The 72,089-nt window shown below is 42.2% G+C and overlaps 4 protein-coding genes across 6 annotated transcripts in view; all 4 read right to left on the bottom strand.

The window, feature by feature from the left end:
• LOC118789433 (complement C1q tumor necrosis factor-related protein 1-like) overlaps nt 1-5,422 on the bottom strand; it is a 6,651-nt gene extending 1,229 nt beyond the window's left edge. The window contains exons 1-2 of the mRNA XM_036545855.1: nt 5,386-5,422; nt 858-1,061 (exon numbers count right to left, since the gene is read on the bottom strand). Coding sequence (XP_036401748.1) covers nt 858-1,053 — 196 coding nt within the window. The 5' untranslated portion in view covers nt 1,054-1,061; nt 5,386-5,422. The remainder of the gene's footprint in view (nt 1-857; nt 1,062-5,385) is intronic.
• An 11,031-nt stretch (nt 5,423-16,453) lies between these two features.
• Nucleotides 16,454-31,022, bottom strand: LOC118789067 (transmembrane protease serine 6). The gene is made up of 18 exons (XM_036545375.1): nt 30,600-31,022; nt 28,350-28,482; nt 27,482-27,624; nt 27,302-27,369; nt 26,843-27,021; nt 26,397-26,438; nt 25,957-26,161; nt 25,200-25,336; nt 24,622-24,734; nt 24,126-24,235; nt 23,794-23,936; nt 22,710-22,808; nt 21,967-22,080; nt 21,056-21,172; nt 20,158-20,326; nt 19,319-19,590; nt 19,098-19,234; nt 16,454-17,542 (listed from the first exon to the last, which is right to left on the bottom strand). Exons 1-18 carry the CDS (start codon nt 30,681-30,683, stop codon nt 17,381-17,383), a joined length of 2,427 nt encoding a protein of 808 aa, XP_036401268.1. The 5' UTR covers nt 30,684-31,022; the 3' UTR covers nt 16,454-17,380.
• Nucleotides 31,023-34,777: 3,755 nt separating this feature from the next.
• On the bottom strand, nt 34,778-42,343 carry LOC118791482 (interleukin-2 receptor subunit beta-like). Of its 2 annotated transcripts, XM_036548856.1 has the most exons (11): nt 42,287-42,343; nt 42,038-42,121; nt 40,615-40,708; nt 40,030-40,144; nt 39,253-39,328; nt 38,894-38,990; nt 38,465-38,598; nt 37,172-37,358; nt 36,948-37,047; nt 36,470-36,554; nt 34,778-35,562 (listed from the first exon to the last, which is right to left on the bottom strand). In XM_036548856.1, the coding sequence occupies exons 3-11, from the start codon at nt 40,685-40,687 to the stop codon at nt 34,870-34,872; spliced, it is 1,560 nt and encodes a 519-aa protein (XP_036404749.1). In that variant the 5' UTR covers nt 40,688-40,708; nt 42,038-42,121; nt 42,287-42,343; the 3' UTR covers nt 34,778-34,869. The 2 variants fall into 2 exon arrangements, with proteins under 2 accessions (XP_036404749.1, XP_036404757.1); XM_036548864.1 differs by lacking the exons at nt 42,038-42,121; nt 42,287-42,343 and adding an exon at nt 41,304-41,361.
• Nucleotides 42,344-64,455: 22,112 nt separating this feature from the next.
• The window catches only part of LOC118789287 (synaptogyrin-1-like), a 23,276-nt gene continuing 15,642 nt past the window's right edge, over nt 64,456-72,089 (bottom strand). Inside the window, exons 3-4 of one of the 2 annotated variants that reach the window (XM_036546042.1) lie at nt 69,136-69,281; nt 64,456-64,687 (exon numbers count right to left, since the gene is read on the bottom strand). In XM_036546042.1, the coding sequence (XP_036401935.1) occupies nt 64,463-64,687; nt 69,136-69,281 (371 nt within the window). In that variant the 3' untranslated portion in view covers nt 64,456-64,462. Of the gene's footprint in view, nt 64,688-68,350; nt 68,535-69,135; nt 69,282-72,089 lie in introns of those variants that run through there. The other variant, XM_036546864.1, reaches the window with a different exon arrangement.

Here is a 72,089-nt window from a genome sequence, read left to right as displayed (position 1 = left end):
AACAGGGGAGGCTGAAATATTACCTTTAAATCTATCATTACTTTCAACCTGTTCCCCTTTATCCCCCTTGATTAACAATAAAACAAATAATTCGCAGAATAATTGACACCAATCACGTAAATGGAGTAAATGATTATGCTCGCGAAACAGCGCGGATTGTCTGTAGTTTGTGTGCTGTTTCTTACGGCACAGCCCATTGAGGCGCTATAATTATCTCTCACACACAACATTGGTCATGTTCCTGCCACATAAGCAAGTTCCTTGCCAGGTTTAAGTGCTGAAAGTGCAGGCTGGGCCGGCACAGATTCTCATCAACTTAGGGGTGGAATTTGATTTTTTTCTTTTTTTTTTTTCCTCAGAAAATGTAGAGTTTCAAAACACAGCAGCCTCATTTAGCCTGAGGACAGCAGTTTTAACTGGTGAATCACACTCCGCAGACAGCCAGTATCTCATTTCTTTAGAACAGAATCCCACTGAGGTCTCCGAAATGGGTGAGAACATAGCATGCCTTTTGGTCAGGGGCTGTAGCAGAACAATGCACAGTATTTACCAAATTCTCAAACGTTAAATACCTCACCATAAAACAATAAGTGAAACCTTGTGGGCTATTTTAGCCACTGTGCTCAGATACAGATACATGTGTACACGTTACAGTTAGCCTTTGTGCAGTGTCATCTGTTTATATGAGAGCACTTTCTGCCGGGCTGCCACTATACTGTTTTGATCCTGTTTAACACACTAAATACCTAAATTTGTCAAGTAACCACATGCTTAGTGCTGGAAGACTAAGAACATATTGCTGAATCATAGGCTGGGAGGAGAGACCTGAGTTTGTGGATGGTTAAGAGTGGACTTACCTTTGAGGATGGTCATGTTGATGTAGGTTCGGACTTCAGGCACCTGGTATGGCGTGGCAGTGCGGGCAGTGGAGCCCTCTGGTGGCTCCAGATGGTCACAGCAGCGTCGGCAGAGTCTGTGAGGGGCCTTGGAGGGGGAAGGAACAGAGGCCACCAAGGAGAGGAGCAGAACAACGGGCAGAAACATCCCAAACATGATGGCACCTGGAGGTTCAAAGGCGTGACATGTTAGTGAGTTTGACAACCTTCAGGTCACGTGGCCTTAGTCTGTGATGCCCCGTCACTCAAGCAGTATGCCACAGTGGTAAGGCTGAAGCCTTGTAATGCAAACCTGCCACATTGTTCAAGTTGCCTGAATTACAGTCTTAATGGGTGGTGTGTAAATTACGTAAGTTGCTCTGCATAAGAGTATCTGCTCAGCTAATGCTATGGCTGCAGTGTAGTGTGTGTGTGTGTGTGTGTGTGTGTGTGTGTGTGTGTGTGTGTGTGTGTGTGTGTGTGTGTGTGTGTGTGTGTGTGTGTGTGTGTGTGTGTGTGTGTGTGTGTGTGTGTGTGGGGGGGGGGGGGGGGGGGGGGGCCCACAGTATGGAGTGGCAGTGTAGCATAGTGGTAAGGAGCAGGACTTATAACTGAAAGGTTACCAGTTCAATTCCCCACTGGGGCATTACTGCTGCTGTACCCTTGGGCGGGGTACTTAACCCACAATTGCCTCAGTAAATATCCAGCTGTACAAATGGGTAACATTGTAAAAATTGTAACTGATGTAAGTTGCTCTGGATAAGAGTGTCTGCTAAATGCCAATAATGTAATGTAATGTAACAGCATAATGTACATTAGCTGCAGATATATTATGGAAGTTACAGGTAATTCCTCTGGTTTAAATGTCATGCTCAAGATTTTATAGACATTCAAGTTCTTTATAGGCAAGTGTGCTGAGAGGAGCTCTTTCTTTCATTCCCTGCATAGAGCTGTCACCACATGAGGAGGTGGAGTTGATGGCTGGCAGGTGTGGCAAAAACTGACCCAACATGAACAGGGAAATGAGCTGCAGGTCGCTTCGTTTTCCTGAACAAGCTGAGCAAAAAAAAAAAAAAAAAAAAAAAGAGTGCAGATCGCTTCCAAGAAAATACAAGCTTGGCAAACGGGGGCCAGGCCTCTCTGCACGGCTCCGAGGGGCAGTGCGATCTGAAAGAAGCACCGCTGTGTGAGATCAGGGGTCGCTCCTGAAGGGGCCGTGTTTTCGTTGGCTGCAGCCCGACCCGCGCGTTCTACTGTGCCGCGCCCGCGGCGACGCGCCTTGCTGGCTCCCCCCCCCCCCGCCTGCCAGATTCACTCAGCCCGTGCCTGCAGCTACACCAGCCGGCCTCAGCTTCTGGTGCTGCCGACACGCCAAAAGCACGGAGAGTGAGCCCAGACCGCACATCTGTCTGCATGCGTTTGTGTGCCCCAACCCACTCTGTTTCTACTAATTACCGTGTAAATATACACCGTATGCAGCCGAGTGCCATCTTGTCAATAGAAAAAGACACAGGGCACTACTACCAGCCTTTAGATTTACAACTCCAATACCTCTCTACCAATAGTTGCCCTACCATATACACTGCACCCCTGTAAGTAGACTAATATCCACACATGCACTGTGAAAAGTGTGCTTTTCAGACTTACACAAATTGAGATTAGATGACATCCACTCCATTCTCATATACAGCTGCTGTTGTGCTCCCCCAGGTCCTTCCTGCTCACCCGTTTGGCCTGCCTACAGGAAGCTTGTGTTGCCTCAGTCTCTGTCTCAGTGCCTGAACACACATTGTTCTGGTTTATCCCCCACAGCCCAGCACTCTGCTGACCCAGCGAGGGAACATCAGGGCAGGTTCACTGAGTGTGGCATGAGGCAATGTTGTGCTACCAGCCAGCACTGAAGCTGTACATGTTACATCTTTGCTTTGGGTGGATCTGAATTCCAGGAAAGGCCCGATTTGAGCCAAAATCTGAACAGCCACTATTCAAGCAGTCTTCCAGAGCTCAGCTAAAACATAAAAACGCTCCATTTGTTATCTTTGGCATGTATTGTGGCCTGAATAAATGCAATACTCCCTGCTGGCCAATGCTTTACAGTGCTGCAGGCACTTAATTACTGTAGCTCAAAGTTGTCGTGTTTGATTTTAAATACATTACGAACACCAGAACATTTACAGTGTTGTGGAAAGAGGCGAATTCATCATTTACAGCAGAAATAAACCCTGCCATGTTTGAAACACTGATGCATTCTTTCTGCACCTTTCAACCGCTCATTTTACAAATATCAAAGTTAAGCACCTTTCGTCATCACGATGATGATGTCACAATTTTTTCATAGCTTATAGGATGTAAATAACAATATAACAGGTCCCACAGACCCATCAGAGTAACTACAAAGCATATATGTCGCAAATGTATGCTGAGTTTTTAAGATCATCTTCACAGGGTGTAATGTACAGTCAATGCAACATGTGTTACAGTGATTAGAGCAGTGGACTCTGAAATAGTGAGGTTTCGGATTCTTTCTGATCCTCCCTTAAGCTTGTTGCTTTATCTCAAGAACTTCAGTGAAAAAAAAAAAATCCAACTTCACATATGGGTTATAAGATATGGAAGATGTAAATCTATAATCGTTGATGGTTTCTCTGAATATGCATGCCAGCAAAGCAGAAAGAATGAGTTGCTGACAAAATCAGTTGAGAAACTATTGGTCCACTGATTCTTGAAACCATGTGTCTACCTGAGTATAACATCCTAATTACAATGTAATGCCATCACTTAACCAGTCTGACTATACTGATGCCAACTCACTGATCTATTATCTATTCGGCGTAACCCGTCAAAGATAGTTATGAGAACACAAACTACACAATAATGTTAGTGGATCACATCCACCCATAGGGGGGAGGGTGAAAGCTGTTCAGTGTCTTACCGACACAAACTGACATTTATTGTCCATGCTTCCCTTTTCTAGGCATAATCTGGCTCCTCTTTTCATGAAACATATGCTGAAGGTTTAAACTTGGACATTGCACATAATGGGTCTTTGCAGGCTACCCCAAATAGGATATCCCCAGTGTTTACAAGACCAAAAAGAAAAGTTAACAGCAGTTGCGATGAACTGAACACATTTTTCACATGGAAACTTTTGGGGTTGCACAGGGGAAAATCAACAAGCACGAGTTTTGCTTTGCTCGTTTCATGCACGTATCCATTTGTAATTAGGTTAGGATTCTTGGTAATTCTCTAGGAAAGGTTCTCTGTTGGAGCTGCACAATGGCTTTATGAGCTCAACAGAAACATTAATAAACACTTAAGCTAACAGGCAGAGAATGCCTTGGGGTGTGCTATGTCTTCACAATCCACAAGTGACAATATTATGCACACTCAAGGACAGGATGTGATGCTTGGCATCAATATCTGGGAATGTTTATCTAGTGTCTGAGGAAATTGTATAGTTAATTTGAAAAGTTTCGATTATAAATATTACACTGGAAAATTTAATCCACCCCCCTTGCACAACATGGGATTACTACGATTAATTTAGTAGCTGTACGGGCACCATTATTCAATCTTTGAAACCGATAGCGCAAGGTCCGTTTCCCTGCCATGATTCTACTACAATCTCTTCATTTGCTTGCCCCGTGAGAGGAGAATATAACTTTTATAGTGAGGTGATACTTCATTCTTATAAATTCCCTATTCAGCCACTTTTTGAGTTAGTGCCAGTTTTGATAACGAGGTTTTACATTTCCAGTTATAAAAATAACTGCATGTCGTAACAAAAAACTGACAGTTCTGTTCATCACAGCAGGACTTCGCATTCACATTTTAGGGACAAGGGTTAGCCTTTTCCTTTGGACCATTAATTTCTGGGCGTCGGTAATCTAAAAGTAGTACCATAATTGCACCTGTTCTCACCTCATATCCTTAAGGACCACGTTTGGAAAAAGAAAAGTGCTGCCATTTAGTTACTATTCGACAGCCCCATCATATTGCCAAGATAGTGTTGCATCATTTTACAGCTAAACCAGGACGCACGAATATGGGTGTGCAACAGGATTCATTTATATAATAACTTAATCCCAACACATCCCTCGTTTTCTTAATGGTGTACGATGGTGAAATTTCATATTCCTTTGATAAGTGCACGACTGTCAGAGAACGTAAATGTAAGCATCGCCTTACAGCGTGGCACACGAGAGCAGAGTACCGAATGCTTGCATCGCTGAATCCAGCTGTAGCCGTGTCCCAAAACCAAAACTTATCGTTAAGCATTCGATTGTTTCTGAAAACAGGCATCTTTTAGCGACACAATTTACTTTTAGTCTTAAAAACCTGAATTTAAAACATTGTCATTTTCACTGCACTGTAAAACGCTGTTTGAATACTCACAATGTCTGAGCGTTTTATTGTTACCTATGTGATGGCGTGGCATCGCCTGGATGTAAATATAAACGCCATGAATTCGGTGGAAAGAATGTCTACTCAACACAAATCCTCCACTCACCTCTTCGCAGCCGTCCTGCAACTGCCGTCGTCGTGTCGATCAGCTGGTCAGACAGAGAAAGAGAGAAAGAAATACCTAACTCAGCCCCCCCCCGTTCTCTCTCCACCACATGCTCTACGGTTCTTTTTTCAAATTCTCCCTCTTTTGGTAAATCATTCTCCCACTTTTTCCCCCAAACCTCGCTTTCCTCATACACCCCGCTCCCCCGCAAAAAGTCGTATTGCCTTTGTGTAACAGTCTGAGAATAACTTCACATACAGTCGCATAAAGAGCACATCTAATGACCAAAGCATGAACACAATATTAGATTAATTTATGTTCCAAAAGAGCGGGTAATCCATCTGACCCAGTTTGTTGTTTGGCAGGTGTATACTTTGGCAGTTTATTCGCCATACAGCTGAAGCCGTATTTTCTAATTTCTTTGTAATTTCTGGCACACAAAAACCCTCTAAAATTGCCAAACCTCAGTATAAGTCAGCATAAATCAAGTACTTTACAGTATAAATCAAGTACTTTACTGACCAAGCACACCCAGAAAATAGTTTGAATACATCTGCAAGACTGGGGAAAAAGTAGAACTTTTGCAGTGCTTTCTCTATTTCTCTAGTGTCCTTGAGAGTGATAATACCATAATAGAATGCACTGATAATGTACTTCCTGAAGCATGCTGAGGTGTCCATCGTTGGGGTTGAGGTAGACCTCAAGTGTGTGGAATTGCATTGGAATTGACACAATTTGAAGGAGAATCCATCTTAACTTCTTTTGCATGGCCTTAATGACATTACATCCCCCTAATTGCTTACAAACGCTCATGGGAATAATAGTGAACTGTTTTAATTATGATAAATGAGCACATCTGCTGGTAAATACCATGTTTATGAACAACACATGGCACACCATGGAACAAGTAGGCAGATTCCAGTATGATGGGTCATTAGAGATGGTATACCTTGAAACTACATTTGATTAGATGTGATTTTAACTTCTAATCAATGATCAGAATGTTTTTCATGGGTAGAAGTAAACACTGACATTGATTTATCTGAGGACTGACCATTGACCTGCCTGTTCATTTGGAATTATCCATCTTGAGAAAGATGTTGGTTTGAGATGAGGAAGGTACTGTCCACTTTTCCTTTTTTAAAATAGCCTCTGTTATGTATTCTTTTTATTGCTTATTTCTTCTGTTTGGCTCAGTTTTCCCACCCTCTCTTCCATTTATTATATCTTTAATTTTGTAGACCTACATATTTGGGTTAAAGCCACTCTGCCTAGCGTTACTGGCCTTTCACTTACAGAATGGTATGTTTGTATGATACAGTTGTTTTGCATTCTTTTAATGCCTTTCAAGACTTGCCGTTGTCATTGAATGCTGTTGAAGCCACAGGACACATTTCCTCCTGGGAGACAACAGCATTTTCATTCATCAGTCCTCATCCATCCATTCATTCATCTATCGAAACATCCATACATCGATCCATCCAGTCTTCCATCCATCCATCCATCCAACCATCCAACCATTCTGTCATTAATTCAGTAATTCATTTAAGGGTATAGAGCTTTTTGCAGCTTTTGCAGGGCATGCTTATAGTAGACCAAGGTGAGAAATTACAGAACAGAGTAGAGTGTAACCAGAGCCCTGGCGCTTGGGGTAGAAGCTATGTGAACCGGGAGGGTGAGCCAGGTTTTCCTGGCTGTAGCGCACTATGGCGTGCTGACACACTGTCACACGGAGGGGGTGATCTATGGCAATACAGACCAGAAGAACAGCGGAAGATATGAAAACCTCACACCAGGGGAAGGGCTGCTCTAACCCCAGGTGTCCATCAGGGGTCTGGGTCCCATTCCACCTGAGGTCGTCAGGGCCCATCTGGATGCATGTTCTGCTTGACTGGACAGGGTTTAACCCTTTTCCTTTTCTTTTCAGAGCGATGGGGAAAGGGGTGAAGAGGCCTGCCAAACACTTTTGACCTGCTCTGTATTAATGGGACCCCAGAGTACATCCAGTGCTGCAGTGTGCAGCTGACTGCTGGGTATCACCTGTCGGCAGGTCGGCCTGCCCTGTGGAAGCCGTCATGTGTCCCACATTAGTGGTAATTAAGCGACGTCATCAGAATCACCCCCACGTTATTCTGCGAGCCGTTCTAGTTAATCGCAGGAAAGAACCCGACACTGTCTGCTTTAGTTGCAGATATTATATTCCTTTTCCTTCCAATCTATATTTCTGTTCTTTTGAATTACAGTCCCCCCTGACTAGATTGCGTTTGGCTGTTCCACATCTGTGAAACCTCAACTTTGGGGAGAGAAGACAGATGTTTGGGAGTGGGGGTCGGGGAGTGGAAAGCTTGGACTGGGGCCAACAGTACATAGAGTGGGGGTTGGGGGGGGGGTTGTGTAGGGGTGGTCACAGGACAGGGAGGTTGAGAAAATGGAAGGGACAGAGGAGAGGCAATGACTGAATGAAACTGCATAACAAGTGATAGAAAAAAGGAAGGTTAAATAAGGGAGTGGAAGACTGGCCTCAGACTGTGTCTCATTATACATCTCACCTTCTACACAGTTGGAGACAAGGGGAGAGATGAACTGTGTGGCTGTGTATTTTAAGGAACATCAGTGGCTGGAATGAGATGTTGATGTTAAACTGTTTTCACATCCTTTTCTTGATCCCTCCTTTCATCCATCTCTTTCTTTTTCTCTCCCCGGGTTTAAACATCAGTACTCGCATTACAGTTGTTAGGCCTATGTTCAACTCAAGGTGGCTACCACAGAGTCTATTTTAAACAGTGCACTGGATGAATTTCAGTAATGATAATATTTTACTGAAATAAGTAGACTATCAAATAAATACAGAATGGCTGTGAGCCTGACAGCCACACTCTCTCACACACACACACACACACACACACACACACACACACACACACACACACACACACACACACTCACACACACACACACACTCACACACTCACACACACACACACACACACACACACACACACACACACACACACACACACACACACACTCACACACACACACACACACATTGTTTTCTCATCGACTTGGCAGGCTCATTCATTGCCAGGTTTAGTGTTTTTTCTCAAGAAGTCCATGTTTCTTCAATGGAAAATCTCTGGCCCTGAGCCACTGATTTCAGATACAGTCAAACTGTGACACAGCTCAACCGTATGCAGACATGCGCACACATGCATGCACGCACACAAACAACTCTGAGCAGTACAGACAAAACACAAAAAATTATTTATAAACCCTCAACAAAGCCACATTCAACACCATGTGTGCAAATGAAACTCTATAAAATACTTTTTTATCATAAAATACAGGCTGCTGAAAAGTATTGTTATATTTTCTTCAGTGTCTTACTTCACAAACAGGTGTTAGCTCTTTCCCTTTTATTTCTCTAAGAACGCTTGAATTACTCAATTTTGTTCAGGGCAATGGGTGGGAAGCACTCATTTCAAAGAGCATATTCAGAATTCACTGTGGCAGTCTGGCCAGAATGGGTAAGAACGTTCCTGTCTTCGGCTTTGGTTATAATGATCAAATGATGCTAATTTCAGCAACATTTTAGTGCCGCTTGGTCATGTGCAGAGCGTGTAATTATCTCCCTCAGTTTTTCTTTTTATGTGCCTTTCCCTCTCCTTTCGTCTCTCCTGTGCTCTCTTTTTTCTTTTTTTTCACCCCTCTCCATCTCCCTCCCCTTACCTCTCTGTTTTTGTCTCCCCCTCCCCAAATTTTCCCTTTGCTCTCCCCCTATATTCTGTCTTCTTTCTCCCTTGTCCTTCATTCACATAACCTTTCTTGCACTCCATCCTTCTTTACTTTCTCTTCCCCCCCCCCCCCCCCCCCCCCCCCCCCCCCCCCCCCCCCACCCCCCTCTCTCTCACACACACACACACACACACACACAAACTCCTCCTTGGCTTTTTTTCACCCCCCTCCCTTCCCCTCTCTCTTTCAGTCAAGCTGTGGTTGCGTTTGGCTGAAGCGCTGACGAGCAAGGGGAGTCCCCCTGTGCCAGCTGGATTCTGTGGAGGATTCTGAGTTCATTCAGCGTGTGTGTGAGAGTGCAGCTGATTTGCCTTGCTATTATCTGGTGTGTATTATTTGGTTGCCTTCCATGGCAACTAAAAAGTTAGTCATTTTGATGAGTTTGAGGGTGTTACACTAAGCATGTGTGTGCTTGCCGGTGACTTTATCAGTGAATAATCATGAAACTTGTGGGTTTTTTTTTTTCAATGGTCAGTGATGGCAGATAAGTAGCTAACAAAGCAGCCAGTCCTACAAAGTCCTACAACTGTACAAAGTATAACATTTCTAAGATTTAAAAAAATAAAACTCATTGGAATAAAAAAGTTATCTTTAGTATATAAAAGTCGGCCACATGATGACAAACCTTCACTGTTTTCACTTTATTCGCAGTAACAATGTTTCGATGACAAGAAAAGGCCATTTGGCCCACCTTGGCTTGGCATTTTGCTCTGGTCTATAATAATAAAACATGCAACCAAGAAAAGTGTTAATACTAATACTGAGTTTAGCTTTTCTTCAATACATTTAGCTCTGATAAAATTGGCCATTACCCTCTTTGCACCACCTTTGTTGTGATGAATTATGAATATCTGTTAATATTGATATAGTATGTAGAATAGTTTTCTCATTTGTGCAGTGCAGTTGTTGTTTTGTGATGGGAAGTTGATGGGATTTCTGTGTACTCGCGTAGCATGCTCACATCTGGTATGGATTACTGCTTTGGAGTCCATGGTTTAATTCACAAACTCTATTATGTAATTGAGATTGCGGCTTTCTTTTCATACTCGAGAACACTTATGACTAGTCATTGACCTAGATCAAATTTTTTTCCTTTTTTTTTTCCCAAAGTCTGACTAATTCTCTCCTCCCTTTGTGTCTGTGTTCCATATAAGAACCAGTTCTCTCTCTCTCTCTCTCTCTCTCTCTCTTCCCCACTGTCTCTCTCTCCTGCCTTCTCTCTCTCTCCCTTCCTCTCTTTCTTTCACTCTCTTCTCTCTCTCCTTCTCTTTCTTTTATCCATGTCTCCCACGCTCACTTGCTGTTGCTCTCTCTCTCTTTATTTCGCTGTCCTCCAGCACTAAGTACCCCCTCCCCTCCCTGTTTCTCCCCCACTCTGCTTTTATATATTGAATATATGGAGCTTCCTGTTGGCCCCTCGGCTCTGGCCAGCAACCTCCCCCTCTCTTTCCCAGTCTAACCATTCTCAGGAGGATTGCAAACATTCCAAAAACATACAGCTTTCAGCTGTTTAAAGTATCACTCGAGGAGAAGGGGAAAAGGCCCCGGGGGGCCGAGAGCAATATGGAGGAAACTCTCCAATTAGAAAACAGATATTCCCCTGCAGCACTTGCATTGTAACACTGTGACACTTAATTTTAGATTAGTTATTGTAGTACGTACAACCACAGAACATCAGTAGTAATATTAATATAATAAAGGAAATATATAGAATACATACCCATACACAGACACACAGACACACAGACACACACACACACACACACACACACACATATATATATATATATATATATATATATAGATATGTATATGTATATATATATATATATATATATATATATATATATATATATATATATATATATATATATATATATACATTCAGTCATTTGGCAGACAATTTTATCCAAAGCGACTTACAAGTGAGGTACAATACAACACAAGCGAAAAACCTTACAGAGTCAATCATATTAGAAGTACTGCATGACAAAATATAAAAGGAGCTTTGGCCATTTTGTATTATATCACCATGGTACTCACATATCTTTACTAGCATGAACCCAGCTGAAATAAACTGAAATAAAACCCACCTGTAGGACTTATTCTCCACCAATCCTACCTGAGAGGTAGCATTGTCCCCCTCAGAAGGTCAAATAAACACATTAACAAGACAAAAATTGCAATATTGATTTTTCTAAGCTTTTCTTTACAATTCTTTGAATAGTTTACGTGTAAAGTAATATAAGAATAATATTTAAAAACAATAAAACAACTATATTTCAAGGCAGAAGAGATAATATTACTTCCCCTGTGCATGGTATTGATTCACACACCTTCCACACAACATAAGGAAGGACACTGTCAGCCTGATTCTGCTTTCCATAGACCCATTAAGCTGCTGTGTTCTTCAGAAATTGATCTGATTGACCTTGATTGATCTTGATCTTGACCTTTGTAGTGTGTGGAGACACATGCCCCCCCCACCCCCCCCAGATATTTCCTCTTTGAGACAAGCATGTAAAATGTGGTTTTGCGATGACATGGAGGTAAAAAATGTTCACATTACTGTTTGCTGTGCAGACACATGGGCCATTAAAACCGTCACTACTTTTCACAAGTCTCACTCTTTATAAATGTGCACATGAATCACCTAAATTGTTTCCAAGTTTTCATGGCAGCCGGCCACAGTATGATCTCCCCCTACATGTGCATGAAGCTTTGTGCTGATAGGAAAATCTGTTACTAAGAGGTAGTCATCTGAATTCACACCCACGATTCCCTTGACCTGAGTATCTCAGAGAGAGCGAGAATGCTGTTTCTGTCCCTTATCTCTGTTGGGCATGGCAGGGGTGTGCATGAAGGTCTTTGTCACAGTTTTTGCGACTGTGACATCACACAGCTCAGACCTCCGTCCTCCCCCTGTCTGCTGTCTGCGGTACTGCAGCCTTCTCCCCACCGCCAGCTCCCACAGTACCTCCTCCCACTGCAGAGCTGCGTTGGATGGAAAATCACAGCGGCTCTGCCATCCCGCTGTGCTGCAGCCAGCAGGCTGCTCTGTTCTTCTCCCTGCTCTTTGAATGCACTCTCTTGGTCAACAGTTTATGAAAGGTCTCATCAATAAAAACCCCCTTGCTCAGTTGCGCATGCCATGAAAATGTTGACACACAACTAACTTCCCTTACATTTCACTGATATCATATTACACTACTACTTCCACTACTACTGATGTAGCGGAGCTCCGAAAAGTACTAATCCTTGGCTGAGCCACGTCAGGAAACTCCCTTTACAGACGATTGAGGGATTCGAACCAGATCAGGATTGTTTGAAATCGAAGCTGTGTGAGGGCCGTGCGGGGACAGAGAATGAATTCCTTCTCGCTGCGGTTTATTAAGGTAATCCAGGAAACTCTGCGCCAGTTCCTCCTCCCTTTGTGCTGTCAGCTGTGAGTTCAGCGCGAGCACAGGTTGAGAGGGCGGCCTGGGATAAGCTCACAGACGCAGAAGCTGTGTAAATACAGAACGGAGTCGACGCTTTCTTAGAGAGCAGTGCGTTTGATGCTGGGTGTACTCGAATAATAGTGGTCGGCTGAGCTAGTTCACTTTTGTGTGTGTATGTGCGTGGGTGTTTGTATTGGGGGGAGGTGTGGGGGCGCTGGCTTATTGTAAATGCTTGCTGGTAATCTCCTCAGTTCCAGTCTCCCTCCCTGCTTCATATTCATCAGTCAATGATTTGTATTTGTCATTTTTACCTGCAGTATCTTCATGCAGATGCTGTGTACAATAAATAACAAATGCTACCAAATGCTGAAAGTTCAAAATTTGTTGGTTAAGACGTTCCAGTGTATTTTGAAACCTTTAATTTGCATTTAAAGATGAATAGGATTCATGCGCGTGTTATCACGTTTACGATTGGGTAACCTCTCCCCACTTCCTTCTTTTTGTGTTTATGCAGTGCCTCCTCTGTGTGGGGGACCCTTTCCCCCCACCCTCTCTCCCTGTGGCTGGAAACAAGGAGCTCTAATTACAAGAGGAGCGTCCACACCCACTTCCACAGATTCTGTTTCTGATCTGTATAAACACAGCGGTCAACCTAAGACTGACCTTGACATCCAATCAGTTCCATTCTCCATTGTAGTCCTGATCCAAGACAAGCCCCGCGTTCAGCAACCTGGCTCGTCTCCCTTCACAGTTAGATAATATTAAACCCATCTGGGCTCAACACCCAATGTAAAGTAGAAGCATGAACACTTATTGCTCTAATTTTGACCTTGGCCAAGACTATGAGTGAACATTCCCAACAGACACATTCATTAGTGGTTAGTTTTGAGTTCTTAATACGGTACACAAAAATTATTAACATGTTTATGAAGCTGTTAAAAGGCACCAATGGATGCTCCCCCCAAAATTTTAGTGGTAAACCAAACAAGATATCTTCAACCATACATGACCAAGTGTTCTGGATAAAACAGAAATAGTTGAAAATTAACCCTGGTGTTAGTCTTTAAATGTTCCTGTTAAGCACAAACCATGGCCAATGGCCTTAAAAGGCTGGTTTATAAATGGTTAGTACATCTGACTAAGCAACCATCTCGTGGCCTTCATTTCCCATAGAACAATTCCAGGTACCTTCAAAGACACAGAGGGCATTGAGCTCTCAGGGAAACTGAATAAACCTCAGGTGATGTAACAAGTTTGCCAGTCAATCCTTCTCTCTATGGGCAAGAGCTAATGGGACATGAAAGACAATGTCTCTTCATGCAAATTATGTGTGTGGAATAATGCAGTCAGTACTCCATAAATGCTTCAAGGTTCTCTGCCTACATTTTCACAGTAAACACGAAATTCAGGGCAAATTCTTTTTTTTTTGTATCGTCACCAGAAAGAACACCTGAAAGCACCACACACAGCCACTTGGCGACAAAATAAATGGATTTTAAACTAACAGGGGGCAAACTGAGTAATTTTCAAAGGCTTTATAGAATGTGAACAAGTGTTACCAGCAGAATATGTGAAGAACACTGTTGGACTCTGAATTTTATAAAGACAAAAGCATACAAGGCTGGTGTTTTAACGGAATCCAAGTATCTTGCAGGTAACAGATGGCCTGCCTTGAAGTGACGACATGCTCTGGCATGTGATGGGGCTGCATGGAGTCTTTGCGCTGGTCACCACTGCGTGAATCACAGGTGTCCTGTTGTGAGGTCTTGGCAGGCGTGTATGAAGTCAGCTTCAAGCGTGAAGGGGGAGAGTGTAGAGTAATGGTGTCTTTGGGCTGAGGATGAAAAATTGGTGTTTTCTTTGCTGATTTCAGCCAATGCTACCCAGATGTGCGTGGCGATTCTAGCATGACTGCCATCGCTTTCCCTTTGTATTGTACAGCAGCGTACCGAGTCCAATGTCATACTAACAGACAACAGGTGCTATCGCACACATGAAAGTGGAAAAGAACAGCATTCATCATGAGCAGGGAGTCATTTTTGTTTTTCAATTAGAGTAATTTTAGACCCTCAGATAAGCTTGCCTTGCACGGTTTGAAAGTTTCAATCGCTTGCAAACTTTTTTTTTTTTTCATTTTAGGTTTTCTTTCTTATACGGCTGCAAATTAGATATGCTTTCTTCCCAGAATCATGCCTTTGTGTCATTTTAAATAACTCACTGGACTGAGAGTGCAAGTGAGTTATAGGACGAGAGAGATTAACAGTTGTGGATTATTGACAATATGTTTAAGTGTAGAACCAAATACAAACCAAGTGAGTGGAATTCGGTTGCTTACATGAGGATTCCACTGAAGCTGATAAGAGGACACTGAACCTGATCACTCTTGATTCTCTACAGGTGACCTCAGGATAAAGAAATCATTCCCACAGACCTAACAAATGTACTGTTCATTCCGATCTCTTCATTATAAAGATATTCCTCTGGAACAACTGCGGTCAAAAGTGTGACAGTGTTCTGCATGCTAATCATTACCGCTCCTAGTTTACCGCAGGTCTCTCCAATCGTTTCCATTAATTACAACAGACGCTGCAATTTAACATCTCTACTGCTTGCTCTCTGTTGACTTGCTTTTATGAAATAAGTGGAGGAAGTACAGTCTTTTCTGTGTGAGAGTTACCTTAATGATGTTTAATACAACAAAGCATCTGACTCCAAGACGTGCTCTTGACTCTTACGGTCGGTCAGTCAGTCAGACAACAAAACATCTTAAACCACTGGCACTAATCTGGTTAGCATATCTCATTATAGTTCTATACAACGGCTGTCAATGTGAGGAACAGACTTCCTTGCCTGGCTTTCCACAGAAAAATGAGCTTGTTGCCTACATAGGGTATGTGTGTTCCTCAAACTCTCCCATAAATCCATTAGGCTGACTGCAAAGGGGAACTCTTGGGAGACCAATTAGTGTGTTTGCGCACAAGTTCCAACAGGAGAGAGCGGCGTTCAGCTGAACTCAGAGGACAGGTGCCATTGACAGCATAAACAGCCTGGAGTCCCAGTGGATGTGAGACACACCTGGAACTACACAGGTCATCTGAACTTCATTTTACATCTGAACCAGGGAAATTTCTCTCACCTCTGCATTACTCTGTTCCTCTACTCTCAAATAAATAGCTGGATCCATCCTGCCTTTTCACAGGCTGCCTTAACAATGCATATATTCCAGTAGATTGGAATAGTTTGTTTTTTTTTTAACATCCTTTAATATTCTCAAAGAAACAAAACTGTTCTAAATGTAATATTTCAACAAAATATGTCAAATTATTTAAGGTTATTGGAATCGTTACTGGAAGTCATTTCTAGTTTATTTCAAGCTTTATCTTTGTTTATATCATTTTAAGTATCATTACTGTCATTCCTGCTACCGCATCTATTACAACCACGGTGCAGTTATAAAATATTCCACAGGGTGGCAGTATTGGTTCTAAAACTCGACAGTAGAAGTATAGACTATTTACCTAGCAGCGCCAGGAAGTCTGATTTGAGTTGATAAACCCAGGTTGCAGCGGGTCACTGACTCACTGTCCAGATTGCCAGGTTTTTGCTCTCATCTCTAGTTGAGAGGTGATATGATGAAACCACCCTTACAGTCAGTCTGGTTTTCATCAATTCCTCAACCATGTGTTTTCACTTCCCTCTGGTAAGAGAACTGATGTTACATGAATAAAAACATACACATTATTTCTACTGCATTGATTTATCATACTCTTGCTGAAAATATCCTCACATCAAAACTGTAAAACCATTTAATTGTAAATGTATTTATTGAGTGGTTTGTATAGTATTACAGTAAACATTTTCTTGATAAAATATACTTTTGTGCACCTTAAGGACTGCAGTATTCAGGCACTTGTTGGGCTCTTAACAGCTGCCTTTTTGCTGTTCAGCCCAGTATAAAGCAAATGAAACCAAAGGAACAAAAATCATTTACAGTTCCTATAGAGGAAAAAGAAACAGTTTTTTGGTTTTCAAGTGTGGCATACCAGATGGCAACTACAATCTTTATACAACTTACAGAGAGATTCAAAGCTGAATTAGCACAGTTATGTTTTAGGGTAGAGCTGTACAAATACAAAAATCAGTCATAGACAGTTGAAATGTCAAAAAACAGGAAAGCGTAGTTGTGATCTATTTTGTAGATCTGGATGGCAAAAATTATTGTGAAAAACGTCACTCCACCAACACATCACCCGCCAACACAGGTTAGTTTCCTTTTTCTCAAAAATGAGAAATGAAGTGGGTGGAAACAGCTATTTAGAGTCATTATGTTTATCTCCGCAATCCAGCTGCTGGTGAATGACAGTCATGCCTCAATTAGTATGTATGAGCATGTGTGTGTGTGTGTGTGTGTGTGTGTGAGCATGTGTGTGTGTGTGTGTGAGCATGTGTGTGTGTGTATGTGTGTGTGCGTGTGTGCGTGTGCGTGTGTGCGTGCGCGCAGACATGCATTTGTCCTTCTGTATGTAATTGTACGTGAGCTTATGCACATTAGCCACTGAGTGCATATGCTTGTGTGCATCTGTGGGTGTACATTTGTGTGTGTTTGTGCATACGGTACATGTACTTTACTACAGCCATACAATGCCGAAGGGAAGGCAGCGGTGAGCCAGATAGCTGCAGGTGCACGTGCGCATGCTTCCCCCCCCTGCACAGACTGAGCCTCATTGGAGCAGGCCGATAAGCAGAGCTGGGCGGGTTATTCAGGAGGTAGTGAGCTCTTTGATCCAGCCATGCAGTTTGGTGATGCGGGTGTATACCCCGTAGTAGTTGGGTCGCCCGCAGCCTATGCCCCAGCTGACCACGCCCGCCAGGAACCAGCGGCCTGAGGGTTCCTGGCACACCAGCGGGCCTCCGGAGTCTCCCTGCGACGGATGGAGAGACACGGAGTAAGACAGACGCAGGGCAGCGGAGGATAGAGATTCACAGGAGGACAGACACAGACAGGCAGAAGGACAAATTCTGACAAACAGTGGCCCTATGCCAAGTTACTCTCACAGGAAAAGAGAATTACAAGTAGGGCTGTACGCAATTTATGGTCGTGAAAAATTTGAATATTTTGAATATCAGAGGCATAATAAAACCCAACTAAACACTCACTTCAGCTGCATGAAACATTCCTGCTCAAAACTACCAGCAAAATGTGTGGCAAGCAATACATATGTGATAGAGCTGCAGGGCTCCCGAGTGGCTCAGTTGGTAAAAGCACTTGTTCTGAGTGTAGACTGAACGCTACGGCCCGGGTTCGATCCCGACCGTGTCACTAGCCAACAGTGACCGGGAGCTCACAGGCGGAACACATTGGTTTTGTTCCGCTGGGGATAGGGGTGGGTACGTCGTCAGGGGCTTCGGTCCCATTAGCAACAGCGACCCCTGCTGGTTGATCGGGCGCGTGTGGTCCACGTGCCAAAGCTGCATATGAAATGTCTTCCTCAGACTCATCTCTGTGCTAGCTTAGCTTGTGGACCGCAGTGCGAAAAGAAGTAGCGGCTGACATCACGTGTCTCGGAGGTGGGCACGTGCTTGTCCACGCTGTCCTGGATTGGCAGTGGGGGTTGTGCAATGGGACCGAATATCGATGACAAATTGAGAATTCAAAAAATTCGGGGAATTGGCCATTCTAAATTGGGGAGAAAATGGAAAAAAAAAAAAAACGTGATAGAGCTGAGAAGCTTAATTTGCAATAGGTATTGTAGCAAAGAACCACAGTAGTGATGGCATGTATAAATTTACATTTGTACTTATCTCAGTGTGCTATAATCATTGTTTTCAGAGCGGGTGCTTCCAACAGGTACGCAGAACAAACGCTATGTCCTTGATTGGGCCAAAGCAGTACATACATGACACTACATGTACTAAATGGTATATGGTGAAAATGTGTTTTATGTGCATGGTTTCATTTTGTCTCATTCTATCTGTGCTGCTGCTGACAACCTCAGCTCTCCCTGGAAATCAGCACAGTTTATGTTAATTATGTTATGTTAGTTCAGCTCCATTTTATTTTGCACCAGAGTCTCTGAACAGAGTGGGTGGCATAATGACATTTCAGAAAGCAGTAATAGCAGCTGAAAGAACCTGCCAAGGGCAGCTAGCAGACTGAACTTTCAGTACCTTTAAGCAAACTTTAAAACTTTAAACCTAAATTTGAAAAGCCAGATGGCTGCTGTTAGAGTCCAAAATAAATTGTGATCCAAAATGTGGCAACAGTAAGTCATCATTTTGCCTTGATTTCGTGATAATCAAAGCTGAGTGCATATGCTGTTTCTAATTGTAAGCATTCCAGTAGTGGACTTCAAAAATCTAAAAAAAGTCTGTTCAGCCCTGCTCATGAGCGTGTAGGATGGAGAGAGAGTCAGACACAGTGTCAGTCCTCATTACCACACAAAGGGTAGCCAGCGTTTCTCTCTGAGACACACTCACCTGACACGCATCTTTTCCCCCATCATGAAAGCCAGCACACAGCATTCTGGGAGTGATCCTGTAGCCGTACGATCTGTTACAGACATCCTCGCTGATCAGTGGCACGCCCACTTTCTGCAGGATATTGCTGCTGGGTCCTGACAGAAAGACATGAAGGATCATTGGTCAGCGTTAAATCCACATGTTATTTACAGATTCTGGGATCCCAAAATTCCTCTTACCTCCTTCCTTCAGTGCCCCCCACCCAGTCACCCAGCACAGAAGTCCAGGCTCCAGCAGGTGTGTAGGGGATGGGAGGCAGGCGGGCCGGGCTAAGGTACCGGTGGAAACCGGCCGATCCAGTTTGAGCAGTGCCAGGTCGTAATCATGGGTGTCATCATCGTAGTACTGGTGCAGGTGGAGCTCTCTGACTTTGAGGGCCTCCTCTGTCTGGCTGCTACGGTTTAGAAGCAGCTTGCCCAGGTAGACTGTCCACACACTGGGAGAGAAGAGACTGAGAGAGAGGGGGAGGGATTTCTGTTAAAATGGCAATGCATGAAATTAAATTCAGCAAAAAATTAGACTGACAAAAAGTCTTTAATTCTAAAAGGCTTTATTGAACCAGGATTTGGAATTTAGTCATTGCGTTCCGGGAACGACAGTAACCACCAATAAATCAATTCAATGATTCATTGATTGAATCAATCAATCAATCAATCAACCTACCCACCAACCAATGGATAAAATTTAACTTTATGCATCACACTTAAAGGAATTGTCAAAAAGCAATTCACAGAATGCATTACAAAAAAAAGCAATACAGCATTATAACACAACCAATATGATAACAGCACAATGACAAACAGAAAAAATTACACGGACTTTAAAAACTAGATCTGAGCTATGCAGGTTTGTCAACAGAAGAAGTGTCCTGATATCTTGTTATTATGTATGATTTGCTCTTGAGAGGGTAGTAAAAACCAGACTATTAACAAGGCCTCTGTTTACTCCTTCCAGAACTAATGAGACTGACACACCAGCTGTCAGACAGGACGGCGGATTTGCCGTGAATCATAATTACCGGTCGTCGTAGAAACAGTGCGCCGCCGATATCACCCACTGGCTGGAGATGAGCGCGCCCCCGCAGACGTGGCGACCCCCGACCTGCAAGCTGGCCTGCCAGGGCCATTCCCCGTCGGTGGCGTTGAGCCCACCCACCACGCGGCTGGAGAATTGCCGCAGCCCGCAGTCTGAGGGACGGCAGACATGTCTGACACCTGCCCATCACCCGCCCACCCACCCAGTCACCGCTCTCACACAGACAGGGTATGCACAATCTTCAGCAGTTTCCCTAGATTTCGATCTTGGTTCTATGAAGCCATGAGCCTCTTGTGCACCAAATCCCAGTATAAGATCAAGGGCTTCGGCCGTGCTGTTTTTCAGTGTATGTGTTCCTTGAAACCTTCTGATATGAAACTACTCGTCCCCTGGGCCTCGGTATTCTGAAATTGCCTTTTTGATTATCTCGAGTTTGCTTTTGAGGTATTGCACTTCAACAGATAGCATTGCTACAAAAGGGCAGGTTTGTGGAGTGATTAAGGTTCACCAGCAACAGTTTAATTTGATAGATTTTTTTTTCTCGCTTTAGGTATTGGAACTACTGTACATATTTTACACGAAAAAACATTTCAAATCTTTATGTACCCTGTTCTCTACCCCAACCCTGCCTCTGAAAGTACCTGCTATGCTCTAACTCAGCTGGCCAGGGCGACACAGGGTAAACTGCAGTACTGGGGAAAAAGGCCTGTTTGATATATCTGAGCCCCCACCACTCATCAGCTTTTAGGTACCGTAACACAAAGGAGGTGGCAGCACTGGGAGAAAGAGTCTGTCTGGAAGCTCCGTCTGGAGGCCCTGCCATTAGACCGAGGCACTGCAACACAGAGAGAAGGGTCTGTTTGAAAGCTTAGGGGCCTCACCACAGTGTTTTTCATCAGAGGCGTCTGGGCAGTCAGTCACGAAGTCACATGCCGGGTTGGGCTTCTTGATGCATGTCCCATCAGCACACATGTAGGTCATTTCGGTACACTCCACACCTTGCCAGCCAGGACATACACAGAGACACACAAACACACACACACAGACACACACACGGAGAGACACAAACTTTTTACTACACTGCTGATCTGCACAATTTAGGCATCGTGTGTGTTGTATGTTTCTGAAAAAGAGGACAATGAGATGACGTATAATTTAGTGTGTAAATTCTTAAAGTTAGGAATACTTCACTTCTATACACTGCTATGGAGGAGGTTTGTCATGGAATGGCTGTGACCCTATGATGTGTTGGTGCTTCTGTCTTTGGCAAAATCTTTTTTCTATATGATGTTTATTATGAGAGCTTGTTTTGATAAAAAAAAACCTACAGGGCCGTAATCATGTAGGCCACAATGTATGAGTATGGCATGAGTATGGGCTAGTAGCCAGCAGTCTGCAAGTTCACGCTCTGAGCAGGGCACTGCTGATGAACTCTTCAGCAAGCTATTCATTCCTCTGCAAAATATCCACTTCTATAAATGCATGATGTGTGAAATTATTATCTTTGTTATGCTGCTGTGGATAAAGGGGTCTGCCAAGGCAGCGTTTCTCAAACCTCTCCTGACGGCCCACTGTCCTGCGTATCTTCTGTCTATCCTTGCCGCTTGATTAAATCAGGTGTGCTCGGCTAATCAAAAGTGCCACTGATGACTTCAGTCAGGCAGGCAGAGCAAGGATAGACAGAAGATATGCAGGACAGTGGGCCGCCAGGAGTAGGACTGAGAAACACTGTGCCAAGGTAATTAATTAGGATGCAGAAAGTGGGTGCAGAGTCACGGGTGGCTCCAGGTACCTTCTGTGCAGTTTTCTTCATCCATGCCTTCTTCACAGTCTGGATGGTGATCGCAGACTTTGAAATAGTCCACACACTGGCTGTCTTCTGGACACTGGTACTGGGCAACACACACTGGAGACCAAAGGAACATGCTGCCCGAGTCTGCTGGTCACGACGCCTACTTTCTGTTCCATTCTAACGGCCGAAACCATGCTTCGCCAATGGCTGAAACCATCAGTGGCGTTTCAGAAAACGCCTCTGTGTTTCTGCATACATCTGCATACATTTGGGGCCAGCTGATTCATCGGCTCACTTTAAAGGACTTAGAGACTCGCAGCTCCAGGGCAAATATATTTTCCAAAAACTAAGGCCCAAATATAACTCAAAATACTCAGTATACTCAGTATTTATATATATAATATAAATACTCAGATGTGGAGCAAATATGCATATTCTCAGTTACCGGTGAATCCAGGCCACCGCTGTCTTGCCAATCTCGTTAGCGTGTTCAGAACAGTGCCTATGAGCTTCGTTAACCTTGCTGTTTGTTTTGTTTTCTTTTGCATGGTGCATTGCACAGTGATTCTGCATGGCGCACTGCACAGTGATTCTGCATGGCGCACTGCACAGTGATTCTGCATGGCGCACTGCACAGTGATTCTGCATGGCGCATTGCACAGTGATTCTGCATGGCGCATTGCACAGTGATTCTGCATGGCGCATTGCACAGTTACAGCGTGATGAGCACTGTCTCCCCTCACCGCAGTTCCTCTCGTCCAGTCCGTTTGGGCAGTCCTTGATTCCGTCGCAGGCTGTGACACACAGCCCGTTGACAGTGCACAGGAACTGTCCAGGGCAAGCTGAAATACAACCCAGCGTCAGGCCCCTCTGTACCCGAGTCCCCACATCATGCACAGGACATATGCAGTTGAGCTGTGTATAAGGAGCATGCGAGACGACGACACCGTCCTAGACTGAGAATGAGTGTGATTAGCCATCTTACACGGAGACCTTGGTCTTTAGCTCAGCCAGCATTACGTTACATTACATTACACTACATTCATATAGCATACGCTCTTATTCCAGAGCGACATCCAGCACAGACTTAGTGTGATTAGCTCTCTTACATGGAGACCATGGTCTTTAGGTTGGCAAGTCTAGCATGATTAGCTACACTGCCTCCTCAAGACGTAAACATTTACATTTATTCATTTAGCAGACGCTTTTATCCAAAGCGACTTACATAGGTTACAGTTCTTTACAATGTCATCCATTTATACAGCTGGATATTTACTGAGGCAGTTGTGGGTTAAGTACCTTGCCCAAGGGTACAGCAGCAGTGTCCCAGCGGGGATCGAACCGGCAGCCTTTCGGTTGCGAGTCCTGCTCCTTAACCACTATGCTACACTGCCACCCCCACGCCTGACTACTGCCCTTTGGCTGGTGGAACAGTGCAAAGCTGACATTAACTCGCTTTATCTGAGCAGAGCTTTGACTCTGTTGAGATCCATCAAAAATGGAGAACATCATTCAATTCAGATTAAGTCTGTTGATGAAATGGCTCTGTGTGGGGGGTATGAGTATGATCAAAGGTAACTCCTCACTCTGTGACCAGGGGAGGGACAGCCGTGTGGTATAGTGGTAAGGAACAGGGCTTGTAGCCAACAGGTTGCCCTGCCAGGGCACTGCTGTTGTACCCTTGGGCAAGGTACTTAACCCAGAATCACCTCAGTAAATATTCAGCTATATAAACGGATAAAGCTGAAACCTATGTCAGTGGCTCTGAATAAGAGTGACTGCTAAATGACCATAATGTAATGTAATGGGAGGGGAGAACTGACTCACGTTCTGATTGGTTGAAGAGACTGTAGCGGACCTGGAGACCAGGGCCGGTGAGGGAAACCTCTGAGGTCATGGTGATGCTTGTGGAGTTGGACAGGAGGTACAGCCGCTCAGCATAGGGCTGTAGACTCCGGGTTCCACACAGTCTGGGGGGAAAAGACAAGAGGGACAGTGGGAAAAGTCTGAAATGCAACCAAAAGCACTGAAAAACTGAAAATCTCATTGGAATAGTAACCAACAATGCATGTGATCTGACCTAAAAACCCAAGGCAATCAAAATAGGCTAGATTAAATCTAGTTCTCAGTCTTAGTGTATGGATGCTAAGCCCTGTTACCTGCGGTTCTGGATCACCCACTGTCCCTGTGTGCAGACCTGGTTGTAGTTGGCCCTCTCCAGCTCATATCCCTCAAACTCCAGCGTCAGTCCATAATCTGTGGAGGGCACCTGGCTCATAGACAGACCAACAGGCAGACAGCCAAAAACAGAATCTGAGGAACTGGGCAGTTCTGCCAAAGCATTAGCATGCTCACAGCACACTGTCCCATCACACAAAACAACTGTCCTAAATAAAGCCTGGATGTCATCTGGTCATGAACTGCTTTGTCCACAGCTCTGAGCAATGAATTTAAATGATGTTGTGCAAATACTGAAAAAAAGCGTACCACTTGCACAGATTCATGAGCTAAACTTAAGGACCAAGCACACTGCATTTACATTGGACAGCGGGCTCAGCTCTACCACTCCCCCACGGTTTGATGCAGAGCTACTCAGCACACAGCCACTGAGACACAAGCTGCCTTTACCAACAGGTGACCAGAGTGAAAGCTCACAGTGAAGTGCCAGGTGCAGTTGGTGTCCGGTGGGTAGTAGCGAGGGTAGAAGGGGGTATGGAACTTGCCCTGGACTCCCATTACTGGCTGCAGATCAATAGTGGATGAGCACACTGTTACAGAGAGAGAGAGAGAGAGAGAGAGAGACAGAATGAGGAAAAATAAATAAGCAGCATAAGTTTTTTTCTAACCCAGGTGTGCACAGTACACAGCATGATAATCTCAAGAAAGAAAGCCAGCTCCCCAAGCAGATGGTCTGTTCCATCTCCTACACATGCACAATACACCGCTGTACAAATGTCTTATCTCACTGAGGATGTAAAGCGTATTTTCAACAGCAGCCTCCCTGAAATATTCAAAGTGTCATAGCAAAAGGAAGCTGGGGGTCCTTTACAGTACACGCTAAATTTAGAAAATAAAAAGGATTCCCAGCGAATTAGGTTGTCTTTGCAAGGCCTTTGAGCAAAACACGAAAGACTGATGTGCAAAATGTTCTCAGAATAATGGGATGCTGGTGTGATGGTGCTGCTGGATGGCAGCAGGGCCAGGTTAAATTGGAGCTGGATGCTGGGTCTCACCACGTGGCTGCCAGGCCTGGGCGGACAGGGAGAAAGGATCCTTGTAGTTGTACAGACCCTGTTTCCACAATACAGTCATCCATTCCCCAGAGGAGAGCAACCGCACCACCTGCTCATGCCGGCTGCAACCATACACACTGGGAAAAACAGAGGAAGAGAGAGTGTAGATACCACTGCAGGACTGAAAGAGAGAGGACATGCTGTTCTAATTCATAACCCATATGCTTCCGCTTAAGGCCCGATAACTTTTTATTGCACAATTTCTACATTGTGAGTTTCAGTTAATACATTCCTCATTGTCTGGGCCTCTCAAGCATTCTTATACAGGAACTGAATTGTTATCTTTCTATTATCAAATACCGTGTACCACCTGCAGTGTTTAAATTGACCTGTTGAAAAGTCATGGGCATTGCATGGTATTGCTGAAGAGGGGGAGAAACAGGATTCTGACCATGTGGGATTGCAAGGTCTAGTCTACTGGGATGTGAAAACTGGTGGCCAAAGCATGCGAAGCTGACACCAGGACTCATTACATTACATTACGTTCATTCAGCAGATGCTCTTATCCAGAGTGACTTCCAGCACAATAGAACAGATAGAACTGCTGGACTGTCACTGAATTAAAGCTGCAAAATGTCAGTCTCAGAAATTCGTACTGAATTAGAATCTAGATATTTAAAACTCGAATTGAAATGAAGCTGTGAATGTCACACGCTCAATGTTGCAGACGACGTCGCAATGAATATCGCAGACTCACGAGGTTATGAGGTGGCTGTCTGTGGGGGTTGTGGAGTCGTACACGGCCAGGCGGTCCCGACACTCCGGAAGGAGCCACTCCATCCTTAGCTCCAGCTGGAACCCTGTGGGGGCCTGCAGGTGCCACAGGCAGGAAGACTGCTGGGTGTTGGGGCCCCTGAGGGCCACAGGGGAGCTGGACGTCACCGACTGGTACCTGTAACAATCTAGAAGCGAATGGAGGAGGAGGGAGACCATGTGCAGACGTTCAAACACAAGGCACTGTGGAGAGCTGCAGGATTAGCCTGCGACTGTTTTTGATTTCACAGGAGTCTCTGCGCAGTCTGTCCACTATTCATTTTCCATCAGATATACTTGCATCTGAGTGTAATTAAAATATGAACTGAAACAACAGTAGAGGGGAAGACATGAAAATGAAGGAAAAAGGAAACAAAATCATACCAAATGAAGCTTTCAAAAGGTCTATGACTTTGGAGTCACTTTCTGCAGAAAAGAAAATATTAAAGGAAAACATGTTAAACAGATAACAGAAGAACAGGAATAGTAAGTAGGCCTGATAATTCTGATAATTCTTCCTTTGTGAAATAAGCCTTACTTTTAGCTATGACAAGCATAAATGAAATTAATTTGGATGAACCCATTAAAAAGGGCTTTTGCATGGTGTAACATTTAATGATGCTGCTGTGACAGGTTGTTCAACTTCCCTTTCATATAAACAACTGAAACGGTTGGCCCCAGTCTGAAGCCCACTCTGAATTTTATACAGTGTGCCATTTTATGGGCATCAGTGCATAATTAATCCGAAATGATAAACAGTAATGGCAAAACCTGAGATTTGTGTCGGATCTTTTGTGGCTGAATTGTGCAGAGACAGCACAGTAACCCACCTCTAATAGTCAAAGAAGGGAGATGCAGTAGGTAACCCCCATAGCTAGCTGTGGTCCCATTGCCGTATGCTGATAGATGATTGTACAGGCTGCTGATGACATGCTTCAGTGTGACCTTTTCAACATGACTTTCAGGCACTGACAGAATAAGCCACAAGTGTGCAACCACACTTCCCTCCCTGTGGGAACAAAAGAATGACACAGTGGTTCCATGTGTGGAGAAATGTGTGAGCAAAGAGTATGCAGACAAATTGTAAGCTGTTGACAGCAAAGTAAAGTGAAGGGGAGACAGACAGGTAAAGCAAACGGTAAAGAGTAGGGGAGGTAGAGTGTAGGGGAGACAAACAGGCAAAGTGCCAGGAAGACAGACCATCAAGGTGAAGAGGAGACAGACAAATACAGTGAAGGGTAAACAGATACATAACATGGTGTGAAAAGGTTCCCCTTTGTTTTCCTTACCCAAAGGCAAACACAGTAGAGGAGTTGAAGTACCGGGATAAATCAGACGACTTCACAAGTTTCTTCATCTGAGGAAGACACCTGGACATCTATTCAATTTCTAAGTTTCTGCAGTCCATTCAGGACTGAGCGCCACCTGAGATATGAATGACACGCAAGTGTTGACTCTCCGAGACTCACCATGTCCTGCACAGACCGGGCCTCGGTTCTGTATTCCAGGCTGGTGCGGGAGGAGAGCTGGGTAGAGAAATTCCTGTTGAGGATGGTGATCATTGCAGTGTATTGCTGCTGGACCCGGGGCTCCAGGACCCAAATTCTGTAGTCTGTGTGTGTGTGTGTGTGTGTGTGTGTGTGTGTTTGTGTGTGTGTGCGTGTGTGTGTGTGAGAGAGAGAGAGAGAGAGAGAGAGAGAGAGAGAGAGAGAGAGAGAGAGAGAGAAGGAGGGAGGCAACATGGTCAAAGGGACCCACTGTAACTCTGACACAGGACACAGGTGTTACGTGTGACTAAAGGGATAATGAAATAATGGTCTCCAACCTGAACCAGGACACTAGCCTGTTGTTGAATCTTAATCTATATGCTATGCTTGTATATTGCCTGGACAAAGTGAGTTTTGGCAAAAACAGTCACCACTGGTTCAACCATTTGTGTGTACGAAAAAGGGATTTTTAGCTTTAATAACCAAATAGCATATACTGCCCACAGTCTCTGAGAATTGAATCAGTTTTCATCATGTTAGATGGAGAGCTGTAGTGTGTTACAGCATGCTTGAGGCCACTATTGGTTGTCAAGGGAACGAGGTCTTGTGAGATTAATTCCCTTGGTGAGCGTGGTTCTAAAGCGAGCTATTTCCAGGACCCTCTGTCAGTCATAAAATACTCCAACGATTACCCAACCGTTCCAGTGAATTACTTGTGAAAATTGCTAGCTGTAAACATCACACTGGATCACTTTACATCTGTCAAACAAAGAAATAATGGCAAAAGAGTACACTGTGTTATACTAATATGTTTCCCTGAGCAGGGGTTCTGCCCCCAGCTGTCACGTACCTACAAAGTACCAGACAAGAACTCCAGTTCCTGCCAAGACAAGCAGGATTATGATGGAGACAACAACCACAAGCCACTTTGCACATCCTGCCTTCTTGTCCTGATGGGGAGGGGCCACTCCTTTTTGTGCCACCTGCAAATGAATTGAAACTTGTTTTACATCAGAACAGGAAGCTGGCTTACGCCCTGGGCAGTCCAGTACACATTATCACTGTTTTCAGGAGGTCAGGATCTGTGTGCATGATGCCAGGCCAATGTTCCCAATCCATTGCTTTAAAGGCCTACTGCAGATATTTTGGAAAAACACATTGAAATTTGACAGGTGGACATTTAAAAACGGGGCATCTCTAAATACAATGCAGTTAAACATTATGCAGGTCAGGTACTGCTTTTAATTCAATCTCACACTCATCACTTTTTTTTCAGCATACATGACCAACATATACTAGACCAACAGTGCCAGTGACAGCTGATCTTCAGGGGCATAAACAGCTACCTACCATAAAATTTCAAACACTGAGTTATATTATTGTAGTCTACAATTTTTGCACGTTATCCATTCATACAACTGGATATTTTCAGAGGCAATTGTGGGTTAAGTTACCTAACAATACAACAGCAGTGCCCCAGCAGGGGATTGAACGGCAACTTTTTAGTCACGAGCCCTGCTACTCACCACTGTGATACACTGCCTCCCCCCTGAATGATTAATTCTTTTTCAGACTCCCACTGTGTTTAAAGCCCGGTCTTTTAGGAATTGCCAGAATCTATATTTTTACAATAACTTTACTCAGCAAGCATTTTTTTCAGAGAGAGAACATGACTGGACACCACTGACTCATGACCAACAGGAGGCGGCAAATGTCAGAGGGTATGGAACATGACTATCGTAACCCTTCAATGCTGAGCGTCAAGCAGAGAGACACTGTGTATTGTCTCACCATCTCTACAATGCCACAGCTGTGCAATGAGCTCAAATCTGAGGAGTAATCATTTTGCTAAAAGGCAATAACTGACTCAGACATACAGAGGTCATGAACTGCTTCACAGAGTAGACTAGGTTCTTATATCTTAATTTGTTCATATATACCCTTTTTTGTTTCTTTGCTTATTTGGTGTTTTTTAAAACACCGCAACAGGTGACTAAATGCATGAGAGCCACTCAGATTGGTCATTATATAGGCTTATTATCATAGTGTGTAGTGTGGCTCTAGCTCACGCTTACATTACATTCCTCCATTTAGCAGACAATCTTATCCAGAGTGACTCACATAGAGTACAGTTCTTACATGTTACATTTATACAGCTGGATATTCACTGAGGCAATTCTGGAGACACCTTCCCCAAATGCACAAAATACCATCCATCCCAGATAGGACTCAAACCCACAATCCCTGGTTTAGGAAGCCAGTGCCTTATTCATTAGGCCACTGGGGCAACACCTCTCTGGTGCCTACGAAACCACAATAGAGGCACATGGTTTGACAGTATAGAAAGATCATAGTGATGACTTTTTCAGTAAGTAGTCCAATCTACATGCTACTGTCTGGATAGCTAAGGGAAACAGAATGGGGAGCGGGAAGATCCGTGTCCCTGTCTCTCTTGTGAATGTTATACCAAAATCTGACAATAAAAGATGAACATTTATTTATCATGTGCGTGGTACTTAAAAGTAAAAATATATAAAAACTGACTCCCTATCAGACAACAAAGGGTGCAATCAGTACTGACCCCCATATTAATTGTGTTTATCGGTTTGAGAGTGTTTCGTTAAAGGGGATAAGTTCCGAACGCCAAGAACTCTATCATATCAACGGCATATATAACATAACATTTCATAGTAAAAACTTTTGAGTTTACAATTTGGATTATGACCAGGCCCTGTATGGTCCTCGTTCATTACTTGCTTCGTAGACAAGACACATAATATAAGGGTAGACCATATACTAGCGGGCCTTGCTATTGCCAATTAATTATAGCGCCTCTGAGGCGACACTCAGATGAAAAGAGACTCCTAGAAATTCCCAAGTTGCTGGAGTCACAGATTTCCTATTTTATAACTGGCAGACTGGCAAAGATCCCTCTTGGGCGCGAGAAAGGCAAACAACTACGGTAATATAATCGTGACCACAGCAAGGCGAAAATACGATAATTATTTATTACTCTGGCAAACACGTTAGGTTAACAACGATAAATCTGTGTCTTTGGGCATGCTGTAGTCGTAATTGCCATAATATACTGTATACGTACGTGCTCGGCCTCTTCGCCCATTGGGACGGGCTCAGTTTGCCAGTAACTGAAATTCACCTCCTTTTTGCCATTCTCTAGCGCCATGACTTCAGAGAATCAGCCCCTGTGAGTTCATCCCGCGTTAATCAACATATATTTATTGATAGTGTATAAATCCACGTCCAGACTGTCCTTTAAAATGGCAACTAAACGAGAGAGAAAAAAGTCCCTCTATTTGTAAATCCAAAGGTCATTCAGGAACGTCCAAACCCCTTTTCCCCGAGTCAACTTGATTTAGCTCTGAAAATGATACTATGGCGTTTATTATTATTATTATGTAAATAAGTGTTAATTGTAGTAGTAGTAATAACAGTATTGTCGTTGCTTCATTCTAATGGAATCAAAGCAAAGTGTCATCTGAATGTACAGCATCCTTCGCTCTTGTTTCCATGGTCCACGTATGAAGTCACTAACAACAGCTGACGCCTGTAGAATGATCATCCGGGTCCTACCTCTCAGGTAAATTCCCACGTGTAGGTTACTGTTGGTTGCTATGGGCAGGTGGGTAGGCAGGGAGGGGAGCAGGTATGACGGAGGGTAATGTTGCTTCACAGTGTATTTCAACTGGCTTGATTTGACTTCATTTCACAGACAAAAAACTTAGCATTCTTAACACTCATGAAGGGGAAATAAACAAAAGTTAGTAAAAATGCGTCATTGTTAACTAGGGAGGAAACTCTCTGTAAAGAACAGCTCTCAAATATAGCTGTATCGCAACTTAAAGAAACCACTGACAAAAAAAAAAAACAACTAGCCTTAGGGTTTATTCTGTCTTGATAACATCTGCTGTTCAGATGTCAGCTCTTGTCGGTCCTTGGGTTTCTTCACCGCACACATCAAGGCTATTTTTTGTCTCTCTGCTGCCATCTAGACGTTCATTAAAATACTACAGGCAAAACAGTGACGCAAAGAGGGCATTGAGTACCACCAAATGTAAAAAAGAGATGGTTTAGCAATGGTCGATCTGGTAGGAAAGGGAACTGCTTCGCCCTTTCTCTCGTGTATGTGCCTTCCATAGAGAGTGACATGACTTGTCACACACCACACTCAAGGAACACATATGCTGAATCTGGGATAACATTTGCAACGGATTGCTTGCTGTATGCTTGCTTGTATAGTACTGAAACTTTTTCACCTGGCTGTTGGCTGTTAGATCCTCTTTTGCCCTTTCGTTCTCTCAGTGCTTGTGGGAATGTGGGGAGTGTGGTGAAAGGAGGCCACGCCACACAGAGGCTTCTTCCTCTTACAAACCTGCCCTTCAGCAAAACAGCACCTGCTTCCTGTCACTGAGCTCTACGCAAAACTGTGCTCACAAAAGGTGACTTGTCATCTCTCGCTCCCCTCTTTGTCACATGTTCTTCTATCTGCATTTTTTTCCCCTCCTCATAAGCATCTGAAGAAATGTAAAAAGTGTTAAGAGAGTGTTAAGTGAAGAGAGAGTGGACTCTCAACTATTATAAGAGTGATAAAAAATGTTTTCATTATTTTTAAAAAATTAGGGTGCACATCATGATATTGTCTGTATTTTCAGAGCCATTATTGTTGTAAAAATAAAACAAATATTTTAAAAAATCTTTGCTGGTCCATAGTTTTCTTTGTTATATACGTCAGAGCGGTGGCCAAACACGGCACAATAAACAAAAATCTGCTGAATACTGCCAAACTTCTGAAAATAACATCTGGAACGGTAAATCCTGTCAGCAGTGAAGGATGCAGTCTGTTAGAATTAACAGGTAGGCTAGATGGTTGCTATAGTTTAGACAGCTACGCACAATGTTGATAAGATAAACAGTTAGCCTAATTGTGTTTAAGTTATTTCTCCAATATCCCATTTTATATCGGTTAGCCATATGAAGTTAGATAGCCTGTATATGCTGAATCAGAACAATAAATATTTTTTATTATAGAGAAGAGAGCGCACCTCCGTAACCTCATTATCCCGTAGTTTCTTTTTGTGGTAGCCTATCTGGGAATAAAACCTCGAATTGTCCCTGAACTAGTCTGGTAATCAGTTGCTGGTCACCAGTATTCACTCTTTATGTTGCGCCCTATCGCCCCTAGACCAGGGACGTAACATGAAATGGGGGCTCGACTGCTTGGTGTTCTTTGTGGTGTTTGTCCTTTTGGCCTGTCTTGTTCTGGTTGGTAGTTTTTAAACTACTGACTTCTGCCTGATTTACTACCTTGTCCCTGCCTGCCATCATGCCTTGGTTGCCTGATCTGCCTGCCTACCTGGTTTTGACCCAGCCTGTTCCCGTCTTTGATCCCTGCTCCTGGTTTGTTTCTGCCTCGGACTGCCTTTTTGACCCTGCCTGTCCTGCCACCACAGACTTGCCCTGTGATTCCAATAAAACCCCTTGGAACCTGTACACGCCTGGCTTGCATTTGAGTCCGTGCCTGGGCCCTGACACACTGACCGGTCATAGGAGGGGGGATGGGAACTACAATTCCGCTGCGCAAGTCGATCACGTTATCCTCCTGTCTCATGTGCATTCTGCCTGTCATTCATACATGTCTTTTGTTATCAGTTGTCTGTCTGCTCCAGGCAAGGGCCCACTCAGGGTTAGCTGTTGGGAGGGCTCACATGTTTGCGTTACAGAGCTGCACATGCATGCACACATATATACACACACACGCACACACATACTAGCACACTCACTCACTCACGTGTGTGCGCGCACACACAGCCACACACACACACACACACACACACACACACACACACACACACACACACACACACACACACACACACACACAACCACACATAGTAGCACACTCACATGCAAAACAGTTGAAATAATTGTTTTGTCTTCAGTCAGCTATTTTATTACATGTATACATTAAGCTGTCAGTAAGTAAGAGTTTAATTTTATAAGTAGTATTGTTTTTTAAAATAACAAGTGACTGCATCCAAGAAGTGAAGTATGGAATAAAATACATTCATGACAGAAATTAGAAAATGTAGATTGAAAAAGCCAGCACAGGAAGTATTTTCATTAAAGTACAGCTTTTTAAAAGCCCTTTGAAATGATCTTTATACAGACATGATTAAGAAACCAACATCAAACATCTACATCATCAAACATACCATTTCTGCTGTCATCAAAGATTTTGTTTGGTGAATTTTAGGTTCACCTAATCTTTACAAAACTGCTCATTATAATGTTTACAACATTACCGACAATGGTGACAAGAATGTCACCATTAAATTTGTAAATTCATTTGCTAAGTGTAGTATGGCATAGTGCTGTACTTGCTGATTGCAGCATCTGATTGAACTTTCCCTCTTGTGCTGTACATTATATTACATTACATTTTATCTTTCTGGCAGAGACTGTTATTCAGAGCTGCTTACAAAGAAAATGTACGTAAGTGCATATAATACGGCAACATGAACAATAGTACGCACAGAAAATGTCAGCGCTAATACAAACATGTCAGTCCATCACACAGTGATAAAAAATAAGCTGGTTTTGGCTTTCTTACCATGTGATCTCTGAAATATTTAAATAACATTGTATTTCATTTCAAAATACTAAAAATTACTCACAACACTGACAACACTAGCTATTGTTGTAGGTGATTTTAGATGAACTTTGATTGTCTGAGTTTACTCAGTGCTTCATGTTCTGGAAATTGTATTGTTTCACTCAAAAATGCAGCCTTACTGATACAGGTGCATCGATATGGTAAACTTCCTCCTAATAAATACTGTAGATGGCAAAACTTGTGTGCATACCTTGGAGATTTTCCCTGTTAGAAACATGTAAACGGTTAAGCTGTGTTGGTTGACAATGCATGATAGCTTATACAAAGGCCTACACATAGACATACTCTGTCTACATTAACGTACCCTAACACACTGAAAGGATATCACTGAGATGGAAATCATTGATAATGTTCACAGGCTTGAGTTTTACAGCATCCATTCAAATAAATCTATATAAACTATATATAAGTTTCCCACAAAGTTTCCACAGAAAAATAATGTGGCCTTTATGCTTTGAACATGGTGTTTTGCCCTAAAACAAAGACCTGCAGCCAAAAATGAATACATACAACCTCCTCTCAAAAACCTGCATTTTTCTGTGGATAGTCCTCTGAAGACACCAATAATCATATATAAGTACGTGCTGTGCATTCCTGAATGTAGGGTTTGTTCCTGGTGGAGACGTGTGTTTGCTTTTTGATCAGGGATCTTTTAAATGTTCTCAGCTGGCAAGCTGTTTTATGTGTCCTTCACTGGCATATATCCACCACTAGAGGGCTCTATGTTCCCAAAGCATGCTTTGGAAAGAGTCTCCTCAATTTGCCTTGAGGTGTGATTGCTAGCAAGAGCTGCACCCAGAGGAAAAGGGAGGTGTGGAGAGCCCAGCCCATTGTGGGAAAAGAAGGCAGGGAAGGGGGATTTTCCCAAAGGAGGGGGGAAAGGGAGGATGGGCATAGGATGTGAGCCACTGGTCGTATCGCTCAGCTCGCTCAGCCTGTCCTCATCCTCTCTGTCCTCGTCACTTTCCTGATCGTCACTCCCAACCCCAAAGCCCGAATCTGGGTGTATGGGTTCTTCTTCTTCTTTACGGTCCCCGAGCTTCTGCAGGCACTCATAGGAGGAGCAGATTTCGATTGTACCACTCTTGACAGCCTCTCTCTCGTCCTTCTTCTCCTCCGTAGCACCCGCTGTTGCCTGGTAGCTGAAGTACACAGAGCATGGCTCGCTGTCGTAAGGGTACCTGGAGTAGAAGTAGCCAATGTTGGAGAAGCTGGAGGACTGACCGCTGCTCTCCAGCTGCTCAAGGGCAGCAATGTTCTCTCTCCTGAAGAGAGTGTCAGTGTCCTTGTTTGTGACTTCCACAGGGGAGATGTCTTCGGGATGCTGGAGGATGTCAAAGGATTCTCGGGGAAACATCGGCCCCAGCCACTTCTGGGAGGGGGGGGGGGGGGGGGGGGGGGGTTGAGAGAGAGATGTGAATCAGACACTGTGCAGCCAATTTTGTAGTTTTGAAAGATAATTTTTACACTTTAATGGTAACGTTTTTGCCACATGCCCCAAGCAACTACCCATGTGTAATGCCACAAAATAAGGAAGTTCCTTTCTCTTTTGCGCCTGTACTGGTTTCACCTCACACCCTCAGGGTTTAAGTAGATCAGAGAGTGTGTGCGTATCTGTGTGTCTGCAAATACCCGGCACTGGGGAGGATTCAAAGAAATGAAAAACCACACCAAGAGGCTACGTGTAATATGCGTTTCCCGAGCAGTAGGGACTTTTCGTGTGGTGGAGCTCTTCCTTCAGCATGGGGTATTATCAAAGACATGCCCTCATACACATTTTAAAACAATTTTGGTCAGTGTATAATGAGAGAAATCTATATATTGGCTGCAACTTGACCTTAAAAATACTTTCAATACATTCAATGCATATAACCACTATGAAATTAAGTTATATCATCACTTGTTCGCTTTTAGTTTGTCACACATGAATTTTCATAAGCAGCCTTCAGTACCATCTGCCCAGAGATGATACAGTATCTGAATCCCAATTTGTTCAATGATAGCGACTCAGTGGTTGTAGAAGCACTGACATACATTAGTTCAGTGTAATGTACCTTGCTTTACAGAGTGCATACCATCATTGAAAAGAGATTAGTAGAGATTTGTACATTACCCTGGGCATTGAAAGTGTAACAGTAAGTATCAGTAATAGGATGGCAGAAAATAGAGCAAACTATCCCGTCTCAGTGTTCTGTTCTACTTCTGTTCTACAATTCTCAAAAAAACTGATCATGTAAGCTAGTGAAGGTGACTGAAGCAAATTAACCTAGAAGAACTACCTGGAAATTTCCGTTATGAACCAAGTGGAGGGTATCAAAGTACTTGGCAGGGTCGGGCACTGCCTGACAGCTGACCTTATAAATCCTGTGAAACAGAGAGATGAGAGGAACACAAGGGTAAAGTGTGTTCAGCCTGTTTCTGTAGTGTAACTCTCACCTGTCTACAACCCATACAAGTGCATCTACAGTACATACTCAACAACCCACTTGAATTCATCATCATCATTCATTCACTTGTGTTCTTGAACAAGGGTAACATATACAATTTTCTTTTAATTGTCTATTATAAGACTGGATAGTTATTGGAGTAACTCACAATATAAGCCACACCATCACAACGGTCCCACAGCAGTTGCTCTCTTGGGAGTTCAGCCTCACAACCATGGCTGTGAGATGCACTACCACTGTGCCACTCCCCCCACTCTGTCCTCTTGTGTCATTACCCCCTGTGTCTGTGTGTCACCCCCCAAGAACTCACCAACTGGTGTGTCGGGGGACGAAGATGACGACGGCAAGGAGTATAAGAGCCAGTGCAGTGCAGCCAATCACCACTTCCAACCACCTTTCTTCCCGGCCCCCTGATTGGACACAGCAATGCAAGCTCAATGCATGAGACATAATTTCACATTTAGAAGACAAGAGATTTTTGTGCTGTGTACGTTTGGGGGGCTGAATGTGACAGGGGACTGGATGTAATGTTACCTGAATGTCCAGGCAACCTCCCCGCCTCTGATGTCCACGAGGCAACGGGACTCCAAGGGCTCCACTCCCCGTCATAACCTACAGACGGACGCACTCGAACCCTGGCCTTATAGTGGGCCCCTTTCTGCAGCTCCTCACTGAGCACACACCACGTCTCCTTGTTCTGTAGCTCTATGAGCATTCCGTCCTGACACAACATGCAGGTAGGCCAAGAACAGAACATCCTCAGTGTCACAGTCTCACAGGCATAGGTGTAAAAAAAGAGCAAGTGGCCATTCAGTGAAATCAGCTACAAGCAAAGTGACTTTTTTTTTCAGACTGATTGCACAGGGAGCAAAGTACACAACAAAGTACAAAATTAAGTGGGAGTCAGTAACACAGCTAGACCTGAGCATAGACATCAAAATGCTTCGGATAAAAGCGTCTGCTAAATGAATAAATGAAAATGGAACAGCATTTTTTTGTGAATGGGAGCCTTCATCTATTCAGCTGTTAATTGATAGTTTAATTATATTATTGATGTAACTGGGCATCCCCCTTCTTCAATGTTCCATCATACCAAATAAGTGATCAATAATTTCCTTTGTAGCTGTATGTAAACCAATGATTGGTTCACAAGCCACACTAATTGGAAGGCACTAAATATAGGTGTGGTTAGAAACGGGGAGAGGGTGTGGTCACTTTTTGGTTCAGCAGTTTGCTGTCGCTATGCGCTATTTTTTGAATCCTTTTGTTATTTTAATCTTTTCAGAAATTTTACTGCATCTGTTTTTTTTTGGGGGGGGGAAGCATTGGCCATCTTCGTTACAATTTTATACCACAAAATGGACACCTGCCCATCTCCACAATAACCCAGTGGAACTCATCATTCCATTGCCCACAATTTCCATTTTCGTCCATTATTTTTAACTTGACACATATACAGGCCAAAGACAAGTTTGGCACAGAGATACCATTAGCTTCCAAAGAGATGCCAGCAAAAACTTATCAGAGAAATAATAAAGGAATAAACTTTAAACCCTATCAGGAACAGAACAGAGTAACACCAAACAATTTGAGCGCATTTGAGTCTCATGCGCTATCACAGAGAACAAGCAAACACCTTAAATTCCCAAGTCCAACACCCTGAAACTCCAGAAGAACGCAAGGTGTTCTGTTGACCCCCAAGTGTAACTTGAAACAAAAAGTTTGCACTGAAAGATAAGGAACACGTATATTCAATTATGAGTCAAAGATAAGGTTAAAGGCTGAGCGTGGCCGGAGGACAGTGAGCAAGCTCTGTGTCTGACTCACCTCTATGCGCTGGTCTGCCTGCGTATACTGCAGCTGGAATTGGTAGGACTCAAGGTAATGTGAGAAAGGACTGCCACGAGTCCATGAGACGTTGTCATTGCTGATGGTGGGTATACCAGGAGGGTTCATTTTTACTGCCAAACACCAGAAAAAAATTATGTTACCATGATGAGCTCCCACACCAAGAGATTATTGAATAAGGCAGCATGTGGGGTGAGTTTGTTCTTACTAAAGCCAATATACCCAAGGCCTGGAAATAGTCCACATACATACTGTATGTTTGCCTTTGTGCATTAATTGGTTTGTATTTGTGCATTAATACAGCATCTATGTCTTTACATCTTTAACAGTTGACACCGACCAAAAGACTCAACTTATATGTATAACAGAGGTTCAACAGAATCGCATCTCAAATGTAAAAGCACTCACTATTTAGATATGGTTGATACTGTGCAATCTGGACAACAGGTTGAGTGGAGTTCTCACAAATGACATTAATGGGGATCTTGTCTGTTCTACCAAAAACCTGTAAGAGAATTTGAACAACATTGAATTGACAGCTAGAGAATGTTAACCATAAAACACATAAAATACAATGTTTTCTTGATAAAGGCTGCATGGTAACTACTGGATACAGTATGTCTGTCATATGTCTGATTTCTGTTTGTGAATACACCGTTCCCATGCCTTTATGCCATACAGCCTCCTGTTCTGGTGATAGGTCTTTTCACACACAAACAGTCACCGTTAATTGTATATGCTGCATTTTAACACACATAAAAACTTACCCGGGTAAAATTCAGCCGGCAGTGTCTCAATGTTGGATTCTGGCCACCCAAAGGCTTCAGTTTACAATGTGGCTTACTGCCATAAAAAGGACAGAAAAAGACATTTTTATTTTTTTTACCTTTATGCAACCCTGTTACAAAATTGTAGTAATTGCACATTAGGTTCGTTTCACCGTGACAAACTCCACGCTTATGCAGAGGCACTGAGGTGAGACAAATGCTCCGATGCACTCACAGGCAGCCAATGGCTGTCTTTGACACTACCAGACACACAGAGCACTACCATGGGGTGGACGCTCATTGGACTACAGGTGCTAATTCCACTGATGTGATCTGTGCAATGTGCAGGCACCCGATGAACTGCAGTGTGTCTGACAGCAGTGAGATGGAAGAAACCCTTGCCAAGCCACTCACCCCTTTGCCTGGCAGAACAAAGCCAATTTGTTCTGCTGCTGTCCTGCTCATTGTTGCCAAATGAAGCGGCCGGTTTAAAACGTAGGCTGTAGGGCTCAGTCTGGGACCAAAGTGAACACCTTGCCAAATGAGCCAACTGGGATGTCACTTAGGCACATTCTAATACGACTATGTACATTTGATATCATATATCAAATATTCCACATAGAGAACTGTTCTCTTTTCTTTTGATCCCCTGTACATGGCCCTTAGAGCTTGACCTCAGTTTAAACCAGTCACGCTTGACCCCTGATCATTGACCCAAAAACGTGACCAAGTTCCGGCTGCTGGTAAGAAAGTAGGTCCACTCAGAGAGACCCCCACCTTGGGTTCCTTCTTCCAAGAGTGCCATGTAGACTGCAGTCGATGTTGGGTGCTGTTTCTGTGCTATCCCAAATGCAGGTGATGGAAGTGACATAATCATTGAGGCAGGTCAGATCTAGGAGTAAAAAATAGATTATAATACAGATTATTATTATTTTATAATACAGCAATACATTTATTATTAATGAATGAAGGACCTAAATGGGACAGCCACTGGGACATGTCAGATCACAGTACCTTTCCCAAAAGTGCATCTTCTAGAAGGTCATTACTTTATGTATTTGCTTGGCATGCAGCCTTATCCAGAGTGACTTGCATAGGTAGCATTACATCCTTTTTTACAGTTGGTTACTTTACTAAAGCCTCTTAGTAAGTAGTATGCAGAAGGGTACAAAGAATTGCAGATCCTAGGCACCGAACCTATAAACAACTGGTTGTGAGCCTAGCTCCTTAACCTTAACCTCCTTAAGTTTACTTTAAATTTGTTGCTTAAACTCTTTACAATCCATAAGGGTAGATTTAAGGATTATTTAGATCTGCTCTCCTGGTGTCTATTAACCCTCTACAGAGCTTTTCTGCACTTACTTTTGTGAGTGTTGCTGGGCTGGGGCTGGATGATTAGGAGCAGGAAAAGATGAAACAGCCAGAGAGTCTCCATCACCGTATTTACATATTCATTCTGTGTGGAGAAGGGGAAATAATCATCTGCATTAAAAATTTAGAGGTGTAGAGATATGTCACAACACATACATCATAAATATATCACTTTAACTACTGTTCAATTACGTAAATCTCTACAAGTAGCTGTGAGGTCACTGCAAAAGCCTGAATCGAAAAAAAAAGTAAATGTTCTACGCTGCAGCATGCTCTCAGCTGATAAAATGCATGAATGAAGAAGATAAAATTATATTCTGAGAGATGGTGTCAGTGCTCCCGCCCCCTAGCTGTGCTGTTTTTGTTTTTCCCTGTCCATGTGCTTTTGTTTTCCTAGTGTTCTGGCCCTGTCCCGCTCCCTGCCCGGTTTACACCCGCCTACACACCTGCTTCCCATCCCCTCGACAGCCCTGCCCTATATCTTCCCTGTGTGTCCCTGTCCTGTTGCTAGTTCGTAGCAGTGTGTATATCGCCTGTTTCGTCCCCGCCGTTTCTCTTCTGTGAGCTGTTTTCCGTGTTTGACCTGCCCGTTATTGACCTGATTCCTGCCTGCCGCTCTGCCCTGTTCGCCCGATACTACCTGCCCGGTATTTGACCCTGTCTGTTTCGGTTACCTGTACCTGGATTTGCCTTTGGACTGCCTTTCTGGTTTAGACCCTGCTTGTTCCTTCGATTACGTTCTTGCCTGCGTTATAATTAATTTGCCGGAAACCCGACGCTCCTGTGGTCTGTGTCTGAGTCCTTCCTCGAGCCCTGACAGATGGCTGCTATTTTCCAGGTACTATGGCATTAAATAAGAGATGCAGACAAAAAGGTTGTTAAGAATAACAACCACAGACACGGCAGAAATATATATCTGTAACACCCACACATGTGAAACCAGCGCACATTCACGGGGCATACCCTTGAGCAGGGGCCAGGCTCTGAGACATGTGCGACAGCGTGCGCTGAGCAATGAGATCATGGACTTTGCCTCCGTTGAGCCATTACGCACATGCCACCTCCCGGGGATAATACCTCTATGTGTCCCTATACCGTACATGAAAATTAAGGCACTGAACTAAACACTGAACAATTATTTTATGAAGTCCATCATTCAAGGACATTTCACCTATCAGTCACACGCGGAATGCATCTCAGAGTAGAATCTGTTGTCCTCTGTCCACTGTGCCTTGCCCAGACAAAACCCTAGTTATTAACATGTAGCTGGTATGTAGTTATTCTATTGTCCAATCTCTGTAATAGATTTATTAAGTTAAATCGCATCAAAACACAAATAGAGTAAATACATGGCAATGTCTAGAACATTCTTGACTTTTCTGAAGCTTCATTTGGAAATTTTAAAAGAACTTACTGTCTGGAGACACAAATGAATTCAGCCACCAATGCCTTGTCCGTTGGCCACCTTTACACCTTTATTTTTGGAGTGCGGCAATGGCTACAACAGAAGGAAAAGAACAAGAGAAATTTTGACACTGAAGCATTTTTTTTTTCAGCATTATCTGTTCACTTTCTACAATTTTACAATCATATTCTAAAAATACAAAAATACATGTAGTTTCTTCGTAGGAAAATGACCTCCTAAGAACACTCTTTGTCATACCTGTGGACAGTGAAGAGACCCGCTTCCAGTTCATGTACAGCGCTGAGCTGGAAAAACTGCCACTGATCTGAATGAAACTTACCGTAGGCGTGCATACACGCTCTCTTTCTCACTCCCTCCCTCTCTCCCCTCCCTCTGGCTCCACCTCTTTCTTTCCCCCTCGCTCTCGTTCCCCTCCCTCTCCCTCTTGCCCCCTCCCTTTCTCTCCGTCTCTCTCTTTCTCGCCTTTCTCAAGTCTGCCGCATGTTTCTCGAGCCTGATCTTCTCTACGTTCAAAGTGGCCAATGACATTCGGTGGAGCTTCTAGCAAACCGCGGGCTGACATTTGAGCAGCTCGCAGGAAACCAGAACGACTCCGAAGGGAGTTTTAAGACATCAGCACAAACTCTCCACTGGCTGCTAGCTACCAGCAGTGTTGGGAACCCATGTGCCATATACAATATTATAAATAGCGTGCAAACCACGTCCTGTGGCACCCACAAACAGAATTTACGCTCCCACTTATACTCGCAGTTTGTGCTGACACGATCCAACAGAATGAACACACGTTTACAAAAGCTATGCACATACAGCCACTGCCGCTGTAAGAAGTGCGCAGCGAATAATATCTAAAAGGTCCACATTCAAACATTCTTAGCAGTGTTCTTTTCGTGTATTTTTAAGAAGTCTGCGGCTGATGCTTTGTAAAGTTAACACTTTACTTAACACTAAAATTTTACACGAATGATTCATCCCACAGGCATTCGTGTAGGCTACAAATGGCAGATTTGAGTTCAAAGAGCTGCATGCTTATCTTTGCTCTCTGGCTTGCAGTAATTGTTTCTCTCATAATCATAGCAGTGATAATAATAGGGAAATGAACAAGGAGTGGGCTGTGATAACTTTCACTCAGTGGTCGTATGCCCTTCCTATTAAATAGCCACACACTTTCAGATCTGTTTTCTCCTAATGCTTGAATGTGTGTGTGTGTGTGTGTGTGAATGAATATTTCTCATGTTACACAGATGAAGACAACAGTTAGCACAATTGTCGCTAATAACGGCAATTTGGGTAAATATGCTTTTCCCTGTGAATTGTCATGATTGATGTGTTTTCACAGTGTATTGTAATGATTGCACATTCCAGTGTAACCACCCGCTTGTAGCTAACCTTGTAACTAGACAATTGATGCATATACGCACTTATCACCTTCACGCACGTGCAGAAAGAAACCTCGAGATAACACACGAACACGTTTATTAATCACGACTCCAGAGACACAGATGAAAGGATAGGAGGTTGACAAACAATCTGGATTTCAGGCAAACAGAATAGGGCGGGTGGATGCGTCCACAATTCCACAATATTATACTCAAACCGACAAATATATGTTGCAATTAATCCACAATTACAGCAGAAACTTCTACGATATTGCATGCGAATATAAATATGGCAAAAACAAAAAACAACTACAAAAAAAAAACAACAACAACAACAACAAAAAAAAAACGTGTAGCCCCAACGCAGTCACAACCTCTAAAATTATTTCCACTTTGCTAGCTGTTTACTCAGGAGACTAGGGTGCCAATAAAGTTTAAGTTATGAAAACATCCAATCGCTTGCGTGACCTGTGAGATGTAACATATCAAAATAATATCTACACACCGTAAGTAATAGTAAAATACAAACTTTTTAAAACGCATATATTCAATTACCATTTTAGCGTGCACCACATTCATTGGACATGCATTGAAAGACTATTTCCAGTGCCAACAGACATTCCTTATAAGTAAAAAGCACAGTATGGTACCTACCATCTTATTTCCCTGAGAACTGTCATGACTGGTGTTAGAAAAGGGCCACATTCTCGAGTCCTTGTTTGTGCACACCACCCTCACCTCTCACAAGCACTTATTTACAACTCAGTTGAAACCTGGCCAAACTGGTCCTGCTGCTCCCCTTATCAGCAGGACCCCTGTAGGTAAGCCAAGGCACAGGCACACCCCCAAGGACGGCCCCCAGATCACCATTTGCCCTCTGACCAGCTTGTATCCTTTGGCCACCAATAAGAACCCCAACAGGGCCAATGTTACAAGACAATATAAAAGTAGTGGTGACTTCCCCCGCCTCAGTACTGCACCACTTAGTGATGTTCAAAATGATTCTTTTTAGTGATTCGGTTCCTTTTGTTCAGTACAATAAAATGATTTGAATCTTTGACTCACTGATTCGTTCATTCCCATATCCGATATGGCGGCATACACAAATCTGTAAATAGTTTTATTGCATTGTAAAAATTACCCTGCATTGTTCCAAACATCATGTCCATTATTAGCCTGCTCTGCAGCAAAACAGCATGTGTGAAACCAAATGTCAATGAAATTAATAATAATAAAATCGTAATATCCATTATGTGAAACTACACCATGCTATTCAAACAACCATGCAGCCGCAAAGTATAGGCCTACTTCGTCTTTAGGAAGGTAATAGAACCCCACATTTTAACACATAATCCTATAATAAGTACGTCATTTGACAAAACAACAGTTCATTTGTTCAACAGTGATTAAGGTCAGTAGAAGGCGTTTCACGCTGTACTCTTTGGAGTCATACGGAACCATTGTACTGAGAGCATTCCGGGGCATTTAGGGTCTCGTCGTCAACATAGTCAGAGAATCTTTCTAGTCTGAACGAACCGTTGTACTGAGAACTTGTCAACAGTAAATCAGGTCATTCAGTACACATTACACAGTAGGGGTGTTTCAAGTCTTCCTGAGTCAGTCACATGCTGTAGTCACCATAATCAGCATAGTCACTGAGCCGCTGTGCCGAGATGGCCAGTGGGAGGTGCTTCGAGTGTTTTACCATTTCAGCCATTGGCTGGTTGTCGTCATGAATGTTTGCAAAGAGGAAGGAACGAACCTTTTAGACTAACGATTCAGCAGACCTACACTCAGTTCACCCCAAAGATTCGTTCAAAAAGATTAGTTTGTTCGTGTGCTGCACTAGCACCAATACCTGGGGTGAAGAACTGCGGAGACCAAACCGTTAGGGACAGCATATTGTGCTGTTGCTGTGTGCGTCTGTGCCTAAGAACCACACACACACAAACAACACACACACACATTCCACACATACCCCACGAAATCCTCAATAAAATTCTGAACCCGGAACCTGATTCCTGTGTCCTGACCGACACCCCACTGTGACAGCAACATTAGCCTGAACCTAATTCACGGGTGAAACTGCCCCCTCAGTTTCAATTGGTGTAATTTCATATGTGTAGTTGTTGTAGGCAGAGTAAAAGGCAGACCACCGAGCTTAGAAAATAAAAGCATATAAACAGTATACTTTCAAAACTATAAACTGAAATAAATCCCAATCTTGCATGAACCATTGTGGTTTGGACTGGCATTTTCTGTAAGACTCAACATAAATGGTTGCCCGATTGACCGCGGCAAGTAAAATGTGTCGGGCACATAAAACCGGCCAGTTACTTGACCAATGAATTGATGTTTCAAAGGAAATTCCACGTTTTATCCAGCAAACTCTTAAGTCTCCTTTTGGTTCTGTGCGCCCACCGCCATGCATTCAATCACATCAGCAGTCGTGTGTGGTTTTGTGTAAAAGAGGAACAAGGGCAGACACACTGGGTCCTGTGACCAATCAGAGTTTAGCTCTTGATCAATACAATACAAAACTACCTGTGACAATGGAAGCGAGCTATGTTGACCACTTATTGTGTTATATGGGGTACATTGGTTTCCGCCCTGTGCGCTTTCCTGTGCTTGTTCTCCTGGTCAGTCCTTGGGAGAAAATTCTCGGTATGTTGAGAGCAACCTCTCCTTTCTAGGTTGGTTAGTGAGTTCAGTTAACATTGTAACTGTTAACTGACCTTTGCTGTGGTCAGTTAATGCTGCGTGTGTTTTTTGGGGCAACACAAGGGCGTAGTAGAGAGTTTGACATTGGGGGGAAACAACTTGCCATGAATTTTATGTCTATATACATGATCCCAGTCCTTAAAGGAGCATATATCTTGATTGAAGAATAAAACAATATCAGGATGGCTTGAAATAAGAAGGTTCAATTTTATTGTAAAAAACATTTATACAAACTAAGTTAACTATATACATATCTATCATAAACACATAATATATACATGCAATACATACTGTATAGGTTATATACAAAGGCCTATATGCTGTTTCAACCAAATGAACCAAAGTGTGCTCTGCGTTGATCATTGTGTGCAAGAAATTGCTGACAAATTTGTTTGGTTTAGTTTATCATGGTGGACATGACACAGTGCCACACTATTGAGTCTTTTTGACTCATGGTAGATCTGAGCCATGTCTTTAGTCCCTGAAGAGAGCTAAAACTTCTCTCTGCCTCTGAGGAAGAAATGGGAACCATTGTAACTAACCTCAACAAAGGTTTCCACTTGACCAAATAAAGACCGGACCTCTACTTTTCTTGAAAACTGAGAACCTTGTTTGCTACTGCTTGTGTCTTAATAAATCTTGGATGGGGCTGATGTGGCTGTGTGTAAACTGGATCTATACCTTCTGGATTCTTTAACTCTCTCCCCTATCAGTATTCTTGTCAAGTCCCTAAAACACAAAACAATATGGTCTCACTTAAGCCCTTCCAAACACTTACTTCACCAGCTAAAGAAATACTATTTCTCACTGAATAAAACCTAACAGAAAACTACACGTTATTTTTTCTCACCTGCTTATCTGTTGTCTCTCTCTCTTCCTGTCTGTCTGTCTGCTGTTCCTTCAAATGATTATCAAATGGCTAAACCAAAAAATGGTATGGTCTCACTTAACAAGTACTGGGAATGCTTGTATTAGCACATGCAACACCTGTATAGACTTTATTTCATTTAATAAAGTGTTGGGTGACAACAATGACGCCATAATGCATACTTTTTTGTAACTATGAAGCCTAGGACTGCTTCTCACATGTATTTAAACGCACGTGTGTTTACATAATGTTACATGTGCAGCAACAGCGTAGGGGAGCGGGGGGTGGGTCGGTGGTTGATTTAAGCAATAAAGAACAAAAGTGAATGATAACTGAATTTGTCTCCGTGTCTGAACTCTCTACTGCATACTGAGAGTATGTACCGCATCATACTGCATGCTGATTAGAAGGCTGTCTACTATTTAATATGTAGTATGTTTAATTAAGATTCTTTTGTGACGTGTTAACGGAAGTGGCAGCTCAATGTTAAACCACCGAAGAAGGCAAATCTACGCAACTGTTTACTGTCCGGGTAGCTGACCTGTCTTAACACCACAGCTTCATCAGTTTCAGATTTTTGTTGTGTAAGAACAAATAGCTATGTCTATGACTATGGATTAGTCCTACCGTTTTTGTCAGTTTACAGCCAACTATTCGATCTAAACATTTAGGTATCCATTTACATTAACGTTAGCAAGTTAACGCAACAGTTGACACAGAAATTGGTCCCTGGTTGTCACTCAGCATAGTTTACTGAGCTGTTATACTTTGAATGTTCAGGTTACATAAGCACATAATTCTCCCACCGGTACTATTAGCTAGCTAGCTGATACTAACTTTACCTCATGCAATATATCAGTGACAAAACAGCTGGCTACCTAACGTTAACTTGTTCATTAACGATCAGCGAAATAATTAACAAGCTAACGTTACATATGAAAATCTACTACATACTCAATACTGTTCAGTGGTAGGCTATAGAGATTTTGATACCGAAAATAGCGTGCGGCGAGTAGCCCAGAATACTTCCTGCGTCCTTTTGCAAAGGTGGTTACCTCTTGAACTCAATGTTTTTTTTTTTTTTTTTTTTTTTTTTTTTAGCCCACTGCTTTTTCAACGACTGTTGCAGCTAACCATGTCATCCCAGTTAATCTGCTGTGTCAACGAGCGGGAGCCCTGAGTTATCTTCGAAAACAGTGGGGGAATGTGTCGTCCTGTTTGTTGCCCCTGGGGCAACATAAGCGTTCTGTGGAAATAGGTTTTTTAATATTTTAAATGGCTGTACAGGAACAAAATCACTCACTCTCATTTCTACCGTGGTGGAAAGAGCAGTACACCTGGGTCAGGAATGATCCACTGTTTCCCGGTGTATAGTCTACTATATGTACGCAATATCCCAACCGTTGCACAGACAGGGACGGTGACACAGACAACTGCGTGCGTGTGTGGGGGGGTTAACCACGGCGCTACAAAATGATTTTTTTGTTTTTTTTGCATGCCAACCAAATAAGGGAAAGCCACAAAGCTGTTTGTGGTGAGAGGGAGAGGGACAAACAGAAACTATATCAAAAAGATCTTATTGGCTGTTGGAGGAGTATCTCTTCATATCTATGTCACTTAACCCCAACCATCAGATTCTCTCATCAACACCAGCTCATCAACACGACTATTGTAAACTCCCTGTAGCTCTGTGTAAACTGATAACAAACCTCCAAATGGCAAATCACTGTACATACTGCACCAAGTTTGAAAACACATTAAGATGTGCAGGACCTCTCTGATGCGCAGGTCATAGAAGGGGATGAGTAGAAGTGTTTCAGCAAGATTTCTGATACAGTCTACACCCAAGTGACTCCATCTCAGGAGTGAATTATGGCTTTCATTACATTATTGAATTGCATTCATTTAGCAGATGCTCTTACCCAGAGTGACTTCCAGCACAATAGAACATAAGTGTATTCATTAAAGTTGAATGAGCAACAGTGTCAGAATAGGCTAACAACACTCTCAGACCAGTGAGTGTAAACATAACACTATTCAAGCCCTACCCAGCCCTAAGTTAACTTGTGCAGCCGGACTAGACAATGGAAGCCAAGTATACCACCACACAAAAGTCGCTAGATTATAGAACCCAAAACACATCACAATACTCCACTTTCATGCATTTCCTTGTCTACTGTTGTCCAAGGCCAGATATGTAACCTCGTCACGTGCTGTAGGTGTGAAAAGAAAGGTGACAGAGAGTCATTTTGAAGCTCAGAGACTGTGGTGGAACGGATGCTGGCCCTGGGTGGGTCTGTACTTTGGTGAGAGGAGTGTGGAGGCTCAGGGGCCACGTTACAGGAGGAGATTGAAATGCACGCAGGCAATGTACATTCCAACCAACGGCAACAGTTTCCCCTTAGGGAAGCCTGTCTTGGGGTGTAGGATGGTTTACGTGGCATCTGAATCCATTTCAATGAAGCTCACTGAAACAGGCATGATCCCAGCCAAACCTGGCAACGTGATGACAGACCCAGGCATTCTCTCCAGTACCTCCAGTGCGGTTGTATTTGATCTTTTCGTCAGGAATTCTCTGCGTCTGTTTAGTTCAACAATTCAATTAACGATGAGATCCTAGAAAGTGTAGCCGCGGGGGCCGGTAAGCCACAGGTACGTGTGGCAGGGAGCTGGCCTTGTTTTTCATGACATGACATGTTTTTGTGAAGATCTTCCTGCAGCCGTAAATAGCTCCTTATTTGGTTATCTGTTGTAGTGTGTATTTTATCTGTCGTGGTAGCAGTACATCACATTTATTGTAATAATCACAAAGAGGTAAAGTTATATTAAACATTTTTTCATATTAACAAAGACTGTAGATTGTAAGTGCTTTTTAAAAAATTTATGCCATTTTTTCAGTTGCCTACATAAACTGACTTTGTGAATTGAAGGCAGAGCTACCACATTATACACAGTTAAGCTAAAAGAAATCCGTTTTCTAATGGGATGAATTGTGGTTTATTGAGTTTATTAAAATTGACGTCCAAAATATGTTCAGGATGATTATATTAAGGTAAGTGGACTGGCTCCCGTATTTTACCTCACCAGCTGACACTGCTTTCTGTTCGCTAACAGATGTTGTTCTTCTCAAAGTCAGAGTACAGTTGTGGTCTTAGCTGACAGAAGAGAGCTTCACTAGTCATCTTTTAACTTGTTCATAACGTCACAACTATATTGAAAATGACAGCAGTAGTACAAAAATATGGAAATGGATATCAACAGTCAGGTGCAAGGTCACGTAATATTATAATAGTTGCTCATTGATGGCTATTTTTACCCAGGGGTTAATTTAAGAATAAGATGTAAAATGAACTGAAAGGGTAAGGCACCTGGTCTGCTAGGAATGGAATTAATGACTCATGCCAACAGTTCTAATACACACTCTGAGCTGCTGCCAGGCCTCCCCAGTAGGCTTGCAACAAATGAGCTGCCACCCCCTCAGATCTAATGGCCCTCCTCAATAACGTGATGAGTATTGTTGTTGAATACTGGCATTGTGCGTAGCCTAGCTGATTTTTATCTTGTACGAGATGTATTTAGACACATCCGTGATTCGTACAACAATCACTTTTCCCAAATACACTACATTACATTGATTTAGCAGACGATCTTAACCAGAGTGACTGCCAGCACAATTGAATGTGTTTCCCCATTACAATTACATTATGAGACTGATTAAAGTAACTAATAGTTAAGCTAAGTTTGTCAAAATAAGGTAACTTGTGCAGTTCAACACATGTCTAAACAATGTTTTGTCAGCGCACATTAAACTATGGTTATGACTTAATGATCTCCTGTAGTTTGACTCACAGGTGCTGGGAGCCCAATCCAACACTCCCACTCAGTGTTATCTTTATCTCCCCTTTTCATGTTGCGTTGTTCTGTACTAACCTTTTTTGTCACGTATTCATTCATTCATTTCTTCTTGATGTCTGTTTGTTTAGCTATTCTATTTCATTTTGTTTCGTTTCATCAGTGTTTGTCTGCGATGTGTTAATGAAAGTCACTTTGGATAAAAGCATCTGCCAAATGAATAAATATATTGTACACTTGTTTTATTAATTACATTGTCACCTTGTCTGTATTTGTATTGACACACTAAGCTCTAACAGGCGTAGAAGACCTCATTTTATTTATTTTTGATGAATGTAAACTATCCTTACCAAAAGACCGGTGCCTCCACGGGGACAGCGATATTCCCTGCATGGAAGGTGCACTGTCTGAGGATGGGCATGTCCGCTACAAAACAGAATGGGGAAAGAAAGCAAATTGCTGACAGAAGGAGAGATTACATGACACAAACCATTCGTGTGCATTCAAATATTCAGTAGCCTCAAAACACTTTAAGAGGAGAAATATTTGACTTTGCCCTGACACGTTTGCCAGGGCAAAGTCAATGCAATGCTAAGGTGCTATGCTGGACCAGATGGAGAGGCGTATTAGTGAACTGATGTTGGACAGGCACACCTTGTAAAATGTGGATCATCAACGGCATGACACATTTCATTACATCATTTCACCCCATCTGAAATATGCAACACTTTCACAAATTTGCCCCTTGATTCCTGTATAGAAAGGGTTGTTTACGTCACATTAATTTGAAATTGCATGTACTGATCAGTCCTTCTTCTCGTTACTCGTCCTGCCTTTGTCATTTTTTCCTGTGACGTCTTTTCTGTTTTAGAGAGCTTCCTGTTGTGGGCAGGATGTCTGTCCTACTTCATTTCAAGGCAATGAGTGCTGTTCCTACAGGCTGCCCTACAAAGTCCAGTTCTTCCATCTGACCTAACAGTGAATTTGGGATCACTGAAGTGATGTACTGTAGCTCTCTACTGCAGTTCTCTCCACATATCCCTATCACCGCTTACTTTGGTTCTCCCTTTGGTTTTAGCGCAATTCCCATTTAGGCTAATGAGGCAGATCATAACTGTTGCAATTATGGGACCTCCCCATTACCTGTAACAAGAAGCACTCACTTTCCCACAAAAAAATCTACTATGAACACGTTAGACTGCAGTAAGTCATTACAAAGAGTCTATCCATAAAAACAGACCATTTCAAGGAGGCCATAGTAATTTGTTGCACTTTCACGAAGCACATTCACGTCTCTTTTGAAACTGCATACAAAAACGTAACCCGCTTCTGACCGGTGGCATCGTTAGGCCTGGGAGTCCGAGGCTACAGCCCTGAATGTTTTAGAAATAGCCCTGGATCTCAAAAAATTTTTTTTTTTTTTTACAAAAATAAGAATAATAAAAAATAGCCGTGGATCTATTCATCTGTCATTCCAATCATGCATTAAAGCCCTTGAAAATAATATGATATCGTTGATCAAAAACGCAAGTACGTTTTGGGTCCTCTGTGTGTCATTCAAGCAGCAGATCTACTTCACACTACTTGGCACGTGCATTTTGTGTGAGCACGAGAGAGAGAAAGAGAGAGAGAGAGAGAGAGAGAGAGAGAGAACGCACAGTTTACAGGGCTTGTCATTATTGGCATCTGGTGGTAGTCAGCTAATTCACTAAGGCAAGACTTGAAGGTTATGGATATATGCAATTATCGGGTGAAAATATAAAGATTTCTGGCCTGGGTTAAGCCCCCCATGTTTCGAGATCCCAACAACCCCTCTGCTTCTGACCATTTTGACCTTTATCAGTAAAAAGTGAAAGATAGTGACATGCACACACACACACACACACATACGCAACCACACATACAAACACTGCAGTATAACCACTGAACTGCGATGATCAGCCAAGATAGCAGTATGGTTTAAGCAGAAAAGCCACAGAGCTGCAATTCCTGCTACTACAGACACACCGTTTCCCACCATTGCAGTTTACACGCCTAAACAAACACTAAAACCAAGAGCATGCAAGCACACTCTACCGTTCCAGCTTGACCACCATACTCTTTCTCTGTCCGCCTTTCTACCTCATTTTCCATCTGTTTATCGTTCACATCTTTCCATTTATGAAACCTTCTTCCCCTTTATTTTTCACTCTTTTGTCTTCACCTCATTTTCTAGGCTTGATTATCAGGGCCTCGGCATCAGAGGTCAGAGACAGCTCTGTGCCAGGTTGGACACGCAACCCAGGCCTGCAGTGCAAATGCTTATAATTGTAATTATAATCTTAAATGTAACAACAGCTCTCTGTCAGCATGCGTTTTTCTGGATTTTGTTTGTTGGGTCAAGGGCACTGCGATTGTCCTATCTGTCTCCATAGGGGGGCGCTGTTTGCTCAGCAGACAGTTTGAGTCGCATATCCTGTACTGTGCATTCACACTGCTGGACATAGAATACACTGAAGTGAACAGAAAAAAAACAAAACAAATTAAAAAAAACTCCAAAAAAACGCCGGCAGCAGTGCCCATCATAGAGTTTGATAACAAGTCATGTTCTTTATGCACTCATAGTGAACAGGAAATTTCCTGTCAAGGTTTTACACCTTCCCTGTCTTGCTAGACCTGCGAGCAACTGTTTTTTTTTTTTTTGCCTGAAAGTTTGATCTTTATTATAAGCACAAATGCAGATACGACTATATGACATTTAGAAACATGTTATAAACAGATATGTGAGGATGAATACACCTTGACTTGAATGCTGATGAATGGCAGCCAATGATACAGTAATAATGTTCATACATATGATGCAATGACACCCCTGCCATTTGACCTTGTAAACCCTAGATTGTTGGCTCGTACTTGTAGCACTATCTCTTACGTTGTATTTGTAGCACGTTTTTGGCCTAGGTAGCATAGCAGCACTTTATTGTCCCAGTGACTGTATTTGGTATATGTAACCTTAAATCAGATTAATTCTGTCTCGCTACACCGACCTTGTGCCCAGCTTCAGCACTATCTGTACTGTATGACCTGTACACATCTTGCCCTTGTGCCTGTTGTTTGCCCACTATATGCACTTTTGTACGTCACTTTGGATAAAAGCGTCTGCTAAATGAATAAATGTAAATGTAAATGTAAATGCAATGATAAGCTGACCGCATGACAGTTCAATGCAATGGTTTTTAATCACATATTCAAAATGAATTTTGTGACCCAAACCCTAATGCATCCCCATTTGTAATCAATATATTTGGCATCTATGGCATTACCTCTGCCTGCATTTGAAATGATATACAATGACACTTTGACCTGTAAAACCAGGCACTGTTTGCAACCATGCAGGTGTTACATTAAACTTCCTCTCTATCGGTTTCTAGAAGGTTCATAGTAGAACCTGAGTGCGTAGCAGCACTACGGAAAGTACAGAGATACTGAAGTGCTTCTCTGATCATGTGCCGGAGCATTAATCTGAACATTTTCACCCATCCTTTTCTGGACAGTCCATTACATCTTAAATCCCTACTTGTAACTGCCTAGCATTATGACAAGTATGAGACTGGCCAGGTCAAGGTCTACATTCAGCCACTCAGGTGGGAGTAAGCAGACAAAACTGGCAACAAGCATAAAGTCCACAGCAGAGAGTGTGCTACTGAAAACAAGCACTGCCTTCAGATTCAGCCCTGTTGGTCAAAGGCATCGAAACAAACCCAGCAGCCTGGGCAGAAAATGAAAGTTCTCTGATTTTTCACATCACTTTTGCCTTTAGTGTGTCAGACCTCAGTGCTGTGATTGGCTCCCTAACACAGCCCAGCCAATGTGACTTCAGGGGCTGGGAAACTGCTGTGTGTCCATTGCAGTCTTCTCAAACTACATCACTAATATGCAATTCTGTTACAGAAGCATGAAGAAAAAAACATTTCCATAGGTGGAATGACATAATCTTGTACAGATGTCACTATTATTGTCAATACTGTTCTTTCAGGCTGATGCCATTGTTTACTATGGGCCTATGTATCACAACATCCTATCTGTAGTTTCTTTCTGTGCAATGCTGTCTGTGCTAAGGAGGTCTATGGGAGATGGTCCCCCCACTGGCCTACCCCCATGGTCAGAGGTGGAAAACCCCGGCTTCAGAGAGTAAAAGTCCTACCATGTATTTGTTCTAGCCATTCACTAAACAAGGTGATTTCACTAATTAGCTCCTCTACCTGGCTGAAGAGTTGTGCTAATTAAATTCAGGTGGTGTAGTGCATGGGTGGAACAAATACGTGGCAGGACTTTTACTTTCTGAAGCCGGAGTTTTCCACCTCTGCCCATGGTTAATTCCCAAATGCATTTTAATCAGTGCACTCACAGAAGCCATGTAATATGGAATAACATATAACAATATAGCACGATAAAATAATGCAGTCAGGTTTATCAGTCATAAGAACATGTCACTGTGTACATGCTACTGCTATATATTATAATGATCTCTGTCTTCATCGACATCGTTTCATGTCATACAAATATTTCAACTGGCAAAAGCAATGCTGTGACATGCATACACTGACAGTCAAAATGCTCATAGAAAATAGTTTGCGGACATACCTGGTTCTCTGGTTGTCCCCTTAGTCCAGGCTCAGCAAGCTCCAGGTTCTTTGTGATGAGTGTGGTTCACTAAGATAACTAAAGTGATAAACTAAAAAACCTCTATCCCACTCTTACTCTCTCTCGGTCTCTGTGATCACAATGGACATTCACTGAGCCTAAACACAAAAGAGAGACTAACATGAAAACCTGAAAAAGAAGGTTTCTGTGGTTAGTCCTGAAACCGATGCTAGTGACGTCATCGTGTACATCTCACATCTCCAAGTAAAAACCCCCTTCTGTCTTTCGTTTCATGTGCTGTTTCACCCTCCTCCTGTCTTTCCTTTCCTCTTTTTTTCAAGGACCTGATGCTACTGTTAAACCATTAAACTGACTACTTTATATCTATTCCAATCTGTTCCCAGTTAGTCAAAACTTCAAACCCAATGTGCTTCATCTGTACACAAGTATCTCTTTTTCATCTATTCCTTTATGTTGACTCTTGTCCAAAGGTGTAGTCTGGGAGAAATCAAGATTGTGTGTTCAGCCTTCATCTTTGACTGAAGACATCAGTCTGAATGGATCCATTATCTCTGCAACTGATTTTGCTCAAATTTCTATCATTTTGCAAAGCTGCCGGCTAAATGTATGAGGAAAATTCTTGAGCGGTATTTTCCCAGAAATATGCACATGGACGATACAGCTGCAAAGATCAGAGGCACATTTCATTGAAGACCTTAATAAAATATCATAAAAAATACAGGGCATAAAGTCCTTCACAACTATGTCAATGAATCAGACCAGCACATAAGAAAATTTTTTTGGTGATCAAAAAAAAAAAACATACTACATAGTAATTTGACAAAACAACAGAATATGAGACATTTAAATGAATCAAAAAAACTGTTGAGCTTTACGTTTGTGAAACCTCAGATCAATATCAGCTGTATTCTAGCCTCAGGCTTACTCCCAGCTAATTCAGTGCATGCATAGACCATGATGTCGAGGAAATGAAGAGTGTGTGATTTCTTTTAAGGAAACCACTAACCAGAATTAGCATCTTAATCAGATTAATCTAAGATTTTGAGAACTGAACATCCCCTGGGGCATGCCACTGTTCTGTGAAGTAACACCTAAAGTGACTACTAATATTACTAATGAATGAATGAATGAATAAATAAATAAATCAATACACAAATTTACCAGAAAGCCCTTTTCAGAGCAGAATAGAATCTGGTCATGACAATATACATGTGTTGCATGTCATAAGGGCTGCAAGGACAGGAGAACCAATACAAAAGAGCACAGAATCATCCAGAACATGAAAAATAGTCAAGACGTAAAATACAGATGAAAAATCCAAACCCAGATCATTATAAGCACATGCCCAGTGCAAAAATGAACATTGAGATAACATTGCTTTCCCATAGGATAGATTAGAGGCTAAAAATGTGTAATCATATCCTTATGTCACGCTAAAGTAGATGTGATCTTTAACACTACAACATATGTAGCTCAGGATACATAGGCTGTGGTACCAGGAGCTAAACACAGGATATGTTATGTCTTTGGGAACAAACATGCAGTAGTCAACAGAAATAGATCTGCTGGCGCAAGCATTCATCCTGCCTCCATGGTGTGGCCTGCAGTCTGGTGAAACTGGGCCCTGGTCCTGGATTACAGGATTACATTACAAGATGGCCCAGAAGTGATTATAATTTTGGCGGGTTTCTGGCCAACTTTTGAATGGTGATTTAATGAGTTCCTTACCTGGTCAAAGAGAAGGACTCTACCATCACATCCAAAGACCACAGTAGTTTGCTTTCAGATGCTGACAGACAAGGAGACTGACCTGATCAGCATCAGCAGGTATCTGTGCAGAATGAGGAAAAAACGAAATTACAATTACAAGATTGCAATGCGAAGTGTTTGAGAAAATGTCAGAGGTATACGGTTAGAAGCCTTTAGCTAGTGCCAACAGAAAATCACAGCATGCAAAAATAAACTAGCATGGAACATCATCTGTGACACATAAACTTGATATTGTGATAAACTTGATATTGCAATTAAGAATCAGAGGGTTACATCAGGGAGCAACAGGGACAGACAGTGAAACTGAAAAACAAAACCTTTTTTGGGGGGTTTGTTCTCACACTCTCAGTGCTCGGTGAGAGCAGTGAATCTTGGTTGTTACTTTCAGATTAGCACAAGTTAACTTGTGGTAGGGCTTGAATGGCATTATGCTCACACTCACCGGTCTGGGAATGTTCTTAGCCTGGTCTGACACTGTTGCTCATTGAAATTGGAAGGATGTACTTCTGTTCTCTTGTGATGGAAGCTGCTCTGGATGAGAGTGTCTGCTAAATGAATGCAATGTAATGTTGTCTCCCTCTGTGGCGGAAGTGAAAAGCTGTGATGAGGTTGGTGTCATATGAGGACAGAGACCAGGAAGCACATCTGGGGTCTCTGACTGACACCAGAAGAAACACTGATCTGGATATAGATGAACTGTTTTTGCTGTGCTAGATCATTAGTGTAGACTGCTTTAGTGTAGCCTCCTACCTTCCAATGGCATGAAAATGTTCTCTTGATAAACTGGGTATTATGGCTCCTGTCTGTTTTTTTTTCACCTGTGGTTTCCACCTGGCGCCAAATCAAAGTTGTTAAATCACCTCACTGTACCTCACCTGTACCCAGCTGCCCCTTGGACAAAGAAGCTGATCTACCCCTGAAAGGGAAAGGAGTGATTCAGAAATTGGCAATAATCATTAATCAAATTAATTCTGAAAAAAGTATTTTAAAGCCAAAATGTATGTATTCTACAAAAAAACATACATAAGTACAGTAATGAGTTTCCTCTGATGCTCAATGTATATTCAGTGTGTATATCCACACATACTCTTGAAAGCTATAAAATTTTATATACCATAAATCTTTTTCTCAAAAATAATTTTAAAACTGACAGCGAGTTATTGCATGGGAGCACTTTGCAAAACACGAAATGGATCACAAAAACATTATGTGTAATAAATGAGTAAAATGAGTAATGACCTCACAAAATTGTAAAACAAATTTCTTTGATTTATTATGATTCATTGCAAAAGTGACATGCTTTTATTGCATTAAAAGCTATAGTTCAACCATGTAAATGTAATAGCTCTTCTGGAAATTGAATTAACAAAACATGGATCTGGGGACTGGCATTTGGCTGAAAGGGACCTTAATTAGCCCAAAGAAAGCTTTGCTGGAAGATGAAGTTTTCTTGAGCTCTAGTGAGTGGAATCAATATGCCTACACTGCTGGCATACACTACATTATAACTGTATCTTACATTCTATTTGGCTGATCCTCAGGTGACATTACAGCAAGTAACCATTGGTAAAGATGAGGTATGTGCATTCAAATGCAACACTTCAGCCAAAGAGTTAAGTAACAAAGAATTTTAAAATTTTGAGGAAGATGAGTGAAAAGCAAAGGATGGAAACATTAGAAAACATTGAATAAAATGCCTTCATAATAGACATAGTATTGTCAGTTGAGGGTAATCCCAACATAAAGTAAAATGCCTTGACAAAATCCTGCTACGATCTCTGTAATGGAGGCATAGAGAAGCCATGTTTAACCTAACACTAACTTTTCTTACCATTGATCTTACCATTGATCACTATATCCAGACCTACAAAATTTAACCTCTCAGGTATTGCAGACAGACAGAACACTCCACAATGTCATACCAATATTGAAAGCCAGGGTGGCAGTGTAGCATAGTGGTTAAGGAGCAGGACCTATAACCAAAAGGTTGCTGCCTCAATTCCCCACGGGGGCATTGCTGCTGTACCCTTGGGCAAGGTACTTAACCCACAATTGTCTCAGTAAATATCCTGATGTATAAATGGATAACATTGTGAAAATAACAGTAAGTTGCTCTGGATAAGAGTTTCTGTTAAATGCCAATAATGTAATGTAGTTACATGTACATATCACGCAGTAGGTTCTGTCTATCTCACTGTGCCAATTTGACAAAAGTAATTGCTTGAACCTGTTATTCAGGTCAATCGCAGTCTTTTTAGAAAATATTTTATTGTATCAGGAAGATTTGAGCATTTTGCAATAAAATAATACAACAAATATCATCAACTGAGACGCTAAAGCCCATACTTCATTTTATGAAAGTATATTTAGAGCTACTTACTCGCATACTCGGAAATATTCATAGTAATATTTAGCAGAATCTATTAATATGCACATTTTTTAGAAGTGCTCACAGCTCCTTCTTCAAAATTGAGATGTGAGAATCTGGTGTGCGTAATATGATGCGATGACGTTGGGGGGAAGGGTGACAAGTGTCTGAATGTACTTTTTCAGTCTAAATGGATGCACAAATAATTATTCATCTTTTCTTTAAAAAGTAGAGAACATTTACAGTCGTAACGTGTCTCGGTACAGTTAATGAGTCACGGTTAAGGTCACGATCTGAGTTCAAACAGCGTGTACCTGGGACTTTTTTTTGGTGGTTGTTTTCCAGTTTACGTATGGTTTCCAACGAAATGAAACGAAGACCTGAACGAAACCCAAACTGAAAAGTTGAGATTGCAGTTGTCATCTTATTTGATTTCGTTAGGCAAAAAATAAAAATAAAAAATTATTTTTTTTAAATTCTTGTTGGATATTTTACTACAATTGAATTACTAGATTACCTTTCATCAAACCGGTTCCGTCATTCCATGTACTTTTAATGTAATAGTAAAAACAGACTCGTCAGCAGTATCCGTTTTATTAAGGCCTACTATTAAAATCGCTGATACAGTCCCAGTGGAAAAAAAAAGTTTCGGATTGAGACCAACGGAAAGCACAATGACTCGCAGTGGGGGAATAACGTAAGAAGAACTTTCAATATGATTCATATTATTTATAACAAGTAGGGTATGATCCCCAATTAAGATATAATAAATAAATTGAAAAAATAAATTGAGCTAGGACCGCAAGAGTAACACGTACACTGCCCTGTTTCTCGAACGTCTGACTTCCTTGCGATAAAATTTGTAAAAAAAAAAAAAAAAAAAAAAAGTACCACAGCGCCCACGTGTGTACAATGTTGGACCTGCACACACATTCATCACAATGACAGGTACATCATGCCCATACCTATACGCGGGTGAAAACGGGTAAATATATTCAAAACATTAAGCTTATTTAGTGTTCAAATTCATATAATATATTCATTATAATATATCGCACGTAAGACATACACAAGTACAGATGCTGACACCAACATCATGTAAATGGCAGTATGTGTCTGTAAGTGTCCCTATATAAAAGGAACATCAGCGTTTTCAACTTTAAAACATTTAAACTGCCGTGACGTGAGTCTGGCCATTTACATTTGAGGAGTGTTCTTAATACCAGATTGTTATGAGAACTGAGGGCGAAGATGTAACGAAAACCGTGACCATAGCAGCAGGGTTGGAAAATGCTGTGATAACAAGCCTTCTTGCCCAGATTCGTTGATTGCCGTGAGACTGTCAGCCTATGGGGAGAGACAGTCATCAACTCACAATTTACATAAAGCAAGAAACTCTTTTAGGTATTTAAATTAAAAAAGCCGCTTATTAGCGGATTACCTACCCAAATGGCCCGTGACTAACAGGGCACAAAAAAGTTCAGGGGTATGTATTTAATAACCGTAATGCTATTATTAAGTAGTAATATTAGTATTGGTATTGAATTGTGATAAACCCTTGTTGCCTTGTATTTGCCACCAGATTCAGACATTGGTGTCTTTTGGCATGGTTTCTGGGAGTTAGGAACTGTGCCACTCATCTTTCGTTTGGGCTGAGTATGTGTCAGTCTTTTTAACCAAATACTCAGCTCAAATGTCCTCAGTCAAATATTCTCTGAATGTGTCCTCAGTTGAATAATTTCCAAATTCCTTTTTAATTAAATGATTTACAAAAGTCTTTGTCAGATGATCTCCAAACGTTTTCACCTGAGTCCTGGTGACGCTTTTGTCACCTGAGACAAATATGTATATATGCGTATGTACAAGTGCGCTTTTAGAAATTCATGAATCTGGATAGACAGTCATTTGTTGCCATGTAAGCACCTAAGTTTAAACTTAGTTTAGATTTGTCACCCTGCAAAGTCCCATCATACACAAAGAAGCACTTTTTTGTTAACATTTTATTTTTTATCGATTAAAAGTTATCACATCAAAAACATTTTTACACCATTTTTTCTTGTTTTGTTTACAGCAACACACTGACTGGTATCACACAGTTCTATATATGTATATATGGTTTGATATTTTGGTCACAACATTCTTTTTTTCCATATTTTTAAGTAATTATTCCAAAATAAAATTTTCCAAGAAAAAAGAGGAAGAAATTCTTTCCTGATTCCGAACACAATTGCACACCATACTGAATTAGTCATACTTTAAATACTTTAAATACCTTAATACCCTAAAATAAAGTCATATGTATTCTTCTGAAACACATTTACTTTGAAATACAGATTTACATACATGTGGATGGATACTTCAGAGATGGGAGCTATGTAGTAGTTTTATGTTACTCATATATCTGACATTATGAATACCATTTTCTTATAATCTTTAAAAAAAAAACATTTTCATATATTCTTTATACATAGAATCATAGAAGCATTTCTTCTGACACAAAATAAAAAAAAATGCACAGATAAGCATCCATTATGATATATTTTGAAATGATTAAATTAAGGAATCTGTGGTGACTGAATTCCTCGGTGACACTATAACGAAGTGCCCGTTTATTGTAAATGCATTTTAAAAATAAATAAATAATCACAATTTTTTATTCAGTTAGCACTTACCTATTTTCACCTGCTGGTACTGTACGTTTAAGCAGTGCTAATACCGATATGAGGCTCCTGTCGCTACTTTAATTAAGGTAAGATCCCAGTTGTGTGGGGTCAGTGTTGGTTGTATTTGGTTGGCAGTCAACATTGTGGGATGGGGGCTGCGATCAGCCTGCAAGGAGTTGACCATCTGTCCATCAGCTCTGTGTGCTGCGTTAAAATTGCGTGCAATGTTGCAGCCCCTCTCTCTCTGGTCGAAGATGATGCTGCTGATGTAGTTCTGCGCAGCTGGGCAGAGCACCAAGGTGGTCGGCGTCAATTATCGATTTGGCTTGCACCTGGGCCTAAAGGACTCTGGGTATTGTTCGTGAACCAATTAAAAGTAACAAACCTTGCAAAAGAATTGAATGGCATTGTGTTTCGACCTTAAATCATAATCTTATCAGTACAAGGTTAGGATGTTGTTCTGTGATTGGTGTGGTAACACCATATGATGACAGCTCCACACCGCTCCACAAGATACAATGCAAATATAAGAGTTTAAGAAGGGATGCCAGACGATTTATCCCTACGCCTCAAAGAAGCTGTCTTCACATTCCAGATAACAATAATGTTCAGGTTGAGTGCACCTCCACTTTATGACTATAAAAAACTCTGAAAAATTGCTCCTCCTGGATGAGATCATCATAATGCTGTCTGTGACATTATTCTACCAGTTAGCTAGAGTTATGTAGGAAAGACAGATCCAGTTTTCAGAGAACCGTGGTGACTTAAATTAGGAAAACCCTTTTCATTATCAGTGGGCCCTGCTGCGTTAGTCCTTTAGGCATTGTTGGTTGTGCTCTGGGTGTCAAAGCCAAATGAGAATTCATGTGTAAATTCTGATACAGTTGTCTACATCAATGCTTCTCATCACTTGCAAATCCTCAAATAAGTAGAAGGAGATCTGCAGTCGGAAATTAAAATTTATCATGCTTTGTAACATGCATCAAGTACTTACATGCACAATTGAGCATGCCAATTTGTAGCCTGTGAGCCTTGAACCCAGCACTCCCCTTCTCCTTGTTGATGTCAGAGGGCCCTGGGTGTCATTTTCCAACAGTGAAATCACCATTATGCACAATCCTCATGATATGCTCACAAGGAGAAGTGTTTGCATGTGAAAAAGTTTTGTTTTTTTTTGCAGCAAGGCTTTCTGTCTCTCCTGCTCTCAAGGAGAGCTGGAGATGGTGGTAAAGCCAGCGTCCATCCCAGACGGAAGGAAAGGATCAGGTTATGCACTTACAGGACACTGGTTTGGAGGGCTCAATCATGCATCTGAGTACTTGGTATATACATTATAAAACTTCAAATGTTAATCTTTGCCCATATTTCTCCTTTACGGGTTTGGTCAAGAAGAAGTCTCTGTGGGTGGAAGCAGCTCAGCACTGAGAATGAATTGTAGGTATTACCACTTAGGATAGGCTCTTGGCAGTTTTTCAGTGTGCTTAGTATGTGAAGTTATTACCTTGTACACACAGAAGCTGTTTATACAGAATGGCCCTACACTGAAACTCTAATGGAAAAGTAACTGACTTCTTTCCCAGCTTCAGCTAGCTATGCCATAGTAGTTTCAATTGTTGTGTAAGGATAAAACTGTACCAGAGTTAAGGGTAATGGGCAGTTAAGGATAACAGGCTTAAAGTGACTGCTGGCACCAACCCCAGAAGACCATTTGTAGCACGTGAACCTCTTGGTTCTCAAACTGTCTCTCACTTTCACCCCCCCCTCCTCTAACCCCCCCCCCCCCGCCCCCCATCACCACCACTTAATTTCCTTTTAGTTATGAGTACAGAGGAATTAAGAGTGTAAAATCCCTCAGCTGCAACACTGTGGAAGTCCCTTGGTTTGGGAAAACACCCTTAAACTGAAGGGGAAACTGGACTACTGTGGGCAGCCAACCAACACTGGGTCCCCCATGCTGAAGGCAAACTGGTACGGTCACAAGCATTGATCTTGGAGATGACCCCCCCCCCCCCCCCCCCCCCCGCACCTCCCTGCCCCCAACCCAATCTCCTTCCCTGAACTCATTCACCCTTCACCTTCACCCTGACCTCCGAACTCGACCCCTGACCCCCCCAACCCCTCCCTCCCCATTTCCTTCCCTGGCCCCCTTCCTCAGTAGTCTTGGCGCTGATATCCCGCAGAGCCGTCAAAGGCAGCCTCTGTGTTGGGCTGCTGGTAGGAGCCGCCGCTGGGGGGGCTCTCCAGGTCGCCACCGCTGGTGTACGCGCTGTAGGGGGCGGCGGCTGCGTCCTGGCTGGGGTCGACGTAGTCCTGGGAGAAGAGGGCGGAGTCCGCCCCCAGCTTGTACCTCTGGTATGCCAGAAAGGCCTGGCCCGCCTTCAGGGTGGAGAGGATAGCGAGGGAGGAGACACGGAGAGAGAGGGGCAGAAGGACAAGGAGGTTTTGGGGATGGGAGACAGAGACGGAAAGCAGGAGAGGATGGAACACATACAAAGATGGTAGAGCCAGCCGATGCAATGAATTAACAGTAGGGGTCAGAAGTGGGTGCAGCATGATGAGTTGAAAGAGAGCAGGGGGGATGGGGGGTGGAGATACGGTCAAGAACATGATGGATTGATATGAATCAGAGTTACAGGATCAGTTGTGTCCATGTAGGCATGTTTTATGTGTTTGTATGGGAGAGTTATGATTATGGTTTGGTTTGTGAAAGACAGTAAGGGGGGGGGGCAGTGGGATGCAATTATGCATTATGCATTTAGAAGATAAGCAGGGTTTAAGGTTGGAAAGACCAGGTGACAGCAACAGAACCACAGAGAAAGAAATCAGGGGTCACAAATTAAGGAAATATGAGCCATTGAGAGATTCATATGTGATGACAGTAATGAGAAATTGTCTCAGAGGATGATAATGCCAGTGGGATGGGGGAGGCAGGGGAAGGTCAGATGGAACATAAAGTACAAAATGGGGACAAGAGTATTAGAGGATGCAGTAAATGAGGGGACAAAAAGAGAGAGAACAAATTAGTTTTGATTAGTGCCAGAGAGTAAGCTTGTTAGCCTGCTTTAGTCCGGGTGTCAGGGCTCATTAAGAAAGTGGTGTCCCCCCATTGTCCACCCACAGAAAGATGACAGCCTCATTCTCTTCCCCGCCCCCCATCCTGTAACCACATGGCTGACAGCTCAAATCACTTCCACAGAGAGTGACCTGTTTGAAGGTGTTTGGAATTTTAATACGTACAGATGAACATTACTGACATTAAAAAAAATTACAAAAATAACACAGAAAAAAGAAACAAATGAAGGCCTGTAACAGCTGTAACGCTCTTGAGTCCTCCCTGCACGTTCACAGACCCTATAATAGTACAGTGAGGTTACAGCAGATAACAACAGACTACAGCAGAGTTAGAGTCCGGAAAAAGGCCTGACGCAGATGCTAATGTTCAAGGTGCATGGTACAGACCTGGGGCCAGCGAACTGAAGTGGGAGACTTGGAGGCTACTGGCCTTTCTCTGATGGTGTGCAGGTCCATCATGTTAAAGGCAGAGCTGTGTCGTTTTGTTCTGTCATGTGATTAGTGAGGCACATTGGGGATAAAGGCAGGCAGACTTTGCTTTTTTTTTTTTTGCCATGACAAGTCAGTGATGAAGAGTATTGCAGCAGCAATAGTCAGCAGGTAAGCTCAGTAAAAACATAGAGATGATAGAAGTATGTTGCAGATTTATTACTTTTTATGTTAAATATTGTTATTAGTAATTGTGCTCAAAGGGCAGCAAATATTTATTTTTTTCTTCAGAGATGAACAAAATCACATTACAAAAACCACAAAGGGACATCTTTGTCTCACAGGATAAAAATAACATGGTTTTTAAAGGTGATAAAATGTACAATAGATATAGAAAATATCAGGAGGAAACACTGAAAAATAGAAAATGTTTTGTTCAATCAAACTATTAGTTCATAGCAGAGAAATATATTATTCAGTTCTACTGGAATGCTCATCACAAGGCCAACCTTTTTAATGTGCAACACTAACTGTAAACACAGAGAATAATATATATATATATATATATATATATATATATATATATATATATATATATATAAAACCACACTATTAATTTATTGCCTAAAAGTATACTAATTAGCTCTGGTGCAGTTTTGGTCACAAGGGCACTGTTTTCAAAGTGGATGCCTGAGTACATAAGGGATTGGCTCAATCCTCCTGCTTAACAGGCTGTCCTTAACTTTGAAAATCACATTCATAATTTACTTTTGTTACTAGAGTTACTTTTAAAGCTATGTCTTGTTACTTAAATTCCGATTTGTTACTTGCCCAATCTGGCTATCGCTACACACAATGAAATATTGTCCAGGTAATAAAGAAAGTAATACTTGCTTAAATTCAGGACAAAGGTAAAAGAGGGAAGACTGAATAACACCCTACGACTAACTCCTCTTGGCAATCACACAGTTTTTTTTATTTTAAAATAATGACAGCGCATTATAAACAAGGTATTACATGTAGCAGCAAAAATGTGTAAACAATTATATGTTTTAGTGCAGTATTCTTGTGCATGAACATCAACATAAGGTTTCCTACATTACAGATAAACATCTCTATGTGCATTAAAATTAGTTCCCCAACCTTATTTTATGCACTTTTCATGTTTATCAGTAGATTGGCACTTTTTTTTTTTGCATGATAAGTTACATATGTATGTGGAATCTTAATGTATGCCTATTTCAACTCATCGTGTTAACTCATTAAACACGTCACAAGTATGGGGCAGAACATTACCAGTATGGTCAACAGGATGTGGATGGGACTTGTAGAAGTGGTTTTCACAGACAAGGCATTGCCCTGTAGTCATATTCAACTCAAACTGGCAGCAAAAAGGATAATATACTTTTTCATTCCGTTATTATTCACTCCAAACCCATGACCACTCCAAATTTTTATACCATTATACGGAACTAGTCCTACATTTGAGAAATTGTTAAACAAAGCATGCATAATCTACATGACAATAACCTGTTAATTAGTTGTACACAAAGGCTGTTCTGGATGAGTTTAACCATTAGGCTGTCTGTTAGTTTAGCACTGGGTCATTGGGTACCTGCAATAATCAAAGGTGGTGGAAGTTTTTTATACAAGATGCAAAGCAAAGCCAAGTGAGATTGCTGTTGACCACCCACACTGACCATATTACAATGTGGTGAACACTACTGGTCCTCATATGTCTGTAAAATTAGGGAATGTATATTACAGAATTGTGGTCCCAGCATGTCTGTAAACTTATGAAACATATACCAACTGAGTGGTAATAAGGCACAGTGGTAATAATTCCTCTTATTAATTATGTGTCAACGTCAAACTGAGGTTAATATTCACTGAACACACCAGGGATGTTTACATCAGGGTCCCCTCGGTATGGGCAACCCATCTTTGCAATGACATTCAACATTGCATAGTATTTTCTAACGGTCAAAGTGATTAACACATTAATTGCTGCCATGGCTTGTAAAAGCTTGGGTTGACATTCGCTGCTAGTGCAAGTCACTTGAACGGGGATTTTACCCTATTTGGCAGTGTTAGAAGTACTGATATTCAGCATATTAGGGGTAAAATGGTGGCTGTTAACATTTGATGTTAAAGTTATATATTCCTATGCCTAGTGGTGAACAACTGCTCATTAGGTGCACTCATATCATAAAAATAATAAAAAACATCCCTGATTTCTGAATATGCAAAATACCACAAAACATCAAAAAAAAAAACAAGTCTGATTATTTCACATGAATGTGTGATCTCACTGATTTCAGCATTGACTTGTAACAATGCATTGACAGTGATCCATTCGATTGATGTGAATGCGATCGGATGAATGCGTTAAAGCAAATTGCACGAATGAAGCCATACACTACAACCCCTGTAACTGGATGAAATGTTCACCACAAACCATTGGCAATATTTTGTAAAACAAAACAAAATCAGATTATGCTTATTGAAATCGAACTGGATGCTGAAGTATGTGCTGGAATCTGTGTTGGAATGAGAAGCAGAAGGGTTGGCTCTGAGAGGCTGGGGAGGGGGGGGGGGGCAACAGTCATTATAGAGGGTGTTAGGCTAGTGGGGGCGTGGGCTGGGGGGTGAAAAGTTTGTTGTACTCTTCTTCAAAAGACACACTTTTTAGTCTCTCCAAGGACAGCAGAGTCAGAGCCCCCTACAAGACAGAAAGCCAGGCAGAACAGCTGTCAGTAGAGCTTCTACCTCAGTCACACAGAGACCCAATGGCTAGACTGGTTCAGCAAGTACAGACTAATTTAAAACAGCATCTTAGCCCTCCCAGTTCATTTAAAAAACCTACCTGAGGATTTAGGATTACCATGTAAAGACTCTAATCTTAGCCAAAAAATACACAATGGTGTTACAGTGGTGTCAATCACAATGAAAATCCAGTTGAGAGCAGCCCAGCACTTCATCCACAAAGCTAGCCATGAATATTTACCTCTCTTAAAGCAGAAGAAGCAGATTGCAGGAGCACTGAGCTTCCTCACCCAGGTGAGGAGGAGAAAGAGGGGAAGGTTATGGGTAAACAGGCTGAGTGAGATCACAGTGGCATATTAAAAACAGACTGAGAGTGAGAATGTAGTGGTATTGTGAGGATTTTGGACTGTCAAACACAGACACAGATACACCGAGACGTGGAGACAGTGAAGTTGTTTCAGGGGGTGAAACTCAGGCGAAGGTAAACAGAGACACTGACATTGATAGGCTCCTGTGGGTCTACAGACCCACATAAAGGTGGGAGAGGTGATACAGACCCAGGTGAAGATGGAGAAGAAGGAGAAGGTGATGGCTGCCCGGGCTGCGTCACCGCCCTCCCTCAGGGGGTTGTCCTCGTGCTTGGCGACCTGCCACTGGTTGGCTAAGAAGCAGAAGCCGACGAACCACATGAAGGACCAGAAGGCTAGGAGAAAGTGAGAGAAAGCGAGAATGAGAGCAGGAAACTGAGAGGGTTTCACAACTCCCTCTCTCTCTCTGTCTCTCCCTCTCTCTCTTTCTGACACCAAGAACAGGCAATTCTGTCAGACCTGAACTGTGGCAGCACTGTGGCAGTAGATATGAATAAATCAAATTTACAATATTAAAAGGAACCAGATCTGAGAAAATTAACTCACATTCACACTTGTAAATTAAACACTTGGACACTGCACATACTACACATTACTGACACTAAAAATAGGCTTAGCAGGCAATTTCAACTTGGCAATGAAAGAACTGAGAGAGAGTGCATGAAGGACTTTTTATGTTGCATAATGGAACAAGCAAATTAAACCCCAAACTAAAATATGGTTGAAAAGTCTTCAATCAGCCATCCAACTAATTCAATTTATGGCAGAAATGGGTCCAGTCACAGACTAAGATGTTGATAAATGTGACCGACACATCTGCAGGCTGGAATTAGGCTAATGCCCATTATTAACAGATGTCCAATAGTGAGCAACTAAATTCTGCATGCACCTTAAAAGAAGACTCAGTCTTACTGTATTGGCTGTATTGAAATGCAAAGGCCAGAGCCCTAAAAAGAGTCTCGTCCAACCACCAAGCCCTGAGGCTCATTCCCACTCCTCACCCCAGGCCCCTCCTCATTCCCACTCAACACTAAGCAGCTAAAACACAGCATCACGCATGCAAAAGTACAAAGCAAACTCAGGTACCAACAGGCTTTAAAAAGACATTACACTGGGACAGAGCCTGTCATTAGTGCAAGCTATTCAACAAAGCCAAGTTTTTACAAAGTATAAATGCAGTGTGTACAGGCTGGAAATAGGAAAAGGCTATCATAGGTAAGCCTGGGACTCCAGAGACGGTAAGAATTACCAAGATTCCATTCTACATGAGATCGAGATGAAGCTACATTTCACTCTAAAATGTGAGAACATCAAAGATACTTACTTCTTAAAAGTTTGACCCATAATTATGCTCTATAGCAGAGGTTTTCAACCTTTTTGGGGCTAAGGCACATCAAAGGTCAAACCAGAACATCAAGGCACACCAACTTACAGTTGGTTATCGATTATGAAGAATGTCACGCACATTATAATAGGCTATAATGTCATTAATGAGATTTGACCCATATTGCACTACAGCAGACCGTCAAATAATTATCAAACAGTTAAATCAGGCAGGCAATCATATAATTTATTAAAAATGCATTGAAGTGTGTCGGAGCAAGACTTGTCTGACATAGTGTGGCATCATGAACAGCAACATACTAAAATAAAATAAATAAAATAAAACAAAACATTACTCCATTAACCCTTTCCTAACCCACGTACGGTCACACCGATGTGATTTGCCATTTAGCGTGTACGCTATAACCGCTGTGATTGCAACACTAGATTGGAAAAATTCGGACTAATTTTAGCTTTGAGGAAACAGCGGTTTAAACATTAAAAAATATAGCAAATGCTAACTGAAAACTATGAGAAGCTTAATAACGCTAATGAAAACATACCAAACCATGTAACGTAACACACGCATTACATAGCATAAAAATAAGTTATGTGCGAAAGGGTTAACAGCACAATTTAAAACATCAGTCTTTTCACAGAGTATAAGTGCACACCCACACACCTATATAAAAATGCATCGGGTTCCTCAAAATTCCACGGTACACTGGTTGAGAACCAATGCCCTATAGGAAACAGATACTTCTCATGGAACTTCTCATCCTCCTTGTTGAGGACCAAAGCTGTACATGCTCTGCTACAGCCTGAGGGTCCGTTTGCTACAGACATGAAACAGTACCTGACTCACACCTGGAACACTCCAGGTCTGAAATATTGTTTCTGTTAATTACTTTATGTAATATGACCCTATTTGTCTTTATTTTTCCTTCACCCTGTTTTTATTTAATATTTCATTTCACTATTTCTTTTTACTGTAAATTATTACCCATTGCTTGTTAATATTTGTGATACTGCATTAGTTTTGCTTCTCCTGTTTTCATACATTACTGTTCCTGCCAACATGTTCAGTAGACTCAATGGTGATACAAGAATCACAGGGCATACTCTCACTTGATTTCTGTCTTTCACACCAACAGAATGAGATTTTAAATGCATTGTTCCCTTTTATGCAACCTGGTTTTGGAATTGCCAAATAACCTCTGAGTTTGTGTGGGAGAGCTGTCAAGAGAGACGAATGCAATCCTCCGACACATTCATACACAGCCAACGGCTATTTTTGCACTACAAGTCCCAAATGGGACTACTGCAGAGTGGGTGCATATTGAAAGACAGGAGCTACTCCAGTGATGTTATCTGAGCAGCTAACAGGAAACTAACGAATCACATGGTACCTGAGAATGAAAAGACGAGGAGGATCCTGGCTGACCTACCCACCCACCCCTAACCTGGTGGTATGAAGCCAATTTGTTCCACTTTTGCGGTATGCCAGTCATTTTTTTTGACTGACTCAGCCGGTTTCAGATGTAGGCTGTAGATTTTGTCATTTTTCTTAAGTATGTGAAGAACACTTAAATACAAATTTTCATTGGGTGTATAACAGGGCTTTGTTCTAGGGCTGATCTTGTTGTGCATTAATGGGAGATAATTCTTTGGTTCTAAATAATATGCACATGACACCAAAATCTGTGAATTTCACCTAATGTTAGCCTGACTAAAACAGCATTATACTCAAAGAGTCACAATTAATGCTGAATCCAGAGGGAAAAATATGAACATGAACTTCCAAAACTCATCCCAGTTTC

Source organism: Megalops cyprinoides, chromosome 1, assembly GCF_013368585.1.
Source record: "Megalops cyprinoides isolate fMegCyp1 chromosome 1, fMegCyp1.pri, whole genome shotgun sequence".
Lineage (NCBI taxonomy): Eukaryota > Metazoa > Chordata > Actinopteri > Elopiformes > Megalopidae > Megalops > Megalops cyprinoides.
Note: the sequence above shows the minus strand (reverse complement) of the source record. Positions and strands in the feature narration are given on the sequence as shown.

Coding starts and splice junctions, on each gene's coding strand:
- LOC118789067 (XM_036545375.1), bottom strand. CDS start 30,683: ATGGCGCTAGAGAATGGCAAAAAGGAGGTGAATTTCAGTTACTGGCAA. Junction 25,337..25,956: donor GACAGCCACCTCATAACCTC/GTGAGTCTGCGA, acceptor TGTTTTTCCCAG/TGTGTATGGTTGCAGCCGGC. Junction 19,591..20,157: donor CACTGTTTCTACGACGACCG/GTAATTATGATT, acceptor CCTCTCTCTCAG/TCTCTTCTCTCCCAGTGTGT.
- LOC118791482 (XM_036548856.1), bottom strand. CDS start 40,687: ATGGAGACTCTCTGGCTGTTTCATCTTTTCCTGCTCCTAATCATCCAG. Junction 37,359..38,464: donor AGGCAGACCAGCGCATAGAG/GTGAGTCAGACA, acceptor ATGTTGTGTCAG/GACGGAATGCTCATAGAGCT. Junction 35,563..36,469: donor TTCATAACGGAAATTTCCAG/GTAGTTCTTCTA, acceptor CCCCCCTCCCAG/AAGTGGCTGGGGCCGATGTT.